The sequence below is a fragment of the Dipodomys merriami genome, unplaced genomic scaffold, assembly GCF_024711535.1.
Source record: "Dipodomys merriami isolate MVZ:Mamm:240054 unplaced genomic scaffold, mDipMer1.0.p SCAF_14, whole genome shotgun sequence".
Lineage (NCBI taxonomy): Eukaryota > Metazoa > Chordata > Mammalia > Rodentia > Heteromyidae > Dipodomys > Dipodomys merriami.
The window spans coordinates 4361570-4431833 of NW_027202715.1; the positions used below are offsets into that span (position 1 = coordinate 4361570).

A 70264-nucleotide genomic window follows, 5' to 3' on the forward strand; every position below is an offset into this window, starting at 1 on the left:
AACTAACTCTGGACTCTTGATCTTAAAAGGAGTTTGATGGACGAAGGTCTATCTTCTGTAACTTCTTCAAGCTGGCTTCAGGGGCATTGATCCTACCTAGCTGGGAACCTATAACCTTAGCCTATTTTACAAAGAGGTTACCAGGGTTAGATGTCATTAAGAACAATATTTTAACTTTTGGCAAATGCACAGACCTTTTCTCTGGCTTCAGCAGTGTAGCTTGTTTAGCACTCTGTTTTGCAAAAGCATCTCTCTGGATGGCTTAGGAATGTGATCTCTAGTGACCCTAACAATGCCTAAGTTCCCAATGCAGGCATTCAGACAGATGTCAATAGAAACACACTCTCAGGTTTGTAAGCCCTTTTTTTGAACAGATTTCATGTAGCTGGTGTCAGCTCAGTTACTGACAGTTAGGGCTTTTGGCACATACAGGGTTGGGATTTAAACTATCCCCCACATTTGATAACTTTAGCTTTTTACTATTATCACAGAGGACTGGCAAGTTCCTATCCCTTACAAGGTAGTCAGTCAGGGACATTAGGCATGCTTACAAACTATCTTCCCATGACCTCCTGACTGACCAGTTTTTGAAGGGCCACGCACAAATGACTCTAGAATCTGACATTATTTCTGCCATCCAAGCAGTGGCTTACTGCCTCTGGATGCTCCACCATTACTTTTGTCCCAGGAGTGTCTTCTCCACACTGGGATAAATGCCTCATTGGCATTTCCCTTAGCTGGTCACTGGACTTGAACTCAGGGCCTTAGTGCTGTCCCTCAGCTCTCCAGTTCAAGGCTAGCACTCTGACACTTTGAGTCCCAAAGCAACTCTAATGATCTAATGAGGTTAGATAGGGTATTGTTATTTAGCCTGAAGTAAGGAGGTCAGGTCTGGCTGGTGCCATATTGACCACATGGTGGATGGTAGGGTCTGGCCTCTTATCTTCATGCTGGAAGAAGGAAAGCACCTTTCCCCCCAATACCTGCCTTCCAGGTAATGGGCATGCCCAGACTCCTGGAGGCAGGGGCAGGCACTTGGCTGATGGGTTACCAAATCTGTCAGTCCAGTGCCTGAGGATCTGCCCCCTGTGCCAACCTATTTAGGCTCCAGCCAGCCTAGCCCTGAGGACACAATGCCACAGTGTGTCTCTGTGATTGTGTCCTGTGTCCTGTCTCATCTCCAGTCATCATGGCGTCCCAATTCAGCTCTCCATTGGAGCTGAATTGGCTTGTTGGTATTGTTTTTGTTATTTCTTTCCTCTTTAGCATGTTTCCTAGCTGTGTTATGTGTATTTGTGTGCTGCAGACCTTTATAACACCTGGCTGCCTGCAGCCTGTTAATTGTAGAATAAAGACTCCAATATTCTATATTTTAAAATGTGGCTTCTAGGATGATTCACCTTACAACAAGCCCAAGTTGGTTTCAAACTTGAGAACCTCCTTGTCTCCTGAGTACCAGAATTATAGCCATGCGCCACAGTGTTCAGCTGCCCTCCTTTCTTAGGTTTCATTCTCCCCCCCCCTTTTTTTTTATATAGTGCTGATGATCAAATGCAGGCCTTCTTGGTGTTTGGTCTGCCTGGGAGAACAGCCCCTTCCCCTAGCCTCTTCACCTGACTGAATCAGGAAAGGACCCCAGACTCTGAAGTCACTTCCTCATCTGCTGAGGTCATTTCCTGGACTGCCCTGGTCATTCCTTTCTCAGACAGTGAGAGGTTCCCTGGCTCAGACCACTTCTGCATTTGCTGTGGTCCTGCCTTCCACCTTTCCCTATATAATCCGGTTCAACATGACTCCCCTTCTCTTTCTTTTTCTCTTCTTCTCCTCTGTCTCCACATACCTCCACCTTGGGCAGACTGGCAGTTTGCTCTCCCCCTCCTCCCCTCCAATAAACTTTTCTGCCTGAAACATGTAGCAGTTTCCTTTCCGGCAATCACTTGGATGTTAGATAAGTACTACTGAGATACACCCCCAGCCAAGAATGGCATCTTGATTCCTTTTCTACAAAAGTAAGTTGCAGGGCTGGGAAGGTAGCCCAGTGGTGGAGTGCCTTGCATGTATGAGGCCCTGGGTTCGATTCCTCAGCATCACATAAGCAGAAAAGGCTGGAAATGGCACTGTGGCTCAAGTGGTAGAGCGCTAGCCTTGAGCTGAAGAGCTTAGGGACAGCGCCCAGACCCAGAGTTCAGGCCCTCGACCAGCAAAAAAAAAAAAAAAAAAGTAAGCTGCATCAGTATTTTTAAAGTGCTAAAATTGACCAGATGTGGGTAGCTCACACTTGTAATTCTAGCTATTCAGGAGGCTGAGATCTGAGGATTTCTTTCCAAAGCCAGCCTAGGCAGGAAAGTCTGTGAGACTTATCTCCAATTAACCACCAAAAGCTGGAAGCAGAGTTGTGGCTAATTGATAGAGCACTATCCTTGAATAGAAGGGCTCAGAGACAGCACTCAGGCCCTAGGTTCAAGCCCTAGGAGCAGCATATGTATACACACACTCACACATACACACAAACATAATAGCATAAATGATGGACTGATGATGACTTTGGAAACAAGAGTTTTAAGCTCCTGGGCCAAACTCCAAGGGTGTGTCAGATTCAGCCACTTTGCCCAATAAAAGAGTAAAGGGCAGGGGCTGGGAAGGTAGCTCAGTGGTAGAGTGCTTGCCTTGCATGCATGAGGCCCTGGGTTCGTTTCCTCAGCGCCACATAAGCACAAAGAAAAAAAACGTCGGAAATGGTGCTGTGGCTCAAGTGGTAAAGCACTAGCCTTGAGCTGAAGAGCTGAGGGACAGTGCCCAGGCCCAGAGTTCAGGCCCCACAACCAGACCCCCCCCCCAAAAAAAGAGTAAAGGGCAGAGAATGGGTATTACTTGTCCAGAACATACCACAGGACGAGGCAAAGCAGGCAGTTTGGCCCATCTTCAGCCATCTTTGAGGTGCCGACATGAGCTTTAGGTTTAAATAGAAAAAGAACTAAGGTGGTGCGACAGTAGAAGAAAGGTATGCATAATTATTGAACAGTTTCAATGGAAGAATGGCTTGTCACCGGATGGAAGCAATTTTGACCAGGATAAACAAGCTATTGTTTCCTGGCAGTGGGGTTCTAAAGAGACTATAGTTTCTTTTCTTGTGGGCAGTTCTATCCTTTCCTCATTATAAAGATGTTATCAGTCCTATTCTTCCTATATCCCAAGGTGACCACAAAGTGAATGGCCTAGATCAGAGATAAATATAAAATGGAATCAGGAATGCCAAGCTTTTCTCCTACTTTTAGAATGTTGGTAGGCTCAAGTAAGGAGCCAGTGCATTCCAGCTAACATAGCTTCTAAATACTTGTTACAACTTCAGTGGTATGCCAACCAACCTTTCTGGAAAACTAAACTCCCAACTGTCATACTTTGTTAAAAACCTAGTAACATTTAATTTTTTCATCTGAATTTTCAATAATTTTAATCTTTGAAATGAAATCACAATATTAACCAAAAACTATCAAACTTATTAGTGGGAAAATCATGAAACACATACACACAAACACACACGAGACTCAAAACCTGGGACTGCCGGGTGCCAATTGCTCACGCCTGTAATCCTAGCTACTCAGGAGGCTGAGATCTGAGGAATGTGGTTCAAAGCCAGCCCAAGCAGGGAAGTCCGTGAGACTCTGATCTTCAATAAACCACTAGAAAACCGGAAGTGGCGCTGTGGCTCAAGCAGTAGAGCTCTTGCCTTGAGCTGGAAAGCACTGGGACAGTGCCCAAGCCCATAGTTCAAATCCCATGACCGACAAAAAAACAAAACAAAACAAAACAAAACACACACAAAAAAAAAAACCTGGGACAAGTCAGGCACAGTGGCTCAATCCTGTATTCCTACTTACTTGGAAGCAGAGATGTAGGGCTGGAGATTTAAAGCCAGCCACATTTATGAGTGATACTTCATCTCTCAACCAGTGTCTGTGTCTGTCATCCCAAGCTATGGAGAAGTTCAGTGACATAAACACAGTGGCATGCACCTACCATTCCAGCAACTGTAGAAGCACACATAGGATCACAGAATAGGCTGGCCCATGTAGGCATAAAAACAGGATTCTATCTTGAAAAATAACCACTATAAAAAAGTGACTCAAAAGCTGGGCGCCAGTGGCTCATGCCTATAATCCTAGCTACTCAGGAGGCTGAGATCTGAGGATCACAGTTCAAAGCCAGTCCCAGCAGGAAAGTCCTTGAAACTCTTATCTCCAATAAACCATCAGAAAACCAGAAGTGGTGCAATAACTTAAGTGATAGAGTGCTTGCCTTGAGCTGAAGAGCTCTGGACAGCACTCAGGCCGAGTTCAAGCCCCATGACCGACAAAAAAAAAAAAAAAAAGTGACTCAAATAATGGAGTGCCTGCTTAGTTGGTATGAGGCCCCAAGTTCAAATTCCAGTTCACACATACACAAACACAAATTAGCTGGACTGGGGCAGAAAGAGATGTTATTACTCTAATTACTTGAGGGGAGCAATCTGGTCTCAATGGAAGGATTACTCCTGTCCTCATTTTGGAGGGTGGTCTGTCCTGCAGTCTTCACTGTTCTTGGAAGTAGTTCAGTCCCTTGTCATAAAGGTGTTAGGCATCATTGTTGCCATTTTTAATATCCAAGGTGACCTTGGGAGAGAGACTCAGAGCAAAAGAGACATTCTCCTATTCTCATCAAGATTTTTTTTTTCCTCTTCCTTCTAGTTCATGGTGTTTACTCTCTTGCTGAAGGAAGTTTAATAAACTAACTTTATTGGACTAAGGTGTGTCTGTAATTTTTGCCTGGTATTTTTTTTTTAGGTAGCTAAAAGTGCTATGGTGAAAAAATAAATACATAAGTAAAGGAGCAGGCAAAAAGAAAGAAAGTGACAGGGTGCATCTGCTATCTGATAGGAGGCTAGGCCTTCTGCACAGGTGACATTTAGTAGATACCTGAAGAGAAGGAGGGGCAGGTAAATACCACAGGAGAAAGATGGCAAGTACACTGGTTTTGAGTAGTTGAAACCAGGTAGGCTTGGACACACCTGGTCATAAATTCCTTAAATAACTGCTTGTTTTTGAGAAGTACTTTCAGAATCTATTCAGGGATGATAGATTTTTTTCAAAAATGAATACCTTTTGACTGGCCTATTCGTGTGTGTGTGTGTGTGTGTGTGTGTGTGTGTGTGTGTGTGTGTGTGTGTGTGTGTGTGTGTGTGTGTGTGTGTGTGTGTGTGTGTGTGTGTGTGTGTGTGTTCAGGGATGATAGATTTTTTTCAAAAATGAATACCTTTTGACTGGCCTATTTGTGTGTGTGTGTGTGTGTGTGTGTGTGTGTGTGTGTGTGTGTGTGTGTGTGTATAGTGTGTGTGTGTCCATGTGTGTACATAAGTTCCTGAGACTTGAACTCAGGGCCTGGGCTCCGTCCCTGAGCCACTTTTGATCGATGTTAGTGCTCTACCACTTGAGCCAAAGCTCTACTTCTGGCTTTTCTGTAGTTTGTTGGAGATAAGGATCTGATGGATTTTGCTTCCTTGACTGCCCTCAAACCATGATCTCAGCCTCTAAGTATTACAGGTGTGAGCCATGGGTCCCCAGCTTCTTTTTGTGTGTATGTGCCAGTATTGTGTCTTTTTTTGGGGGGGGGGTCCGGTCATGGGGCCTGCCTGGACTCTGGGCCTGGGCGCTCGCTGTCCCTCAGCTCTTCAGCTCAAGGCTAGCGCTCTACCACTTGAGTCACAGCACCACTTCCAGCTTTTTTCTTTTTGCTTATGTGGTGCTGAGGAATTGAACCCAGGGCCTCAGGCATGCAAGGCAAGAGCTCTACCACTGAGCCACCTTCCCAGCCCCAGTATTGTGGCTTGAACTCAGCACCTTGCACTCTTACTTGGCTTTTTCACTCAAGGCTTCCACTTCTGGCTTTTGGATGATTAATTGGAGATAAGAGTCTAGTGGACTTTTTGGCTGACTCTGAACCTCGATCCTCAGATCACAGCTTTCTGATTAGTTAGAACTGCAGGCATGAGCCACCACCACCTAACTAGTTGATTATCTTTTGACTTCAGAAGCCAAATCTCCCCCCCGCCCCCCCGCCCATGGTAACTACCCCAGAAAAGAAATGACACAACTGTAAAGAGGCAGGATGGTTATCTACATCTTCACAAAACCCTAAAATTTCCCCTTCTTGCCATTCAATTAAGAAGTATCTTCTCTATTCCTATAAATTCCCTCAATATCAGCTAAAGGGGAGGCAAATTTGAGCTTTTACTCCTGCCATTTGTGCTGGTTGGCCTTGCTACAAAGAAATCTTGCTTTTTTTTTTTTTTTTTATGAAGTCTGGTGTCTTGGTACTGTGTCTTGCATACATTGAACAGCACACCCTTGTGGGCATTGCAGCCTTGTTTGTAGTATAAACAGAATGGGGGAAGGGTGATTGGAAATGACTTAGTGAAGTAACAGGGTTCTTTCTAGTTGTATAGATCTTGAAGATCTTAGTAAACACTAGCCATTGGAGGAATGTGTAGGGCATGACTCATCCTCATCCCAAACCTTTCCATTGCAACTAGAGTGATACTACACTTAAAAAGGGGCAGAGAAAGCTTCCACCTAGCGCCTGTAAGGGGCAACTTGCCTGGCCCTGCAGCTTGTTACCAATGAAAATTTTGTGAAGCCCCTGAGGATCCTTTATTAGGAGCCTAGGAGAACTGAAGGAGACACAAGGAAATAGAAGCTACAGTGGAACTGATGGAAATGCAAGAAGAACTCAGAAATACTAGTAGAAGGAGCCAGCAAGAGGAAGCAGATTTTTTTTGGGGGGGGGGCCTCCAGTCGTGGGGCCTGAACTCGGCCTGGGCGCAGTCCATCAGCTCTTCAGCTCAAGGCTAGCACTCTACCACTTGAGCCACAGCACCACTTCTGGCTTTTTTCTTTTTGCTTATGTGGTGCTGAGGAATTGAACCCAGGGCCTCAGGCATGCAAGGCAAGCGTTCTACCACTGAGCCACCTTCCCAGCCCGAGGAAGCAGATTTTTAATTTCGTTCATTTAAAAAAAAAAATTGCAAAGTGGAGTAATGAAAATCTTGGTTTGGGGTCAAAATTTGGTCTTTGCAGATGACTACCAGCAGAGGGTGCCCTTGTCACTTAGGCACAGAATGATGTATGAAGTTATTTGGAACAATGTAGTGTGCCATTAGAATTATCTAGCCTGTTAAAACACATTGCTAGACTCTTTGTGCTGAGTTTAATACAGTAGGTGGTAAGAATTTTCACTTCTAACAGGTTTCCAGGTGATGCTGAGGTATCCAGTCAGAGTACTTCTCCAGTGGGAAGTCATAGCTACAATCACCTTTCTAACATACCCACATAAGGCATCTCCCTTAGAGCATTTTTGAAAGGCTAGAGTGAGAATGTAGATATTTCCTTCTTTCTCTTAGGCTGTTATAAATGTATTCTAAATTGTAAAGCACTATACAAATGATTACTAGCTTTTATTTTCGTGCAGGGTAGGGAGGTGCTGGGGGGGGGGGTGAGCTGTCTTGAATTTTTCTGTGCAAGGCTTTTAAGTTTCCAGTTGTACAATTTTAGCATAAAGAAAGAAGATAGATTTCTGAGTACTGACATTTTGTTCCATGATACTGCCAAATTTGTGTAATAGTTCTATGAGGTCTTCTGTAAATTCTTTAGACTTCTACCTATCCTAGACAATCACCTCATCTATGGTTCGGTCTTTCTCCCTTTCTATCTTGAACCCTTTTTTTCTCTGATGGCCAAAACTAGGGCTGCTGACCCCATCCTGCTGTGATATTCAAGATGGCACTTTTAAGCCAGCAAAGACCACCAAGAATGCTTACGGGGGAAACATTGGAAATAGTGACGGGTATTGCCCTGAGAGGAAACCATGCCTTGGTGAGATAGTTTGTTCTCATTGTCCAGAGCTAGGTAGTAGAATCCTCATCTTCTCATGATGGAAACTTTAGGCTCTATCTATAAATACAATCTTCTACTGTGGGCCAGGAGCTTCTGAGCAGGTCAGGCATACAACTTGTGGCATCAGAAGGACTCTTGGGCTAAGACTTAAACAGACCAGCGTTTATAGAGGTGGAAGTAGCCCTTCTTCCATATGGCTGGCAGTGGGAATTGGTATTTGTGTTCTCTTGGAGGGCTCCAAAAGGAAAGCATTAGGCTGGGCTTCTAGGGAGCAGGGAAGGGTAAGTTGATCCATTTTTTCTGGGCAGCGTTGGAATGGCATAAATGATGACATCGAAGGAGCAAGGTATGTGCTGCTTCTCTACTCCTTGCTGGTGCCTTCATAGGGGGGTACTGGGAGCATGACCTTCCTTGGCTCCCCCTGTATGGTACTTCTTATTCTAGGACTAGCTTTTGGATGCTTCCATTTTCACAGCTTCATCCTTCCTTCTGCTTATAATTTGAAAATAACTTTTCCTGCCCATGCTGGCTTTGAACTGTGACCCTCAGATTTCAGCCTCCTGAGTAGCTAAGATTACAGTCATGAGCCACCAGCGTCTAGCTGGCCATTGTTTTGTTTTGTTTTGTTTTTGTCAGTCGTGGGGCCTGGGCGCTGCCCCTCAGCTCTTCAGCGCTCTACCATTTGAGCCAAGTGCTACTTCCAGCTTTTTCTGCTTATGTGGTGCTGAGGAATCCAACCCAGGGCCTCATGCATGCAAGGCAAGCACTGTACCACTGAGCCACCTTCCCAGCCCAGCCATTGTATTATTGAGGGAAATGTTAGCATATTTAAAACATTTTAGGTTTTCATTTCCCTAGCTGAGGTGGCATGTTTTGGAATGGCTTTAAAATTTATACTGCTTTTGGGCTTCCTACTTTGGATATAACCCCTGTCCATCCTTACTAACCCTCCTTCCCTCACTTCGCTCTCCCAGTAACCTTTCCTGTGAGGTAAACATTTAAAATGGGAATTCACTGCCACCCTGTAACAAGGATTGACTATTAGGGCAAAGACCTGGCTCCTGTCTTAGTCATAATGTATTAGGTAGATCACCAAATCATCATTTCCTAACTTGCTATCAGGGATGGTAGCATTTGGAAAGCAGCACTGCCTGGTGGTCTAAGGACATGAACTTTGGAACCCAGGTGCCTATATTCAATCCTGTCTTTTCCATGTAGCTGTGTGTCCTGGGGAAATTACTTTTCTGTCCTTCCATTTTGAGGTCATAATAGTACTTATTATGAAAGTTAGTAAGTTAACATATGTTGAGTATCTCTTATTCCAAAATGCTTGTAACCAGAAAGAATGGCTTCAGATTTTCCATAGACTTTACCAGTTGAATAAGCATAGTCTACAAGTCCTAAGTCTCAGTATTACAAAATTTGAGACTCATACTTTAAAACTTTTGAATTTGCAGATTAGGAGTGCTCAACTTGAATGTGCAAAGGATATAAAATAGTACCTGGCACCTCAAACATATTAGATATTGTTTACTATTACATTTTAAGAATCCACTCAATTCATAATATGAAACTGATAGCTGTCTGTCGCTAGTACCCTACTACCAAAGGGACTCACACTGGAGTTAGTTACACTTAGCTAGCTAGCTGAGGGGAGCATTTATTCTTTTGTTGTTGTTTTTTCTTTTGTACCAATTCTAGGGCTTGAACTTAAGGCCTGGTCACTGTCCCTTGGCTATTTGCTCAAAGCAAGCCTGTTACCATTTGAGCCATATTTCCCTTTCTAGCCTTTTTAGTGCTTAATTGGAGATAAGAGTCTCATGGACTTTCCTGACTAGGCTGGCTTCAAACACAGATCTCAGCCTCCTGAGTAGTTAGGATTACAGATGTGAGACACCATCACTTGGCTTTAGGGGAGCTTCTTTGAGCTTCACTTTTTCAAAGCCCTGAGAATGTACCCTTGCCTAGGCAATTGCTTGGCCCCCAAACTAGTCCCCAGTATTTATACAGAGCCAAAGATACTGCTGAATTAAGAACTAAAGACATCACCTTCCCAGAGACTGCTATAGGAACTAATTAGGAGAGCCTCAGTAAAAGTGAGGATAAGACCTGGGAGGCTGAGATGTGAGGATTGTGGTTTGAAGCCAGCCCAGGCAGTTAAATCTGTGAGACTCATTTCCATTTATCTACCAAAAAGCCAGAATTGGAGCTGTGGCTTGAGTCTTGAGTGGGAAAAGATAAGGGATAGTGCCATAAGTTCAAGCCCCAGTACTAGAAAAAAAAAAAAAAAAACCTGGAAGAAGCCTGGTTTTCATGCCAACCTTCTGGGGGCCTAGAGTAATCTGCAAGCCATTGTCTCTAAAGGAACAAAAGTCTTTGTTCTGCTCATTTCATAAGGACTTCAAAAGAGGACAGTGAGTTCATAGATCCCAGATAGGAAAAAGAAAGGTCTTGTGCCAGGTGCCAGTAGTAGTTCACATCTGTAATCCTAGTTACTTAGGAGGCTGAGATCTGGAGGATTGCTGCTCAAGTCCATACTGGGAAGAAAAATCCTCTAGATTCCATCTCTAAAATAATTATCAAAGCCATCGCTGGTGGCTCATACCTGTAATCCTAGCAACTCAGGAGTCTGAGATCTGAAGATTGTGGGTCAAAGCCAACTCTAGGCAGTAAAGTCTGTGAGACTCTTACTTCCAGTTAACCCACAAAAATAGTGGAGCTGTGGCTCAAGTGGTAGAGTGCTAGCCTTGAACAAAAAAACTCAGGAACAGCACTTTGTCCCTGAGTTCAAGCCTCAGGACCAGCAAAAAAAAACCATGTATGTATATGTGTGTATGTGTAATATATATAATTGTATCACTTTTTGTTGTTGTTGTTGGTTGTGGGGCTTGAACTCTGGGCTTGGGAGCTGTCCCTAAGCTCTTCAGGTCTAGGCTAGCGCTCTACCACTTGAGCAACAGCGCCACTGCCACTCCTGGTTTACTGGAGATAGTCTCAAAGACTTTCCCGCTCCACCTGGTTTGAACTGTGGTCCTCAGATCTCAGCCTCCTGAGTAAGCTAGATTACAAGTGTGAGCCACCGGTGCCTGGCAGTATCAACTTTTTCTTTGAGGAAAACCTCAAAGTGAGTTCTACAAAGATTCATGATATATGGGTAAGCAGTATTCCCCCCAGTATTTTTTCCCATGGTTTTATTAGCATCAATTAGTTGTACAAGGGGATTTTATTTGACAGGTCCATATATGCATAAAATGTACCTTGACCTTCATCACTCTACTTGATCCTCTCTTCCTATTATGCTTTTTTTTTTTTTGGTTGGTTGTGGGGCCTGAACTCTGGGCCTGGGTGCTGTCCCTTAGCTCTTCAGCTCAAGGCTAGCACTCTACCTTGAGCCACAACGCCACTTCGGGCTTTTTTTTTTTTTCTGCTTATGTGGTGCTGAGAATCAAACCCAGGGCCTCATGCATGCAAGGCAAGCGCTCTACCACTGAGCCACCTTCCCAGCCCCTGCTTCTTTTTTTTTTTTTTTTTTAACCTCAGTTTCTCTTTATAGTTGCCTTGTCTAGAAGTTTCTCTAGATTGTTTTCCAGATCATATTCAGTGAAAGCTCCAGTTGGGCCTGAAGAAGTTTGACCACACTGCTCTTTAGTTTGTTTGATGACCAGAAGCATGAGAGAGATTGCTTTTCAATCTTCTATATTCAAACTCTTGTTTGAATCAGGTCCTGAGCTCAGAATCTTGCTTGTTTATTTTTTTTCCCTGAGGAAAAATTTATATTTTTTCCCTGCTTATATGGCAGCTAAGGGCTGGAAATGTATTTTAGTGGTAGAACACTTGCCAAGTATGCAGGAGGCCTGGAGTTGATCCCCAGCACCTAAAGTGAGAGAGAATGTTCTCCCTGTGACAAAGAACCTTTCGTTTAGTGGAGATGCTCACTCCTCTATGTGAAGTAGGGAAGAACAATTTTCTATTCTGCTGTATTTCTTTTTTCTGTGTTTTGGATGAGATGCAAGAACTCTCTCCCACCCCACCCCACCCCACCCCACCCCCACCCCCCCGGCCCCAGGGAATTGTTTCACACCCAGCCTAGAGACCAGATGGCCTTGGTGTGTCTCATTCTATCACCCTCACTCCTCCCTGAAGTCCTTTTCACAAGGGTAGCCTTGGCTCTGAGGCTGTTGGATTTTAAATGCAGTTTTACTAGTGACACTGTTTCATTTTCACTTGGCTTTTTTTTTGGACTGTCCTGGGGCTTGAACTCTGGATCTGGGTGCTGTCCCTCAGCTCTTCAGCTCAAGGCTAGCACTCTACCTCCACAGCCACACCACCACTTCCCATTTTCTGGTGGTTTATTGGAGATAAGCGTCTCACAGACTTTCCTGTCCTGGCAGTCTTTTGAACCGAGATCCTCAGATCTCAGCCTCCTGAGTAGCTAGGAGTACAGGTATGAGCTACCAACACCCAGCCAGCTTTAGTTATTTTTCAAATTGAGTTTTAGGAGTTCACAGTTTTGTCCTGACTGGTATGGAATAAGTCCTTTTTATGCCTCCTATATGGATGGGATTACAGGTGCCACTTTGGCCAGTATATTGGGTCACTTTTTTGTTCCAGTTGGTCTCAAACCGAATTGTTTCCAATCTCTGCCTCTGAAGTAGCTAGGATTACAGGCGTGAGGCATGAGCTACCATCCAACCTTATATCCTTTTTTGTTTGTTGTTCTTGTCAGTTCTTTGGATTGAACTCTGGGCCTGGGAGCTAAGCTTGAGGATTTTTGCTCAACGCTAGAGCTCTACCACTTGAACCACAACTCCACTTTTAGCAGTTAATTGGAGATAATAGTCTCATAGACTTTACTGCCCAGGCTAGATTCAAACTGCAGTCCTCATATCTCTGTCTCTTGAGTAGCTAGGATTACAGATATAAGCCATCTACACCCAGCTATGTCATCCTTTTTTTTTGGTTGTGTGTCCTGAACTCTGGGCCTGAGTGCTGTCCCTCAGTTCTTCAGCTCAAGGCTAGTGCTCTACCACTTGAGCCACAGTGCCACTTCTGTTTTTTTTTTTGCTTATGTGGTGCTGAGGAATCCAACCTAGGGCCTCATGCATGTAATGCAAGTGCTCTTGCCACCGAGCTACCTTCCCAGCCATATATTATCCTTTTTTTTTTTTTTTGTCAGTCGTGGAGCTTGAACTCTGGGTCTGGGTGCTGTCCCTCAGCTCTTCAGCTCAAGGCTAGCTTGCTACCTCTTGAGCCACCACGCCACTTCCAGTTTTCTAAGTGGTTTATTGGAGATGAGTTTCACGGACTTTTCTGCTCGGGCTGGCTTTGAACCTTGATCCTTAGATCTCAGCCTCCTGAGTAGCCATGATTACAGGTGTGAGCCACCGGCATCCAGCTTTTATCATCCTTTTTTTTGGGGGGGGGAGGTCCAGTCGTGGGGCCTGAACTCTGGGCCTGGGCGCTGTCCCTCAGCTCAAGGCTCAAGGCTAGCGCTCTACCACTTGAGCCACAGCGCCACTTCCGGCTTTTTTCTTTTTGCTCATGTGGTGCTGAGGAATTGAACCCACGGCCTCATGCATGCAAGGCAAGCGCTCTACCACTGAGCCACCTTCCCAGCCCCCCATCACCCATTTTTAAGAGTCTATTTAACTCTGAAGCTTTTGTGATGCTTCCAGATGAGCTGAGTCCTTTGTAGCCCCGTTATCCTTTTTTCACACAACTATCCTACAGCACTTTGCAATACTTGTTCATGTCTGTGTCAGCTTTTTAGACTTTGAGGTTTTTTTTTTTTTTTTGTCGGTCATGGGGCTTGAACTCTGGGCCTGGGTGCTGTCTCTGCACTCTTCAGCTCAAGGCAAGTGCTCTACCTCTTAAGCCACAGCACCACTTTCTAGTGGTTTATTAGAGATCAGAGTCTCACGGACTTTTCTGCCTGGGCTGGCTTTGAACCACAATCCTCAGATCTCAGCCTCCTGAGTTGCTAGGATTACAGGTGTGAACCACTGGCGCCTGGCATATCATTTATTTAAACAAGGTCTGTTAAACTAAACCCGTGGCATATCATTTATTTAAACAAGGTTTGTTAAACTAAAATATAAACAACAGCAAGCATGTGTAGTAAGCTTAACAAGTCAACCCTTTCCATATCAACAGTTCATGAACTGAATTAGAAAATATTCTTGTCTGTTTATTGAAACAGATGTCCTTTAAGGAGCTATTAGCATTGTTCCACTAGATTCCTGAAGGTAATAAGCACAGTTTATTATTATATTTTGATTCAGTCAAACCAGCTCTTGTCAGCTGGACCTCATTATTCTAAACTTACTATAGGTGAATTTCTTGGCACTCCGGAGAGCAGTGATTCATTCAAGTAGTGTGTCTCTATCATTTCTCTCATAAACTTGCTGCAAACAGAGAAAATTGGCATTGCTTTGAAGGAGAGGTCCCTAGCCCACTTTGGCCTTCACTTTGGCCTTTACCTTGGAACCTCATGAGCTCAGTGGATTTCTTAATGGTATTGCTTCCCAACATCCAAAAACAAACAAATCCAATTCCACAACAAAAGCCCACATTCATCTCTTTATACTACACATAGAACTTTCCTAAAGCACACAGGCTTTTAGTGAAGAAAAATAAATTTGGTCCCATGAGAACAGAAGGGGGCTGCCTAGGGGAGGAGACTTTGCTCTCCAGCCACTACACTTGTCTCCAGAAGAGCAAAGGGGCCATTGGTGCTGCGCTCTGCCTCTACACAGGGCCTTGGGAATTCCTCCCTTCCTCCCTTTGTCCCTTTTCCCCTCTCTCTCTCCTTTTTCCCCTCCCTCTGTCTCTCTTTCCCACCCCTGGGTATGTCTGGGAATTGAACTTAGGGCCTCTGAATTATACCCAGATTTAATTTAATTAAATTAATTAATTAATTTATTTATTGTCAGTTGTGGGGCCTGAACTCTGGGCCTGGGTGCTGTCCCTCAGCTCTTCAGCTCAAGGCTAGCACTTTACCCCTTGAGCTACAGTGCCACTTCCAGCTTTTTTTCTGCTTATGTGGTGCTAAGGAATCGAATCCAGGGCCTCATGCATGCAAGGCAAGCATTCTACCACTGAGCCACCTTCCCAGCCCTTATACCCAGATTTTATTACTGCTTTTTTTTTTTTTTTGTCTGTTGTGGGGTTTGAACTCAGGGCCTAGGTATTGTCCCTGAGCCTCTTTGTGCTCAAGGTTAACACTCTACCACTTGAGACAGAGTGCCATTGCCAGTTTTTGAGTGGTTAGTTGGAGTTAAGAGTCTCATGGGAACTTTTCTGCCCAGACTGGCTTCAAATTGTGATCTTCAGATCTCAGCCTCCTGAGTGGCTAGGATTACAGGCCTGTGCCACCTGTGCCTGGCTTGCTTTTAAAATAATCATAATAATAATAATGCTGATAATGTGGCCTGGAGCATGGATCCAAAGAATAATAAGACTTTGAGAAAATCCTCCCTTCCACCAGAGAACAATATTGGGCTCCTGGTATAGGGTGAAATCCTTCATTGAGCCTCTCTAGAGGATGAGGCACAGTGGGGTAACAGGTAAGAAGCACAGGAATTCCAGTAAGTTTCCCCTACAGGCCTCAAAAGGTTATTTTGGAGTCTATCACTGAAGAGCTGTGGTTTCCCCTCCCAACTTAAACTCCCGGGGAAACCAAGGTGGCCTGATACCCGAAACTACTGAATAAAGATAGAAAGCCCAGGTTCTAGATATCCTAATTGTGTCCCTGTATTGCCACATTTGTGGTTACCAGTCTTTGTAATGTCCTTCCTTTGGTTTCCTGTCATTTTTTTTTTCTAGGTCCACTGAGCTGAGCTTCTGCTGCTAAAATAGTCTTTCTGGGATGTGGATTGACAGGGTTTAAAGAGACTAGGCTCCAAGACAAGGCTGGCTCTATGACAGGTCCTGGATCACAGCTGTGGTCTTCTCAGCCTTGCATTATCTGTCATGTCTGAACTCATGGTTCTTTCATATGTGTATATTTAATATATTCAATATATGTGTTCTATATGTGCATATATCTGTACATATATCTAAATTTCATATTTACATGTTTCTGTTTATTATTTATGTTGCTACTGTGATCAAATGCTTGAAAATTTAAAGGAAGAAAGATCTAGTTGTCCCTGGAAATGACATCATAATTGTACCCAAAGATCTGCTTGCCTGCCTGCCTTCTTTCCTTTCCTTTCCTTTTCTTTCTTTGTGTGGGTGTAGGGCTTGAATTCAATGCCTGGGAGCTAACCCTGAGCTCTTTTGCTTAAGGTTAGTATCTGTCTGTCTTTCTTTTCTTTTTTTTGGTCCAAGACTGGGACACACTCAGTACCTGAGCCCTTTGCTCACTGATTAGTGCTCTACCAATAAGCCATGCCTCCAACCCCCAGAAGTGTGCTTTACTAATCTTCTAGGCTTTTTTTTTTTTTTTTTTTTTTTTTTGCCAGTCCTGGGGCTTAAACTCAGGGCCTGGGCCCTGTCCCTGAGCTGCTTTTGCTCAAGGCTAGCAATCTACCATTTTAGCCACAGTGCCACGTCTGGCTTTTCTGTTTATGTGGTGCTGAGGAATAGAACCCAGGGCCTCATGTATGCAAGGCAAGCACTCTACCACTGAGCTACCTTCCCAGCCCTTTTAGGCATTTTTTTCTTTTTGGTCCGGTTGTGGTGCCTGAACTCTGGGCCTGGGCGCTGTCCCTCAGCTCTTCAGCTCAAGGCTAGCGCTCTACCACTTGAGCCACAGCACCACTTCCAGCTTTTTTCTTTTTGCTTATGTGGTGCTGAGGAATTGAACCCAGGGCCTCATGCATGCAAGGCAAGCGCTCTACCACTGAGCCACCTTCCCAGCCCCTAGGCATTTTTTTTTTTTTATTGTGAAGATACTGTACAGAGGGGTTACAATTACATGGGCAAGATAATGAGTACATTTCTTATCAAGCATTGTAGCCTCCTCCTTTGTTTCCCCTTCCCATCCCTTCCCATCCTCTCCCCGCCCCCCCCCCCTTAGGCATTTTTAATCCTAGCAAGCTGACAATCTAACATCATATATTTGTTCCTCAATATCCATTGGTACATCTCCCCATACCAAAATCTGAGTGCTAAAGTCCCATACATAAATAGTAATAATACTTGATATGCCTATATACCGCCTCTGTTATGCTTTAAATCATCTCTAAATTAGAAAATACCTAATACAGTATAAATGCGAGTAAATAGTTTTCGTATGACATTATTTTAGAAATGACAAAGAAAAATGTCCATGCTCAGTGCAATGTAATTTCCTTTTTAAATCATTTTTTTATAGCCAGGCGCTGGTGGCTCAAGCCTGTAATCCTAGCTTCTCAGTAGGCTGAGACCTAAGGATCATGGTTCAAAGCCAGCTCAGGCAGAAAAGTCCGTGAGACTCTTTTTTTTTTTGTCGGCCGTGGGGCTTGAACTCTGGGCCTGGGCGCTGTCCCTCAGCTCTTCAGCTCAAGGCGAGCGCTCTACCACTTGAGCTACAGCGCCACTTCCGGTTTTCTGGTGGTTTTATTGGAGATAGGAGTCTCACGGTCTCTCCTGCCCGGGCTGGCTTTGAACCGCGATCCTCAGATCTCAGCCTCCTGAGTAGCTAGGATTACAGGCGTGAGCCACCAGCGCCTGGCGCCGTGAGACTCTTATCTCCAATTCACCACCAGAAAACCGGAAGTGGAGCTGTGACTTAGTGGTAGAACGCTAGCCTTGAGCCAAAAGTGCTTAATGATAGCACCCAGACCCTGAGTTTATGCCCCATGACTGACAAAGTTATTTATTTAGTTTTACAAAGGGGTTTCAGTTCCGTGTGTCAACTTAGGAGTACAGTGCATGAGAATCAGTGTCAGTTCTGCTATCATTCAACCCCTGCAATTTTCTTTTAGTTTTATTATTTTTTTGGTCAGTCGTGGGGCATGAATTCTGGGCCTGGGCGCTGTCCCTCAGCTCTTCAGCTCAAGGCTAGCGCTCTACCACTTGAGCCACAGCGCCACTTCTGGCCTTTTCTGCTTATGTGGTGCTGAGGAATCGAACCCAGGTCCTCATGCATGTAAGGCAAGCACTCTTACCACTGAGCCACCTTCCCAGCCCCTAGAATATTTTTGATCTGTTGTTAGCTAAAATTGTGGATGAGGAACTAATGGATATAATGACCAATTGTATTTACATTTCCCTGAATCACTTATTTTCCTGAAAGGAAAGGTACTCGTCCATCTTCTCTGAGATACTCTTGACCTGCTGCAAGTGACTCCCCCACCCCCATGTAAACACAACATAACAGCTATTTGTTTGCCTATTGTGAAAAAGGCCTATATCTCAGGCACTTCAGGTAGTTAAATAAATGAAGATCACTAACCACCCTCAAAAGTTTATAATCTAATAGAAAAAAGTAGAAATAAAACAACACAAATAGTAATAACTGATTGTGAGCCTTCTGCTGTTATCTGCCCTGTGCTTCATGCTTTGATGTTTCTTTCCTTTCATCTCTGTAGGCCTTGAGAGTGGTGTCATCTCTCATACAGCTTAATGTGACTGAGAAATGCCACTTGAAGAAATGGGATAATATTGATTTAATCTCACAGTTCCCCAAGCTGTTTGGTCAGAATTCTTTTTCTTTCTTTCTTTTTTTCTTTCCTTCTTTCTTTCTTCCTTCCCTTCCCCTCCCTCTCTCCCTTCCTTCCTTCCTTCTTCAATTCCTTCCTCCCTCCCTCCCTCCCTTCCTTCCTTTCTCTTTCTTTTTTTTGTTGGTCATGGCTTGAACTCTGAGCCTGGGTGCTGTCCCTGAGCTTTCAGCTCAAGGCTAGCGCTCTACCACTTGAGCCACAGCACCACTTCTGGTTTTCTGATGGTTTATTGGAGATAAGAGTCTCACCGGACTTAACTGCCCTGGCTGGCTTTGAACCTCATTTTTCAGAGCTCAGAATTTTTTTTGGGTGGTGGGTCGGTTGTGGGGCTTGAACTCTGGGTGCCATCCCTCAACTCTTTAACTCAAGGCAAACACTCCACCACTTGAGCCACAGCAGCACTTCCAGTTTTCTGAGTGGTTTATTTGAGATGAGAGGCTCACAGGTTTCCTGTCCAGGCTGGCTTTGAACCTCCTAAATGGTTAGAATTATAGGCGTGAGCCATGGCCACTGGACTTGTTTTTGTTTTGTTTTGTTTTTTGTCAGTCATGGGGCCTGAACTCTAGGCCTGTCCCTTTGCTCTTTAGCTCAAGGCTAGCACTCTACCACTTGAGCCATAGCGCCACTTCCGGCTTTTTCTGTTTATGTGGTGCTGAGGAATCAAACCCAAGGCCTCATGCATGCAAGGCAAGCACTCTATCACTGAGCACCTTCCCAGCTCCTTCAGAATATTTTTGATCTGTTTCTAGCAAGGATTACCAGGTGTGAGCCACCAGCTCAGAATTCTTTCTATATGTGTAAATTCCTTGAATGCCTTGTGTAATTACTGATCAGCAAAACTGGCTTAGAAAGTTAGGTTTAGACCATTTTATGGAGGGTTTTGGCTAGCAGTTAACCTGTTGTATCAACTGCTTCATGGTGTTTCTGAAGCAGGGGGTCATGTTCCTAGAGTTGTGTCTATTTGACAGTGGTGTGTAGTGGGGACTGGAGAAGAGGAAGGCCCTCAAAGTCAGCTCTGAGTGGTTCCTAGTCTCTCATCATATGACATGATTCATTTGAAATCCAGTTGCTTCACATTCAACCAAAACTACAGGAGAACCAAGATTGAGGGGGAGGAATGGTGGGTCATCCAGTATCAAACTGACAAACCTCCCACAGCTAAAAATAATGGGCTATTGTTGCTCTAGCTTTCTCAGCAGCTTCCCTCTGTATGGAGTGTCCAGGCGGCTGGCAGCCAAAATGCCCTTGTGACTTCGTAGGCCTCAGAGCTCTCCCTTTCCCTCCTTCCATTGCCTCCCACAGCCACCCCAGAGACACAGGGCAGTCACATAGTAGATGCAGGCAGGCGTGGGATGTGAGTCACAAGGTACTCTTGGCAGTGAACCACTGATGGATGTGCAGAGAATGCAGCCTCTTCCCTTCCTTATTTACCTTCATTGTGGAGGCTTAAGCTCTCACCACAAGTTTATTGTTAATTTTTATTCAGGCTCTCTTAGGATAGCCCTGTCTAGCTTGGAACTTGTGATCGCTTACCAGCCTCCTGGGTGCTGAGATTATAAGCTTGTGTCATTCGTGGCTCACCATAAACTTCTTTTTTTGTTTGTTTGTTTTTTGGGGTCCGGTTGTGGGGCCTGAACTCTGGGCCTGGGCGCTGTCCCTCAGCTCTTCAGCTCAAGGCTAGCGCTCTACCACTGGAGCCACAACACCACTTCCGGCTTTTTTCTTTTTGCTTATGTGGTGCTGAGGAATCGAACCAAGGGCCTCTGGCATGCAAGGCAAGCACTCTACCACTGAGCCACCTTCCCAGCCCTCACCATAAACTTCTTAGAAGGGAAAAGTTTTAAAGGCAACTGTCAGTGAATGCAAGTCATGACAGTGATGGTTCAAATACTTGACTTCTTGTTCCTTCATTATCATTCATCCTCAGTGGATAGAGTTTTGATGATGGAAGGCAGTGATTGAGAACACATGCCTTGGATTCCAACAAAGCCAGGCTTAAATTCTGTCCCTACTACCTGAAGAACTAATTATTATACCCAAGGCTAGTACTTAACTGTGTTTTTTTTGATGTTGTTGTTTTGGGTCCGGTCGTGGGGCCTGAACTTTAGGCCTGGGCGCTGTCCCTCAGCTCTTCAGCTCAAGGCTAGCACTCTACCACTTGAGCCACAGCGCCACTTTCAGCTTTTTTTTTTTTTTTTTCTGCTTATGTGGTGCTGAGGAATGGAACCCAGGGCCTCAAGCATGCAAGGCAAGCACTCTACCACTGAGCTACCTTCCCAGCCCCCTTAACTGTGTTTTATATCAATAATAACTACCTCAGTAGGTTGATGTAAGAATCAACTAAAGCAGTTGATTGTGCTGGTGTAGCAGTTGATTGTGTCTGGGCCTGGGAGCTATGCTTGAGAATTTTTGCTCAAGGCTAGAGCTCTACCACTTGAACCACAACTCCACTTTTAGCAGTTAATTGGAGATAATAGTCTCAGACTTTACTGCCTAGGCTAGATTCAAACTGCAGTCCTCATATCTCTGTCTCTTGAGTAGCTAGGATTACAGGTATAAGCCATCTACACCCAGCTATGTCATCCTTTTTTTTTTTTTTTGGTTGTGTGTCCTGAACTCTGGGCCTGAGTGCTGTCCCTCAGTTCTTCAGCTCAAGGCTAGTGCTCTATCACTTGAGCCACAGTGCCACTTCTATCTTCTTCTGTTTATGTGGTGCTGAGGAATCAAACCTAGGGCCTCATGCATGCAAGGCAAGCTCTCTTACCACCAAGCTTCCTTCCCAGCCCTGTGTCATCCTTTTTTTTTTTTTTTTGTCAGTCATGGGGCTTGGAGGAATGCTTGGAACAAAAGCAGTGCCTGGCATGTGTTCACTATTATTTTGATTATGTTTATTCATAAAATAGTGTCATTACTAATATTGGGTAGGTGAGTGAGTGGATAGGATAATTAAGAAACAGTTCTTACTATTAAAGAGTTCAATAGGGGGGCTGGGAAGGTGGCTCAGTGGTAGAGCGCTTGCCTTGCATGCCTGAGGCCCTGGGTTCAATTCCTCAGCACCACATAAGCAAAAAAGAAAAAAGCTGGAAGTGAAGTGGTACTGTGGCTCAAGTGGTAGAGTGCTAGCCTTGAGCTGAAGAGCTGAGGGACAGTGCCCAGGCCCAGAGTTCAAGTCCCACTACCGACCAAAAAAAAAAAAAAACAGCAAAAAAGTTGGAAGTGGAGGTATAGAATAAGTGGTTGAGTGCCAGTCTTAAGCTCAGGGACAGTGCCCAGGCCGAGTTAAAATCTGAGTCATGACAAAAATAAATAAATAAAAGAATGGCAGCCCAAGGTTGTATACCGCAAACTCAGGGGCACTAGTTTTCATGTACAACTTAAGTGTTTGTCTTCACATGTTCTGGCTTAACTTTTTAAAAAATTTTAATGGTTATTTTTCCTTTTATTAATTTTATTTATCTATGGCTTATGTGGTACCAAGAAATTGAACCCAGGACCTCGTGCATACTAGGCAAGCACTCTACCAATAATCCACATTCCATGCCCTGGTTTAACTTTTTTATAAATATAAACTTATGTTATTATTAAGGTGTTGTACAGAGGTGTTAGCATTTCATCAGTCAGGTAATGAGTACAGTTCTTTTTGAACAATGGCATCCTTCCTTCATTTTCCCATTTTCTCCTACTGTCCCTGCCCACAAGTTACATAGTTCATTTTCCACATAGTAGTCTACTGAGTACCATGCCTGTATTTGTTCACCCTTTCTCTCTCCATTTCTGTACCCCTTTTACCCTTCTAAAAAGACAAACAAAACAAACACCAAAAGCAAACAAGAACAATACCAACCACCAACAACAAACTTTTGGGCCCAATTACCCTTTACAGCTAGCTGGTCATGAGAAGTAATTCCCTGAAATACAATCTCTCTGCTCCCCCCTGCTTTCATCGCCAAGTTGTCTGCACTCCCTCCTGCCAGGTTTGAACTCCCACTCTATTTTCCCCGCTGTCCCAATCCCACAAGGCCCTCTAGAACCAAGTTCTGTTGAAAACAAATTGCCAAGTCCTCAGCTGCACCACTGAACACTTTCATGGTCTTCCTTTTCCCTGGGATCCCTGGATGCCTAGGAATACTGCTTTTTTTTTTTTTTTTTTAAAGATGCTGTACAGAGGGGTTACAGTTACATGAGTAATGAGTACATTTCTTGTCAACATTGTTTACACCCTCCTTTGTTTTTTCCCTACTATTCCTTCCCTCCCCACCTTTCCCACTCCCCATTCCTCCCTCCCCAGGTTGTAAAGTTCATTTCCAACATAGTGTCTTGTATCATTGTTGCAATGAGTCATCTGTATCCTTGTTTCAGCATTTTGTTTTATTTCCCTTCCCCTCCCCAAATTAGATAAATGTATATCCTTTTTCTCTAGCCTGTCCATCCCTTGGTCTGGGCTTGAAGGTGGAAGGGCTGCCTGCCACTCTGCTTATGCTCCCATCCTCCTACAGGATCACACCCTTGGAGGTTCATACCATCAGCTCTGCTGTCCTCTGCTACCCCCTTCTTTTCTCCCATTCTCCATGGTAGGCATCCAAACCAGGGCCTCACACATTACCACTGAGCTACCCCCAGCCTGTTATCACTTAAGACCAGCTTCCTGGTTATTCATTCATGTTCCTGGAGGAACTTTGGAACTTGACTCAGAGTTGTTCTCTATACCTTCCATCCTAGTAACACCCTGGTGACTTCAGCTGTCAACACCCTGTACCTGTCCCACTGTTGTATGTTAGTATGTGTGGTGTAGACAGTGCCAACATCCTAGTCTCACCACCTCAACCTTCAGAATTCCTTTCACACCGAACTTCTGTGTCTGCTCACCACCCATAATGGCCCACTGCTAAATCTTACATGCTTCTGTATCTCTATCACTGTCTCTTTCTCACCACACACACACACATAGCCAAAAATTATGACATTCCTTTCAAAAGATGGAGCCTAATTTACCTCCCCTTGAGTGTGGTTTGGTCTTGGTCATTCTCCTCCTCTTCCTCTTCTCCTTCTTCTTCTTCTTTTTTTTTTTTTTTTGCCAGTCTTGGGGCTTTGTCCCTGAGCTTCTGTGCCCAAGGCTAGTACTCTACCACTTAAACCACAGCACTACTTCTAGCTTTTTCTGAGTAGTTTCTTGGAAATAAGAGTCTCATGGACTTTCCTTCCTAGACTGCCTTTGAACCATGATCATGAGATCTCAGCTTCCTGAGTAGCTAGAGTGACAGGCACGAGCCACCAGTTCTTGGCTTAGTCACATCTCTTCCAGCAAACCAAAGCAAGCAGAAATGACACTGTCAACCTGTCTATGACTATAGCCTCATGAAAGGCCCTGAGTCAGAGCCAGAGCCAGACAACTAAGCCATTCCCTGATTTTTTCTTTTTTTTTATTTCTAGTACTAAGGCTTGAACTCAAGGCCTTTAGCTCTTGCTTGCTTTTTCAACAAGGCCTGCACTCTACCAGGCTTTTTGCTGGTTAATTGGAGATAAATATCTCATGGACTTTCCTGTCTGAGATGGTTTCATACCATAATAATCAGATCTCAGATTCCTGAGTAGCTAGGATTTCAGGTGAGCCACCAGCAGCCAGCAAAATATATATATATATATATATATATATATATATATATATATATATATATATATATATATATATATATATATATGGACTTTAACTCAGGGTCTCCTGCTATTCCTTAGCTTTTATACTCAAGGCTGATGCTTTACCAGATGCTTTACCACTGGATGCATGCCTCCACTTTCAGCCTTTTGTAGGTTAATTGGAGATAAGAATCTGTCAGAGGGCTGGGAAGGTGGCTCAGTGGTAGAGCGCTTGCCTTGCATGCATGAGGCCCTGGGTTCGATTCCCCAGCACCACATAAGCAAAAAGAAAAAAAGCCGGAAGTGGCGCTGTGGCTCAAGTGGTAGAGCACTAGCCTTGAGCTGAAGAGCTGAGGGACAGAGCCCAGGCCCCACGACCGGACCCAAAAAAAAAAAAAAAAAAAAAAGAATCTGTCAGAGTTCTGTGGGGGCTGGTTTTGAACTTCAGTCCTATCTCAGCCTCCTGAGTAGCTAGGATTATGGGTGTGATCCACTGGCACCTAGTAGTAGTGGAGTTTAAACTCAGGGTCATGTGCTTGCTAGGCAGCTGCTCTACCACTTGAGCCACACCTCTTTTTGTTTATTTTTGAATAGGTTCTTACTTTTGCCCAGTCTTGAACTTTGTAGCTAGAATGACAGGTGCATGATACCATGACCAGCTTTTATGAGATCTTGTGAACTTTTTTCTTTCCTTGAACTATAGTCTTCTTGATCTCAGCCTCCTGAGTAGCTAGGATTACAGGTGTGAGAGCCACTGGGCCTGGTTTTGTTCAGACATTACTTCTGTGCAACTATCTATGCTTACTTGAACCTAAACATATAAACTCGTGTACCCCAGACATCCAGATAACTCAAATACTCTGAGTATCTGGGGTCTCATTAAAACCATGATGAGCCAGGCACTGGTGGTCCAAGCCTGTAATCCTAGCTGCTCAGGAGGATCACAGTTGGAAACCAGCCCAGGAGGGAAAAGTCTATGAGACTCTTATCTCCAATTAACTATCAAAAAGCCAGAAGTAGAGATGTAACTCAAGTAATAGAGCACTAAGCTTGAGCAAAAAAGCTCTGAGACAGCTTCCAAGGACCAAACACAAAAGAATAATAAAACCATGATGAAAAGGTGGGTGCCGGTGGCTCACACTTGTAATACTAGCTACTCAGGGGGCTGCAATCAGGATCTTTGTTCAGTCAGCTTAGGCAGACAAATTCAAGAGACTCTGATCTACAGTTAACCAGAAAAAAGCCAGAAATGGAAATATGGAGTTCCTGCTGTGATGGGGGAAAAAAAGCTGAACAAGAAAAGCTCAATGCCCTGAATCCAATCTAGTACAGCACACATATACAAAGACATCAAGCAAACAACAAAAAAACATTAAAAGCATCATCAAATTAATCTATGTTTCTCTTTTGTTAACTTGTCTTTTGTACAGGGGTGTTGCAGGAAATGGAGGTAATTTAGCTGCGTTTTTTGGTGGGTATGTTGTAGAATAAGTGTGATGAGGATGCCAGTTTCTGCCCAACAGCCTTGCAAATAGCATCAAACATGGAGAAGATTAGCTTCTATTGGAGCCAGAATGATTGAATGAGGGGGAAAATATCAATTCTTCTGGAGTCTCTTACAAGTAAATACTTCCCTTCTATCTTTTTAGAACATTAGTAAACCTAGCTATAACCCAGCAAGACTTCTGGCTGGGCTTGCACACGGGGAAAAGTTACCAAGTTGAAGTTTTGAGTTTTGGATTATGGAAATCTTACCTTGTCAACTAGTTAGAAGAGTAGAACTGTGAAGGCATTTGAGGCTTTCAGAAATAAATTGGTGGTGGTAGGGTTTGAGGACTTGGCACAAGTCTGCAATTGTATGGCTGAATGGCTATTAAAAATAATTTCACTTAACCTTATTATTTTATAAAGAAACTGAGGTGCATGGGCTAAAACGGAGGCAGGAGACTAATTTGAAGCCCTAAATGAGCCATTTCTATTTCATTAGAATGTTCATTTTAAAAACAGTTATTATACAAAAGGGCTTCAATTCAAAGTATGGATCTGCATGTACAACGCATAGATGTCACCCCTTTCAGCAACACTCCCCCCTCCCAACTATCCCAACCCCACATTTCCCCTCAAGACTGCTCTTCTCCCCCAGCCCCTTTCTTCCTTTGGCTTCCTGCACACCCAGATCACTGGGGTGGGTACCGCATTATAATGCCTAACCCGCAGTCCTCCCCGGGGCTCCCTCTGCGTGCTGGTAAAGCAGCCCCATGTCTGGGTGGGGAGGAGGCCACAGAGCGACCCCGAGGGATAGGTGCAGACTGAGAGGTGCTCAGTGAGGGGGAGCCCCGGAGACCCCACTCAGGCTGCAAAGCTCCGCCCCGTGACCCAGACACCGCGACGGACCAAAGCCGGCGCGGCTGGGGTTGCAGGCACCTCCCGTACCGATACTGAGTGAGGGTGTTTCACTAGCGCATTGCACGAGGTCCGCGCAGACCGGGTGACGCCCCGCTAACTTCGGGCCGGAAGCACCCCCCACCCCGGAAGAAGCACGCCGGGCCACGGAACCTGCGCACCAGCGCCGGAGGGCGTTGGAGAGACGTACGTGACCCGCGGGGCGCGCCCGAAGCCCCGCCCCTCCCGTGACGCGCGCCGAGCCTCCGCCCCACCCCCCCGCCCGCGAGGACGCCGTCGCGCTGCTTCCGCCGTTCCCCGCCCCCTGGCCTCTGGGGGCTGCCCGGCTCGCTGCCTGACCCGAGGCCCGACGGCTTCGGTTCCCCCAGCCCCCGTCGACGGACGGAGGCAGCTCGCCCGGGGGGCAGGGGTACCCTCGCTCCACGGGGCTGCTCAGGTGTAGGCTGAAGGGGACGGCGGGTGGCTGTGCGGGGACAGGCGCGGCGGGCAGCCCGAGGGGCAGCGGCGGGGTCCTGGCTGGGGGAGGACAGGGTTGCGGCGGGCGGAACGGTGTCTCCTTCACTTCGCCCTCCAGCCGCGGCAGCTGCAGCCGGACCTTGAGCGAGCCGAGCGGCCTGAGCTGCGAGCCGAGCGGCGGCAGCGGCGCCCTCAGGAGACCACCAGGTACCGCCCTGGTCGCCTCACGCCGACCCCCGGGGGGCCTAGGCCGCGACGGCCGAGCGGGAGGCTCGAGCCGAACTCGGGGTTGGCCCTAGCTCCCTAAGATGGCCGCGCGGCCCCACAGCCCCCTGCCCCTCTCCGTCCGAGACCCTCTTTGGGTCCTTTGACCCCCTCCCCCAGCTGACCGCACTTCTTGTCCCCTTCTCCGGCAGATCACCTCTTCCCGCGGCCTCGCCATGGCGACCTACGTACAGCCCTGCGTGCGGCGTAAGTGGAGCGGGCAGCTCTGCGGGATGGGGCGTCGGGGTTCGGGAGTCAAAACCCGTCGGCTAGAGGACCGCGACTTGCCCACCCCATCCCTTGCCCCTCGGGGGACTGGGACTCTCAGTCCCTGTCGGTGGCCACTCCGGTCCGCCGTCGGACCATCACCTCTGCAGAGGAGGAGCCGGGCTGCGGGATTGGGGGGGCCAGATAGAGGGCCGCGGGGGGCGTTGGTCTGGGGCAGCATTCACCTACAACGTAGGGTTGACCAATTCGGAAGCCCGAAGTTTGAGCAACTGCGAGGCTCTGCCTTTGGGGAAGCGTGGAGGTTACTTTGGGAGAGGAAGTAGTTATCTGCTTAGCGAGAGCGCAAGGTCATTATTTGTGCTCGGTAGGGCGTGGACGTGCCTTTGTAGAATGAATGAGCTAGTGGGAGAGCTCAGATTGCTTGCCCTTAAGCCTTACTGCTTGGGTCCAAGTTGGGAGTGGTATTTATACATTTAAAGTGCCATTTGATATTTAGTTGATGTAGGCACTTGAGTGAAACAGAGACGGCCGCAGTTTTTTCTAGGTCTCAATACTAAGGTACTCAGAGCGTTAGGGTCCCTTCTCACCCCTGAATGTTAGTTTGGATCTCAAGGAGGGTGCTAAAGAGGGAAAAATGCCTCTTTTTTTATTTTTTTTTAATTGTGAAAATACCGTACAGAGGGGTTACAATTACATGAGCAAGGTAATGAGTACATGTCTTATCAAGCATTGTTGCCTCCTCCTTTGTTTCCCCTTCCCATTTCCCCCCCATCAGCCCCCCCCCCAGAAAATGCCTCTTAAGTTTTGCTTTTTGTCTAAGTTGAATCAGCTCATCCTGGTGAACTTGGCAGATGTAGATTTTTTTTTTTTCCCAGTCTGGTTCTTTGCAGTGAAGTTTGTGTAGACACTGTTAAAATTTAGGAGTGGAAAGTTATTATTATTATTGTTATTTGAAAGGTCTTTTCCAAGTTTGTACCCATTTTAGAAGTAAGCCATTGTTAGGCCTGACTCCTTCATGAATCATTGTAGTTTTATTGTAGCTTCTGAGCTTCCAGTGAATTTGGACTAATTTAATTTAAAGGTTAGCATGTCTCATAGCTTATTTCCCTCTGGAGTGAAGGTAAGAGAACTGGAACGTTAACATTGGATTCTTTTTTTTCCCCAGCAATGTGTATCCCTCCATCATATGCTGACCTTGGCAAAGCTGCCAGAGATATTTTCAACAAAGGATTTGGTAAGAACTTAGTGTTTTTCTGTAATTTTACATAAAAAATGAAAATATGTGCTTGGATCTTCATTCTTGACTTCCCCTTCCCTCCTTTGTTAGGTACATTTTTAAATTAAAATTCTATCAAGTAGATATTACAGTCCACTCAAGTTTTTTCAGAATATATAATTTATGCATTTTAACCCTTAAGACAGTTTCTGTGCTCATGTATGTGTCTGAGTGTGTGTGGGTGTGGTGTGTTCCTGTGCGAAAGCATACCAGTCCTGAGGCTTAAAATCATGGCCTGGCCATTGTCCCTGAGCTTTTTCTCTCAAGGTTAGCGTTATACTATACTACTTGATCCACAACTCTGCTTCCATTTTTCATTTTTTGTTCTTTTGTGGTAAATTGGTGATAGGAGTCTCGTTACATTTTCTTGCTTGGACTGGCTTTGAACCATGATCCTCAGATCTTAGATTCCTAAATATATAGGATTACAGGTATGAGCTCCTGGTACCCAGCTTCATTTGCTTTAGTTATAGCTTAAGTTTTGTTGACTAGAGTTATGATCTGTAACTGTTTTACATTTGCTGTAGTTGCTCCTAAATGCCTCTCAAAGATTTGTTCCCCACACCTCTTTTAGATAAATGTCCTAAATATTTAGGATGAACTGTTGGGTATCTGAAGATTTAAGTCAAACAGGTTTTCTTTCTTTTTTTTCCCCCCACATGCATGTATGTGTGTGGAGGGGAGTGGGGGTGCTGAGGCTTGAATTGAACTCAAGGCCTTTTTGTGGACTTTCCTGCCTGAGCTAGCTTTGAACTGCAATAGTCAGATCTCAGCCTCCTGAGTGGCTAGGATTGTAGGTGTGAGCCAGCCACCAATACTGGGCTGTAAAATCTTTAATTAGCTTAACAGTACAGAAGGGGATTTCTTTATTATATTGTCTCACTTGTTTACAATATATTCCAACCAGTCTCACCCACTAGATCACTTTCCCTTTGTGGAATTTAAAAAAATACATAGGAGCCAGGCGCTGGTGGCTCATGCCTGTAATCCTAGGGGGCTGAGATCTGAGGATCACAGTTCAAAGCCAGCTGGACAGGAAAGTCCGTGAGACTCTTATCTCCAATTAAATACTAGAAAACCAAAAGTGGTGCTGTGGCTCAAATGGTAGAGTGCTAGCCTTGAGAAGAAGAGCTCAGGGGTAGCACCCAGGCCTAGAGTTCAAGCCCCATGACTGGACACCCCCCCCAAAAAAAAATACATATATATATGCACACACACACGACATGGCTGGGAATCTGGCCTAGTGGTAGAGTGCTGGCCTAGGATGCATGAATCCCTGGGCTTGATTTCCTCGGTACCACATAAACAGAAAAGGCTGGAAGTGGTGCTGTGGCTCAAGTGGTAGAGCACTAGCCTTGAGCACAGAGAAGCTCAGGGACAGTGCCCAGGCCCTGAGTTCAAGCCCCAGGACTGGGGAAACATTACACACACACACACTCACTCACACACACTTGACTATCTTTTGTACAGATAAAGCATTTTATTATTTTCTGCTCTTTTTTTGAAGGCTTTGGATTGGTGAAACTGGATGTGAAAACAAAGTCATGCAGTGGTGTGGTGAGTGTGCTACCTAAAAAAATCTGATGATCCTTTGCAGTATTTCTAACCGTAAAAGTCACAGCTGAAAGATGTGTAACTATTTTACCTGAAGAGGCAAATAGAAATTTGTTTGAGCAAATAGTAATTTGTTTGAAGTGATTTGCATGTAACCTGGTTTATTTTGGCACTGGATGTTTCTTTAAAAAAAAGTCGGTTCCCTTTTACTGTGTATAATGTACAAAGAACTTGGAAAAGACAGTGGTCATTTGGGACTCTGTGTACTCAGATAACAGGCAGACAGCTTGTTATTCTCTGGGCCTGAGCTCTTCAGCTCAAGGCGAGCGCTCTACCACTTCAGCTACAGCGTCACTTCCGGTTTTCTGGTAGTTTATTGGAGATAGGAGTCTCATGGACTTTCCTGCCCGGGCTGGCTTTGAGCGGTGATGGTCAGATCTCAGCCTCCTGAGTAGCTAGGTACAGGCGTGAGCCACCGCCGCCTGGCTTTCTCTTATTCTCTTTAGAAGCACTTTCTCTGTCTCTCCCTCCCTCCCTCCCTCCCTCCCTCCCTCCCTCCCTCCCTCCCTCCCTCCCTCTCTCCCTTCCTTCCTTCCTTCCTTCCTTCCTTCCTTCCTTCCTTCCTTCTCTCTCTCTCTCTCTTTCTCTCTCTTTCTCTCTCTCTCTTTCTTTCTTCTCTCTTTCTCTTTCTCCTTTCTTTCTTTCTTTCCTTTCTTTCTCCTTCCTTCCTTCCTTCCTTCCTTCCTTCCTTCCTTCCTTCCTTCCTTCCTTCCTTCCTTCCTTCCTTCCTTTCTTTCTTTCTTTCTTTCTTTCTTTCTTTCTTTCTGTTTTTTTGTCAGTGTGGAGCTTGAATTCAGGGCCTGGGTTACTGTCCCTGAACCTCTTTGTGCTCAAGGCCAGTGCTCTATCACTTGAGCTACAGCACCACTTCCAGTTTTTGAGATAAGAGTCTCATGTTAACTTTTCGGTCTGGGCTGGCTTTGAACTGCTATCCTCACTCAGATCTCAGCCTCCTGAGTACCTAGGATTACAGACGTGAGCTACTGGTGCCCAGCTCACTTTCTCTTAATGCCCATCACTTGTGGGCATAAAAATATTCAGTGAATAACTAATAGAGTATAGTAACCATTTATGTAGTGCTATATTCCAGCAGTCCTGCATGAAAATTTCTGCATGGATTTTGAGAGTTTATGCAGTTGGCTGATTTGAGTATCTTTAAACAGTTTAGTATTTGTAGTTTTGTATGTAGATTTCATATTCCTATAAAAGGGTTAAAGTAAAATTTAAGCTTATGTAATTACATTTTCTAAAATTTTTTGAGATTGTTTTATGGGTGGATGTAACATTAATTGAAATATTACTGATAGTTTTGACAAGTTATTGCTGTAGTTTATATAACTGACATATGTTAATCCTGTTGTTGTTTTTTTTTTCCCAGTTCCCAGACTTGTTAAGTTTCTGGGATTTTGTGTTTGTCATTTGATTTCTGTCATTTGATTTCTTTGGCATTTAATTGTGGGTCAGTGGCTTGGTAAAGTTAACAGGTTATGGAGCTGTGAATTAATGCATTTCTTGTTGGGGATTGATTACCACTCATCTACTTTCCAAGCTTGGTTTTTCATGTGTGTTTGTGCGCGCGTGTGTATGTGCGCATGTTCTCACTTAAATTTGTTGAGGCTCCTTATAGACACCTGGCTCTGTGTGGGTATGTATGTATGTATGTATGTATGTATGTATGTATGTAGTGTGTGTGTGTGTGTGTGTGTGTGTGTGTGTGTGTGTGTGTGTGTGTGTGTGTGTGTGTTTCAACATCAAAGGCCTAAAAAAATGGAAAAAGATTTCAATGCTTGTGTTCTTAAAAGCTTTCGAGTCAGAGAGACAAACTTAAAACTGGGAATATATCAAGAATTGAATTGAGTAAAATCAATTACTAGATAGGTAAATCAAGTCATTGAAAAGGAAAGGCTTATTGTAGATAGGGAAAGTAATATGGACATAGGTTTTTACTTTACAGTGTTGGGATATGTGTGTGTCTGTGTAGACTGGTTCTTGATCTGTGGGCTGATGGATGACAGCAGGTCGGGCTGATTAAAAATTACTGCTTGTGGGCTGGAAAAGTGGCTCAGTGGTAGACTGCTTGCCTTGCATGCATGAGGCCCTGGGTTTGATACCTCAGCACCACATAAGCAGAAAAAGCCAGAAGTAACACTGTGGCTCAAGTGGTAGAGTGCTAGCCTTGAGCTGAAGAGCTGAGGGATGGCGCCCAGGCCCAGAGTTCAGGCCCTACAACCCACCAAAAAAAAAAAAAAGTTGTACTTATTTTCCATTTTTTTTTTTTTTTTGTCTAGTCGTGGGGCCTGAACTCTGGGTCTGGGTGCTGTCCCTCAGTTCTTCAGCTCAGGGCTAGCTCTCTACCACTTGAGCCACAGCACTACTTCCGGCTTTTTTCTTTTTGCTTATGTGGTGCTGAGGAATTGAACCCAGGGCCTCAGGCATGCAAGGCAAGCGCTCTACCACTGAGCCACCTTCCCAGCCCCCATATTTTCCATTTTAAAATTCACTGTTTTAATAGTGATTTCCTTTTATGTAAAGTACATGCAAATGAGCACAGGTTTCATAATGTTAGTTCAATTTAACCTTCCACATATAGGAAAAGTTTGTGTTCCTCATTGTTACACATTTAGCAAATGACATCTAAACTGGCTATCAGAACTTGTAACTTTAGATCACAAGTAATTTCCTTGCTTGGTGCTGGTGACCTACACCTGTTACCCTATCTACTCAGTAGGCTGAGATCTGAGGATCACGGTTTGAAGCCAGTCAAAGAAAGGCCACAAGATATTCTAAGCTGTGACTCAAAGTGGTAGAGCACTAGCCTTGAGCACCAAAGCTCAGAGACAAGAACCAGGCCCTTAGTTCAAGCTCCAGGATTGAGGCGCGCCTGCGCATACACACACACATACACAGAGTTATTTCTTAACATAATCTAGTTGAGTGTATTTTATTGTAGGGTTGAATGCCAAGCTTAGATTTTACATTTTTGTTAACAAAAGCATCTAATTTTAGGAGATTCTGACAAATACTCTATTTTCTAAGTGAACAGTAACTCCTGTTTCCCCTCATTCTGCAGGTGTCACAATTTCTGATTGAAGTTTTCTTTGGTTCTGGTAATAGGGTTTGAACTCTGAGCCTTGTGCTTGTACTTGGCTTTTTCACTGAAGACTGGCACTCTACCACTTGAGCTGTGCCTTCAGTTCCTGCTTTTTGCTGGTTAATTGGAGATAAGAGTCTGGGATTTGTCTGTGTGAGCTTGCTTCAACTCAGTCCTCAGATATCAGCCTGTTAGGTAGCTAGGATTACAGGCTTGAACCACCAATACCTGGCTGATTTTTTTTTTTATCCTAGATAATTCTGCCCTAGTAGTTTTAATAAAAGATGTACAGATAGTTGTTTCCTTGAATTAGCTACAGGTTAATTTGTAATTGACTGGTTGGAAATAGCCCTTAAGTAAGGTGGCAGTCAGTTAGATGAAGTCTTTGTCATTCTTGTATGTAGCATAAAGTTATTGATGTTAAACAAGTTAGGTAGTACTTTCTTCCAAGATTATGAGAGGGTTCATTAAATTTATGTATTGCCTTACTAGGAATTCTCAACATCTGGTTCATCTAATACAGACACTGGTAAAGTTACCGGGACTTTGGAGACCAAATATAAATGGTGTGAATATGGTCTGACTTTCACAGAAAAATGGAACACTGATAACACTTTGGGAACAGAAATCGCCATTGAAGACCAGGTATCATTTCAAAAGTGTGCTTTATTAATTTTTACTTTTAGGCTTCATGTAGTGTATAAAGCTGAATATAAACATTTTTTTCCTTCCAAAATAGATTTGTCAAGGTTTGAAACTGACATTTGATACTACCTTCTCACCAAATACTGGGTAAGCATGGATATTTTAACCTGCTTTCATTGACTTGCTTTCAGATATATACCTCTTTTCATTGTGGCATTAATTCGAGTAATTAACTTGTTCTAAGATGCTTCTGTTTCACCAATTGCTACTTCTAGAAGCAGTTCTGTGCTAGTGGCAGTCCAATTACCTCCTTTTAACCATTGGACTGTTTTGTAATGTGTTGCTTTCCAATCACACTAATTTATTTAGATAGTATTATGTATTCTTGTACTGTATATTATATATTGTAAATTATATATTGTAAATCTGTCACTGGTATCACTATTAAGGGAGTTTGTTCTTTCTTCCAGAAAGAAAAGTGGTAAAATCAAGTCTTCTTACAAGAGGGAATGTATAAATCTTGGTTGTGATGTTGACTTTGATTTTGCCGGACCTGCAATCCATGGTTCAGCTGTCTTTGGTTATGAAGGCTGGCTTGCTGGGTACCAGATGACCTTTGACAGCGCCAAATCAAAGCTGACAAGGAATAATTTTGCAGTGGGCTACAGGACTGGGGATTTCCAGCTACACACTAATGTGTAAGTAGTTGTTTTGCTGTAGGGTATTGTGATACAGACCCTTAGAGGATGGCATTTGATTTGTCTCTGGACATCTCTTACTAATCTATAGTTTTAGCCCAAAGGATTTCTCTTTATTTGTTTGTTTGTTTGTTTGTTTGGAAATGCCCTTGGCCATTTCTAGAATGTTCTTCAGAAGTAGGAAGTAAAAGTATTAGTTTGACTTTGGTTGCAGAAAGAATAAATACTCACTGTATTTGAGTTATGATACGCTTTTAGGAGAGGCATTTACACATTGGTAAACTACCAGTATGTTCTTTTGTGTGTGTGTGTGTGCTAAGTCCTAGGGCTTGAACTCTGGGCCTAGGTGCCATCCCCAAGCTTTTTTACTCAAGACTAGCTCTTTACCACTTAAGCCACAGCTCCACTTCCAGGATGTGTGTGTGTGTGTGTGTGTGTGTGTGTGTGTGTGTGTGTGTGTGTGTGTGTGTGTGTGTGTGTGTGTGTGTGTGTGTGTGTGTGTGTGTGTGTGTGTGTGTGTGTGTGTGTGTGTCTGTATGTGTCTGTGTGTGTGTGTGTGTGTGTGTGTGTGTCTGTATGTGTCTGTGTCTGTGTCTGTGTGTCTGTGTGTGTGTGATGGTTAATTGGAGATCTCATGAATTTTCTTGCCCTGGCTGACCTTTGAACCATGATCCTCAGATATTAGCCTCCAGAATAGTTAGGATTACAGTCATGTGCCACCAGTGCCTGGCCAGTATTTGTGTTCAATACGGATTTGGTAGGATTGCCTAAAGTGTATGAAGTTTTTTTTTGAAACGGGTCCAGTTGTGGGGCCTGAACTCTGGGCCTGGGCACTGTCCCTCAGCTCTTCAGCTCAAGGCTAGTGCTCTACCACTTGAGCCATAGCGCCACTTCCGGCTTTTTTCTTTTTGCTTACATGGTGCTGGGGAATCGAACCCAGGGCCTCAGTCATGCAAGGCAAGTACTCTACCACTGAGCCACCTTCCCAGCCCTGTGTATGAAGTTTTTACCTAATGCAAATGAAATAAATATGCAAAGCACTTAACATTTTTTTCCATCATTAAAACCAGTATATTGGTAAATAGCAGAGAAACATTTATTTGTTTGTTTGTTAATTTTGGGTCCGGTCATGGGGCCCGAGCTCTGGGCCTGGGTGTTGTCCCTCAGCTCTTCAGCTCAAGGCTAGCGATCTACTGCTTGAACCACAGCGCCACTTCCGGCTTTTTTCTTTTTGCTTATGTGGTGCTGAGGAATCAAACCCAGGGCCTCATGCATGCAAGGCAAGCGCTCTACCACTGAGCCACCTTCCCAGCCCCCAGAGAAACATTTAGAAAAACCTTTTGCCATAACTTATAGCCAGCATATAAAAATTTTCATTAATAATCTGATGTTTCTTTTGTTTGTATATATTTAATAATAGGGATTAAGCCAGAGCCTAGACAAGCATTCTACCACTGAGCCATTTCCCTAGCTCACCAGAGTGTGAATGCTCAAAAGGTTAGGACTTTCTCTATTGGGTAAATTTTGTTTTTTGTTTTTGTGCCAGAACTGAGGCTTGAACTCAAGTTCTAGGCGCTGTCCCTGAGCTTCTTTTGAAGTTCAAGGCTTGTGCTCTACCACTTCAGCCACAACTCCACTTCCAGCTTTTTGGTAGTTTATTGGAGATAAAGAGTCTCAGGTTTTCTGCCTGGGTTGGCTTCAAACTGTTACTTCTTTTCAATAGCAGTGCCCATCTTGTTTGGAATATTTTGATAATTTGATTAGTAGTAGTAGTCATTTTAGAACATGATTAGTAGAGTGGATAAGTGTACTGTGATTTGTTTTTCTAATCCTTGCATTGGAGATACAGTTAGAAAAAGAAAGACTAAAAATTTTAGTGGGCATTAGAGAGCAACATGAGTAAAGAGTTTTCCCCCTACTGCTTCTGGAGATGAAATCTTATACTAGTGAGCGCTGGCAGTGACTTACATTTAAAAGAAATGCTAGGCCGGGAGCTGGTGGCTCACGCCTGTAATCCTAGCTACTCAGGAGGCTGAGATCTGAGGATCGTGATTCAAAGCCAGCCCTGGCAGGAGAGACCGTGAGACTCCTATCTCCAATAAACCACCAGAAAACCGGAAGTGGCGCTGTAGCTCAAGTGGTAGAGCGCTCACCTTGAGCTGAAGAGCTGAGGGACAGCGCTCAGGCCCAGAGTTCAAGCCCCACGACCGACAAAAAAAAAAAAAAAAAAAAAATGCTACAATGGGGCTGGGAAGGTAGCTCAGTGGTAGAGCACTTGCCTTGCATGCATGAGGCCCTGGGTTTGATTCCTCAGCACCACATACGCAGAAAATAAAAAAGCCGGAAATGGTGCTATGGCTCAAGTGGTAGAGTGCTAACCTTGAGCTGAAGAGCTGAGGGACAGCGCCCAGGCCCAGAGTTCAGGCCCCACTTCTGGACCAAAAACAAACAAACAAACAAAAAAAGAAGTGCTACAATGTTAGCCCACATCTTAGAATTGATAACATTGTCTATTTTGAATTTACCAATTTAAAATACAGCAACGATGGGACAGAATTTGGAGGATCAATTTATCAGAAAGTTTGTGAAGATCTTGATACTTCAGTAAACCTTGCTTGGACATCAGGTACCAACTGCACTCGTTTTGGCATTGCAGCTAAATATCAGTTGGATCCCACTGCTTCCATTTCTGTGAGTACTTCTGTGGGCTTAGAGTGGGGTTTTGGTTTGGGGAGTGAATCTTGGAGTATGTTAAATTGTGTTGAAAATTTGAACTGTGATTCATTCACACACATTGTCCTATTAGCAGATTGACTGGGTTTAGAATTTGGAATGCTGACTTTATTATGGAAACAGTGTTAGAGAGTGGATTTCTTTGTTTAATTTAAAAAACTCTTAAGTTGGTATTACCCATGAGTTCCAAGTCTGGATATAGCCAAATTTTGTGTCTTTGGGGAAATAATAGTGTTAGGGAATAGTAGTACTTTTATGATTAATTTTACTTTGTCTTATTCTGGTTTATGCAGTATCTCCAGATTTGATCTAAGAGTTCATTGGTACAAATGACAGATTAGCAGGCAAAAAGCTGAAGCTTGGCAAAGAAAGGACTTCAGACTAGTGCTGTTGGGTGGGGAAGGGAACAGAGCCAGTGTGAACTCATGTCTTGATTTCAGTCCGTCTGGAGTGCCTGGTATTGTCCTTTAAAGCCCTGTATCTTGAGGACTCCCTCCACTTTCTCAGTGTGGGATGGTCAGCCACTCTGGTCCTATCCTAGGTTCTTCATATTTTAATCTGATCAGTGTGAAACCGTAAAGGAACAATAAATGAATCAACCATGGCAATGGGAAAAGTATTCAGGGTACTTAGTGGGTTGAGTGGGGGAGAGTGCAGTGTGAGGGTGCAGAGGGTCCGGCTTCCATTTCAGCAGCTGTTCCTATGTGTCAGTTGCTTATAGGTCAGGGACTGCCTGGGCTGTATACACTGGCAATGAAAGTTAAGCCACCTATCACAGTTAAATTTCTGTTACATAAAATGCTCTTTATATCTGAGGACAATGCTTTATTATTTTGGAAGTTGTTTTTTAATATGAAGTGAATTATATAAGCTAGTTCCACCATAAATACACAAAATTCCCATCATCCCCAAACAGTGCTTCCTACATTTGCCAAACACATTGGAAGTTTATATTTCACTGTTTCAAATGGGAAGTCAGTGCTCTGCATATGAGTTCTGTAGTCTAGGCAGTTAGTTGTTTTAGCCCTAATTGTACAAGAAGTACCCTGAATACTTTTCCCATTGGCAAGGTTGATTCATTTATTGTTCCTCTTCTGTTTCTCACTGTACTAAATACCTCAGGATTCACACAGCCCACTATTCTCATTGCTGTTCTCATTAAATGTATGTCTGTGGACCACCACAGATTTAATGCCAAGCTTCAGAAGTGCTTTGGTACTCATATGTCATTGAGTGACTGCTGAGAAATTAGTTTGGAATCTCACCTAGGTAGAGCCAGCTATTCATCCATTAGTACCAACAGTCTAGCATCGCCTAATGTTTTTTTTGATGGTTGGTTCCTGCTGTTAAATAATGGGAACTTGTATCCAACTGTTTCTAGCTGTTAATTTGTTGGGCAGAAGATGGTCATTAGTGAAGTTGTTTTTTTGTTTTCTGGTCCTGGGGCTTGGGCTCTGTCCCTGAGCTTCTCTACCACATGGGCCACAGTGCAACTTCTGGCTTTTTTGAGTATTGGAGATGAGAGTCTCATGGCATTTCCTGCCTAGGCTGGCTTCAAGCCTCAATCCTGGGATCTGAGCCCCTGAGTAGCTAGGATTACAAGTGTGAACCACCGGTGCCTGGTTTTTTGTTTTGCTAGTCTTGGGTCTTGAACTCAGGGCCGAGGCACTGTCCCTGAGCTTTTTGCTCAAGGCTAGCACTCTACCACTTGAGCCACAGCACCACTTCTGGCCTTTTCTGTTCATGTGGTACTGAAGAATCAAATCCAGGGTTTGCATGCTAGGTAAGCACTATTGCCACATTCCCAGCCTCCTGGCTTTTTTTTTTTTTAATTTGGATTTTTATCGCTAACTGTAGAATATTTGTTTCCATTAATATAAAATAGAGTGATTTCTTAACTTGTCATTTGCCTTTTATTTTTACTGTCGTTAAGTAGTTGTACAAAGGAATTGTCTTTTAACAAAACTGAAGGTATTCTTGAGACAACTCACATGGTCATGGGTAGCTCATGAAGACTTAGCTATAGTGTTGACTTATAAGTGCTGTGTGATTTTTTTTTTTTTTTTTTTTTTTTTTTTGGCTTGTACAGTTAAGACATTCCTTTTTTTTTTTTTTGCCAGTCCTGGGGCTTGAACTCTGTGCTTCTTTTGCTCAGGGTAGCACTTGAGCCCCAGCGCCACTCTGGCTTTTTCTGTTTATGTGGTACTGAGTAATCAAACCTAGGGCTTCATGCATGCTAGGCAAGCACTCTAACCACTAAGCCCCAAGTACTTTTTTAAAATGTTTTAAATAAAAGAATGATTTTTGGGGCTGGGAAGGTGGCTCAGTGGTAGAGTGCTTGCCTTGCATGCCTGAGGCCCTGGGTTCGATTCCTCAGCACCACATAAGCAAAAAGAAAAAAAAGCCTGAAGTGGTGGTGTGGCTCAAGTGGTAGAGCGCTAGCCTTGAGCTGAAGAGCTGAGGGACAGCGCCCAGGCCCAGAGTTCAGGCCTCAGGACCTGACCAAAAAAAAAAAAAAAAGAATGATTTTTGTGAGAGTGGGTAGGCCTTTTTTGGGGAAGGGGTACTGGAACTGTGGCTTGAACTCAGGGTAGTTTGCTCAGCCTTTTTGATCATGGCCGGAGTGCTACCATTTTAGTCCAGTGTGAATAGGTAGGCTTTTTGTGCTAGGTGGACAAATTGAGGGCCTGTGGACACATACTAACTAATTCTTAGTTGCTGGATAACTTTAAATGGCACTTGATTTTTGTTTGGTTGAGTTCATACTACTGTATCTTAACTATCACATGAATAAGAGAGTTTTACTGTTCAAAGCATGTAGTAGCTGCGTCTGTTTATTTAAAATTTTTTCTTACAGTGTTTTATTTTTTATTTTAGGCAAAGGTAAACAACTCTAGTTTAATTGGAGTGGGCTATACTCAGACTCTGAGGCCTGGTAAGTATTCTTGATAAGTAGATAGTATTTTAAATTTTTTGATTTTTAACTTACTTTGCAAACATTGTAAGCATGTAGAAGAGTTGCTTCTTTTTTTCATTTCTTTTTTTTTTTTTGGAAGTTTCAGTTGCAGCTTATCATGACATTTGTCCCCCAGGTATCTAGTACTAGTTTCTGGAGTTAAGTTTTTAGAGTTAAGTATGGGTTTTAAATCACCTGGGAAGTCTGTTCATGATACAACAGGTGTGTAGAAAGTTTTGTAATTTGAGTAAGCTCCCCAGTTCACAGTTTAAACCATTTGTTGACAAAGTTCTAAAGTGTCAGGCGATGATGGGTATGCTGGTGGCTTATACCTGTAATCCTACTCAGTAGGCTGAAACACCAAGGATCAAGGTTCAATGCTAACCCTGGCTGAAAAATCTTAAGAGTCTTCTATTAATGAATAAAAGTTGGAATTGGTGGTATGGCAAGTGGTATAGAGCACCAGCCTTGAGTGAAAACCAGAGGGCCTTCAAGTCCCAGTACTGGTACAAAAATAAATCTAAAAAACCTGTCAAGAGATTTTTCTCCCTCTCAATAGAATACTCCCTCCCTATTATGACTACTTTGAAACCTACTGAGAGAATAATTAGTTAATAGTCTTTGTCTACATTCACTTTTTCTCTACACATAACTTTTTCACACAAGCTTAGGAAATGTATGTTTCATAGACATGGATACATATTCATAGTACGCATAGCCTAAGAATAAGAAATTACAATAACAATATACTGATATATCTAAGAAAATTAATAGGTAATCTGTGTCAGTTTGTCACATTTCCCCCAAGGGTCTTTCTGGGTTGTCCTTTCTAGGATCCAGTTAAGATTCAGAATCTACAGTATATCTTTTAGTCTGGATAGTATTTTGAACTTGTTATTTGTTGATAACCTTTTTATGCTATGTGACTTTGGTACCTTACCAACAGTTCTTCCTGGTATTTCTACTTCCAAGCGCCATCTGGTGGCTAGCACTAGGATATTTAACTGGCAGGCTGAGGAAGTGATGGAAAGCCACACTCTGTGGCCTCAGCAGAAGATTCACACTGGTAGTGAAGTGTTTCAGCTCATCATGGTGATTTGCTTTGATACAGGTGTGAAGCTTACACTGTCTGCTCTGGTAGATGGGAAGAGCATTAATGCTGGAGGCCATAAACTTGGGCTTGCCCTGGAATTGGAGGCTTAATCCAGCTGAAAGAAACCTCTGGAAATGAATATCAGAAGATTTGGCCTTAAATTTCCATTGTGACCAGCAGGCTTTTTTCTTCCCCCAAGAAGGTGATCAAAACAAAGGATAATCTAAACAAGAGCTGTATTTTAAATATTAGACAGTTACTTGTTAGCTGGTTTCTAGTTCAATTGGTTATCTAGTTACCAATGCTGCAGTCGTGCAGTCATCTATACATTATTTAAATGTATTTAACTGTTAAATGCGCTACCCACCAATAATGAAATAGACCTTTATGAAAACTGTGCAATTGTGTGCATGTTTGTTTTTATGTTCTTTTAACATTGACTATTGCCATTGAATGAAATAGATCAGTGGATGTTTTAAGATGAGGTTAAAGATTTTTTTTTTGTTAAACTCAGCCATCATTAGAATTACTTTTGCTATACAAGAACATTACAAATTATGAATAAAACAAGTATACATAATTAATGGCTCCAAGTACTTGCAGAATTAAAACTTTTCCAGCTAGAGTTAAATCTCTCTGGTATGTAGTTCATACTTTATTTTGCTGGTGAGCATTTTTGCTCTTTATGTAAATCTGTGCCACAAGGTTCCCTGTGCCCTTCGAGTAATTGAGTTTTTTTTTTTTTTTTGGGTCCGGTCGTGGGGCCTGAACTCTGGGCCTGGGCGCTGTCCCTCAGCTCTTCAGCTCAAGGCTAGCACTCTACCACTTGAGCCACAGCGCCACTTACGGCTTTTTTCTTTTTGCTTATGTGGTGCTGGGAATCGAACCCAGGGCCTCAGGCATGCAAGACAAGCGCTCTACCACTGAGCCACCTTCCCAGCCGAGTAATTGAGTTTTTTAAGACACATGCTTTCACAGTCTTACAGTTTCTAAGCTTGTACACATATTAAATTATTGATGACCCCAGAGATGGGAAGTACTAAGTGATGAAGGAAAAAATGTAGTATGGTGCAGTAGATCCTTAGTATCTGTGGGTATGTTATTGCAGGGAGATTGCCATTGAGGAAAACCTAAATGTTAAGGACAGAACTCAGTGCTCTAAAATTGCTACAAATTTTTATAGAAATTTACCTATATCAGGGGTTGGGAAGGTGGCTCAGTGGTAGAGCGCTTGCCTTGCATACATGAGACCCTGAGTTAGATTCCTCAGCACCACATAAGCAGAAAAAGCTGGAAGTGGCGCTGTGGCTCAAGTGGTAGTGTGCTAGCCTTGAGCTGAAGAGCTGAGGGACAATGCCTAGTTCCAGAGTTCAGGCCCCACAACTGACCAAAAAAAAAAAAAAAATTGGGCTGGGAAGGTGGCTCAGTGGTAGGTAGAGCACTTGCCTTGCATTCATGAGGCCCTGGGTTCAATTCCTCAGCACCACATAAGCAAAAAGCCAGAAGTGGCACTGTAGTACAAGTGGTAGAGCGCTAGCCTTGAGCTGAAGAGCTGAGGGACAGCGCCCAGGCCCCCCAAAAAAATTACTGATGCCATTCATATACTGGGTCTGAACATCCATAACTTGAAACCACATGGAGTAGGCTTCATTACTTTCACAAAATAACTCTTGTACCCATTAATAGTACTCACCAAAAACTTGGATCTCAGTGCTCTATCTTTAATACAACTTTTACTTATTTTTCCTATAAAACTGCCCAGCTTTCATTAAAAATGCTCTGCCTTTCAGCAAGTGTAATATTTTCACTTTATCATTTAAATTAAGGCCATGACTTGGCATTACCTTTTGTGACCATATTTGGTTAAAATTGTGTAACCCACAGATAAAGCGGGCTTACAGTGTTGTATACCAGTTAGCTTTTGCAGAAAATGAGCTGGGTAGGCCCCAGGTAGATTGGGGAATGGGAAATGGATGGAGTAAAGTGTTGGCTGTGTCATTAGCTAGAAGGGCTGGGAGGGGCATGAGAAGACAGCACTCATCTCCTTCCAGAGACATAACTAATTGAAAGCTGGACTAAGGTCATACCAGGAGCAAACCCCATAGCCTTTGCCTGGATTTCATCTAGGTATATCAGTGATTGAAGTATAACTTCGCTTGGAAAGGTAGGAAAACAAGTTTTCAGGTGGGAAGAGGTAGTTTGAAGGATAAAATGAAATTTTAGAGAAAGGAGATTTTTTTTATTGAGCACATCTGGAATATGAGAACTGAAGTTCCATTTGAAAGTTAGAGAACAGGTAAGAAACTGGGAATATGTGGGGCTGGGAAGGTGGCTCCATGGTAGAGTGCTTACCTTGCATGCCTAAGGACCTGGGTTCCATTCTTCAGCACCACATAAGCAGAAAAAGCCGGAAGTGGTGGTGTTATAGCTCAAGTGGTAGAATTGCTAGCATTGAGCTGAAGAGCTGAGGGACAGAGTTCAGGCCCTACGACTAACAAAAAAAAGAAAGAAAAAAATGGGGAGTACTTTGGGACTTGCCCCTTATAAAGATATATGCTAAACACTCTCTGTGCAGAGACTGAAAGGGATTGGCTGTGTTGGCTACATAAATCTGAAGATTCTCAGATGTCTCAGATGCATGCCTCGATGGCAGCAGGTAGGATTTGGTTAGGACCTCCAGTATAGAGATACAAAAGCATCTTGTTAGCTAGATAGGATATAAGAGCACCTCATGCTGGCAGAGCAGCCTAGACCTGTGGATAAGTGTAAGTTATCTACCACTACTGGTGGTGCCTAGCAGGCTGGAAGTCTATAGCCCTGCTGGCCTGCTGCTCCTAGTAAACAAGTGTACAAGGGAAGTACACAAGTGGGTCATTTTGTCAAGGATTTTTTTTTTTTTTTTTTTTGCCAGTCCTGGGGCTTGAACTCAGCCTGGGCACTGTCCCTGAGCTGCTCATGCTTAGGGTTAGCACTCTACCACTTGAACCACAGTGCCATTTCTGGTGTGTTCTGTTTATGTGGTACTGAGGAATTGAACCCAGGGGGTTATGCATGGTAGGCAAGCACTCTACCACTAAGCCACATTCCACACCCCAAGGATCTTTTTATTATTAAGGTGGATCTTTTTATTAAGTCAGACTCCAGTAAGCTTTTAGGAGTTAAGAAAGGGCAGAGTATGGGCCTTGAGGATTGTGAAGAATGCAAGGTAAGTGGGGTGTGAAAATCTCTGCTGTGGATTCATGTAGCTTCTGTGGCTGGGCTTCCATCACTTACCACCAGGTGGTGGCAAGTCTTGTGTTGTAGGGATGGATGTTTGTGTGTGTGAATGTATGTGCTCTCTGATGCCAGGGCTTGAACTGGGAGGCTCACACTGTCTTGCTTTGCTTTCTGGCACTTTCTGGCATTGCTCCACTCCACCAATTTGGCAGGGGTACCACTTCTGCCTGTGGTTTTGATTGAGGCAGTTTTAGTGGAGAGAACCTGTCCTTTGTCGGGGAGATAAAATCTGGGATTGGAGAATTTTGAATAACAGTACCCGGCTTACAGTCCACTCCAAAAGGGTGGGGGCAAAGCCTAGTAGCTTCAGGGAAAGGTGTCAATATATAGTGAAGGTTTCACCCCTAGGACCGCAGTCACTTTGTTTCCCTTCAGGGGAACTGCAGATCTCTATGCAAGCAGAGCTTGAGCCCTCAGGTGTAGGATAGAGGCACTCCCAGTGATAGTCACTGACCAGCACTTGGAGAAGCCCAAGCTGTACTGAGCTAAGACCTGTGCCCGACCCCATGAGATTTAGGAGGGAAACGAAGAGGGCTGTGCTTGGCGGCCTGGTCAGGGGCTAGTCCTCAGCCCTGCCAGCGGAGACCAGCCTGCCGAACTGTGGCCTCTGGCTCACTTCAGTGGCTAGGTCCATTAAACCAGTATCCTGTCTACCGATACCTCAGGGTGGCAGCCCTGACGTCCACTAGAAATGCTGTCCTGGGTCTCCCCATTCCCACTCACCGCCAGGGAGGGAGGCTCACAGACTCACGCGTCCCCACTCTGCTTTTATTGTCACACTTGAAGGGACAACGCCTGGGGGTTCCCAGGCCCTCGAGCCCCAGCCAGCCCTAGATCTTGAAGGCCAAGGTGAGGCCGTCGCCCAGGGGCAGGAGATTAATGTAGACCCGGGCGTCCCTCCGGATGCGCTCGTTCAGGTTTCTCACGCATTCTGCCTCGGCATCCCCTGGCCGCGGCCGCAGGACTTCACCGCGCCACAGCACCTGCGGAGGGGCGGGGCGTCGCGGGGGCGGGGCAAGGTGGAGAGGGGCGGGGCAAGCACTGGAGACCCGGGGCTGAAGCCGAGGCAGCAGCTTACGCGTACGTGCGGGAGGGCGTCACAGGTACGCAGGGCCCAGCCCCCGGCTACGGGTGCCCTCTGGGTCCCGCCCTTACTCTGAGCACGGCGAGCACGCCTCCGGGGCGCAGCAGCTGCAGACACCTCTCGTAGTAGGCGACGCAGTTCTCTTTGTCGGCGTCCACTACCGCCACGTCGAAGGAGCCGGCCTCGCCCGCCGCCAGGAGCTCGTCTAGCCGGGGACACGGGGACAGACGCGGCTGAGGCTGCGGTCCCAGGCCGGGAGCCCCTGACCTGGCCGGCCCCGGCGCGCGCGGCCGCCTACCATGAGGCCGGGCGGTTGGGGGCGCCGTCAGTGTCCCCGGGCAGACCTGGCCGCGGGCTCCGGCCAGTGACCCCGCTTGGGAATGGAGCGAGGCCCTTCCCGTGCCGGTGCTCACCCAGGGTCTCCAGGGCCGGCCGCAGCCGCAGGTCGATCTGGCGCTCCACCTCGGCCTGGGGAAGGAGCCAGGTGAGGGCCGGCACACGCCCCCTCCGCGCGTGCCCGCGTGGCCCCGCTGTGCGGGCCACTCACCTGCCTCCACAGCGGCCGGCCCAGCTCCGGGGGCCCGGGGTCCACCTCGCAGGTCACCACGCGCCCGGCCGGGGGCAGCGCCAGGGCCAGCGCCACGGCAGAGTAGCCCGTGAAGGTGCCTAGGACGGGGACACGGGCAGGTTCAGCCAGGGTGGGGGGGCGCCCCAGTGACCCGGGCCCCCAGTGCTCTGGGCTGCGCGCCCCTACCCAGATCCAGGACCTTCTTGGCCTTGATGAGCCGCGCCAGGTTAGCCAGAAGCTGGGCCTGCTCACAGGTCATCATGGACTCCCCCTGCGGCTGCTCCAGGGTCAGCTGTGTGTGGGGAGAGGGTGACCCCAGCCCTGCCAGCCCCCATCCTCGCCACCAGGTTCCGAGCCCCCCCCCCCCCCAGGCACGGCCGTGGGCGTGGCCGGCAGGGGCCAGGCCCCCAAGGAAGGTCCACAGCAAGGAGCTGGGAAAACCCGGAAGCCCAGAGAGGGCCACTGCCCAGCCCAAGGTCACACAGCCACGTGGGACCCACGGAGCCCGAGGTGGTGCCCTTTCCTGTTCCCAGCCCTACTGACCAGCCTCAGGCTCCTCAGCGCTGGGTGCTCGCGCATGGAGCGGCTCAGCAGATACTGCCACAGAGGGTGGTCCTCCGCGGGCAGCAGACGCTGCGGTCGCTGGAATCGTCTCCCTGCAGAGATCGGGCTCGCAGGGTCAGGGCCTGGGGCTCCGCAGCCACAGCGGCCCGCCCAGCCGCCCGCTCGCGGGGACCGCGCGCCCGGACCTGCTCTGCTCACCCAGGAAGAGCCCTGTGGCGAAGGCGGCGCCCAGCGCGGCCGAGCCCAGGGCCAGCGCGGCAGGAACCGAGAGCCGGGGCACCAGCTGGTTCATGGTGCGGATGGCAAATGACGGCGGGTCACGAGCACCGGAGCCGCGGGGACTCGACTCCGACCCGCGGGCGGGTCGGGCTCCACCTTGTTCTGGCTCTGCAGGCAGAGTCCTGGCCTAGGACACCATCTGGTGACCACATCGCCACACTGCACGCTCCGCCCGAGCGCCGCGCGCCATCTGGTGGCACGACGTGGAACTGCGCGGGGCCGGGGCCGGGGCCCTGCAGCCGGGTCTGGATTATTTTGCTCTGTGTCCACTGTCTAGATAGACATCTGTGGCTGCGAGCTCACAGATCCAGTGCCCCTCCGGGATAGGCTTCTTTTTTTTCAATACAATTTCCGATGAGCACCTAGGCTGTTTGTGTGTGTGTGTGTGTGTGTGTGTGTGTGTGTGTGTGTGTGTGTGTGTGTGTGTGTGTGTGTGTGTGTGTGTGTGTGTGTGTGTGTGTGTTGTCCATTTAACGAGCATGGAACCAGTACTCTCCCCCAGAGAATCCAGAGTGCCTCTAAGGAAGGAGTCCAAGGTTGGAGTGAAGAATTGGTTAGGAACTAGAGGTAGGATTCAGGAGCTTTGTATGGGACCTAGCTCTTAGGGTGCTGACAGATCTACTATCTCTAGCGGCTGGGATTCTGTTTTAGGGTGTCAGGCATGGCTGAGTGATCTTGGGCCTATCAAATCTCTCTGAGCCTCAGTTTCCTTTCTGTAAAGTGGCGCTCCCAATCTTACTGAATAAGGTGCCAGATTCTACAACTTGGCACATAGTAGGTGATCAGTAATGGCAGCTACTATTACGTTGGAGGGAAGACATCTTGGGGCATTAATGACAGGACAGCAGGAGAGGATCCATTGCTGTTCTGCCAGAACACTATCTGATAACCACTGAACACCTATTGTGTGCTGAATTCTGGCAGAGGTGAAACATGCAGTACTGATTTGTGGTTTCAAGGCAACAAGACAGGTAGAACTGGTAGGCAAACCCAAGCCTTGCTATTCCCACTTCTGTACAATGAGCAGTCCCCACCGCCTACAGCAGGGCCTCTGTGGGAAAATCCAAGTGCAGGATGATGGAGTCGAAATCCTAAGGCCTTCCCTGTAGAGGTATCCAGGAGCAGTGACTGTTTAGTAACTACACTGGTGAGGCCTTGAATTCCACCAGCCTCCATTCCTGGGGGAGGCAGAGGTGTTTAGCGACAGAGTGACTTGACTAAGGATTAAAACCCTGAAACTTGCACCTCAGAAGCAAATGTGCAACTGGAGTCAAGACTCGGGGCAGGACTCCCGGAGCTGAGGCTCTCTTCTCCAATCAGAAACAGGATGGAATTACTCTCCCCGCCTCCCCTCAGCCAATCAATGATTGCCCTCAGGGACCAAGACAGGGTGGGGGCAGGAGCAGGCTTAGAGGTTTATTCTGAACCCCATCTCCTGCTTTGCTTCTTTCTTCCCTTCTGGGCTAAGCACACAGCAGGTGCTAAATAAATACTCTCCGAATAGCTTCCAGGTGGTGCCTTACGCTCCTTGCCGGAGCTGCCAGCAGTGAGAAAGAACAGTAGTGGAGCAGGAGCACTTCACTGAGCACCTTACTGGGTACCAAATGCTGGCATCCCATTTTCCAGGAAGCAAATGAAAGGTCAGAGATGTGCCAGGCACCTGGCCAAGCTCGCTCCCCAGATGGTGTCTGGCTTTCCCAAACCCTTGGGCCTCCTGCACCTTTTGCATCCGGCTCAGCCCAAATAGGCTTTCCTGGCACCTCTGGGTGCCTCCGGCAGAAAGGCTGGCAGGGGGCCTGGGGCTCGGCCGGGCCCACTCTCCCCTGTCCTGGAGTCCTGGTTGCCCCTAAGCCCTGCTCTCGCACCAGAGCATGCCTCCCCCAGCCTCGCTGCAGGCTGGCTTCCACAGAAGTGGAGGGAACAGGCCGGGAGGGGAGGCATGTCACCATATATCCCCGTCAGATTAAAAAACTAATTTGAAAAGATTAATGTATTCCATTCTTGTTACGCTGGCTCTGATACCTCTGGGCCTGCGGCCGCTCTGCCTCCTGATTATTGAATTTTTATGGCCTGGTAATTAATTGCAGATTCCCTGTTTTGTTCTATTTCTTTTTCTCTGACATTTTAATTTCAACAAAAAGCAGTGGTCTCCATGCAGGTTCTCTCTGGAGATCCTAATGGTCTATAAAACAGAATGACTTATGGATGTGGCACCCACTTCAGTTGGCGAGCGATTGTTTGAAACCTTGCTGATCACGCAAAATTTAATTTTTCCACCTCCCCCTGCCTTGTGCTGCTCTTTTCTCGTCTCTTCTCTCGCAGCAAAATGTCGCCAATGTATTAGAGTTTTTCCTTGAAGGCTGAGGGCTAAAGACAAAATGTGGGTAGGGAGTGTGTGGCCCTGAGCAGCGGCTCCAGGGCATGGCAGGATCATTGTTATGTGGTCAGTTGCTTTTTTTTTTTTTTTTTTTTGTCAGTTGTGGGGCTGGAACTCAGGGCCTGGGTGCTGCCCTTGAGCTCTTTTGCTCAAGGCTAGCGTTCCACCACTTTGAGCCACAGCTCCACTAGTATTTGTTGAGTGGTTAATTGGAGATAAGAGTCTCAAGGGGACTTTTCTGCCTAGACTGGCTTCTAACTGTGATCCTCAGATCTCAGCCTCCTAGTAGCTAGAATTATAGGCGTGAGCCATCAGTGCCCAGCTGCCTGCTTGCTTTCTTCCTCTTTCTTTCTTTCTTTCTTTCTTTCTTTCTTTCTTTCTTTCTTTCTTTCTTTCCTCCTTCCTTCCTTCCTCTCTCTCTCTCTCTCTTTCTTTCTTTCTTTTCCTTTTCTTCCCATAAATGGCACTCTTCTGAGTCTCACGGGGACTTTTCTGCCTAGACTGGCTTCTAACTGTGATCCTCAGATCTCAGCCTCCTAGTAGCTAGGATTATAGGCATAAGCCATCAATGCTCAGCTGCTTGCTTGCTTGCTTCTCCTTCCTTCCTTCCTTCCTTCCTTCCTTCCTTCCTTCCTTCCTTCCTTCCTTCCTTCCTTCCCCTCCCTCCCTCCCTCTCTCCCTCTCTCTCTCTCTCTCTCTCTCTCTCTCTCTCTCTCTCTCTCTCTCTCTCTCTCTCTCTCTCTCTTTCTTTCTTTCTTTGCTTTTCTTCCCATAAATGGCACTCTTCTGTTATGTGAGAAAGCCGCAGACCCGAAGCCTGGCCTGGTAGCTCTCACCTGTCATCCTAGCTACTCAGAAGGCTGAGATATGAAGATCGAATTTTGAAGCCAGGAAAATTCAGGAAACTCTTATCTCCAATTAACCACCAAAAAGCCAGAGTGTAACTGTGGCTCAAGTGTTTGAGCACTAGTCTTGAGCACAAAAGCTTAGGGATAACCCTGAGTTCAAGCTCCAGTACAGGCACAGAAAGAAAGTACAGGCAAAGAAAAAAAGAAAGAGAGAGAAAGAGAGCAAGAGAGAGGGGAGGGGGAAGGAAGGAAGGAAAGGAAAGGAAAAGAAAAGAACGGGGAAAGCAGCAAGTTCACTAAGGCCAAGAAAATGGCTGTTACAGATTAAGGGTAGAACTCAAGTGGTAGAGGCCTGCCTAGCAAGTCCCAAGCCCTGTCCAAATTTCAGTATTGAAAATAAGTAAGTGGGCAGAACAGGAAGGCCACAGGATCAGGGTGGGCCTAAGGAACAGGAAGTGGAACCTCTGCAGGCAGGGAAGGGAAGTGAGCGGAGGGCCCCAGCAGGTGGTGGTGACTGTAGCACTAGATCTTGTGCCCTCCAGAGGATGTTGCCGCCACTTATTTCTTGCTGTGTGGGGAAGATGGGCCCAGTGTGGCCATCTCCTGAAACATCTTCTGGCTCAAGCAAAGTTGGAATTCCGGCTTTTGGTAGGATTCCTTATAGTAACTTATAAACATTTGAAGTCGTTTGTTTTCTTTGCTTGCTTGCTTTTTATTGTTATTGTAAAGGTGATAGTCAGGGCTGGGAAGGTGGCTCAGTGGTAGAACGCTTGCCTTGCATGCCTGAGGCCCTGGGTTCGATTCCTCAGCACCACATAAGCAAAAAGAAAAGAGCCGGAAGTGGCGCTGTGGCTCAAGTGGTAGAGCGCTAGCCTTGAGCTGAAGAGCTGAGGGACAGCGCCCAGGCCCAGAGTTCAGGCCCCACGACCGGACCCAAAAAAAAAAAAAAAAAAAAAAAAAAAGGTGATAGTCAGAGGAATTATAGTTACATGAGTCAGGTAATGGGTACATTTCTTTTTGGACAATGTCACCCTTTCTCTTGCTCTTTTCCAGTTTTTCCCTCCCATCCCCATCCACAAGTTGTATAGTTCATTTTCAACATAGTGACTCGTGAGTATGTGGTTGTTGTGGTTTTTTTTTTTTAAGATAGCAGGCTTGAATGGTATGCAGGCTTGAATTTTCGGACTCATTGTTAAGCCATGAACAGGAGCCTCAGGGGTTCCAGAAGGGCTTTATTGCCCAGCTGATCCCACTATGCCCTGATTTGGAGCCCTTTACTCCTTCACACCTTCCTTCTGCTTTTCCTCACCAGCCATAGGCTCCCAGGGTGTGCCTCTGGCACTCTTTGGGGATGGCCTGGTGTAGGCCTCTTCATAATGAACAGTCCTGGGGCTTGAACTTAAGGCCTGGGCGCTGCCCCTCAGCTCTTCAGCTCAAGACGAGCACTCTACCACTTGAGTCACAGCGCCACTTCTGGATTTTTCTGCTTATGTGGTGCTGAGAAATCGAACCCAGGGCCTCATGCATGCAAGGTAAGCGCTCTATCTCTAAGCCACCTTCCCAGCCCTGGCTTTTTTTTTTTAATTGAACAGTCACCCTAGTTTTATTGAAACTTCTGACTTTTTCTGTTTATGTAGTACCAGGGAATCGAACCCAGGGCCCCATGCATGCTAGGCAAGTACTCTACCACTGAGCCACATTCCCAGCCCTAGTGGGGGTCCACATTAGGGACCTTTTCATCTAAGATCAGGGCTCCAGGGACCAATTCAAGTCAGTAAGCTGAAGAGAAAGACCAAGATTCAGGGGCTTCTGGGCTCCTGGGGCTCTGGCAAGGCTGAGGGCAAGCCTGGTCCCACTGCCATTCCTCTAGTGCCTCAGTTTCCTCAGTGGAGGGCTGAATGGGGAAAGTGACAATATGAGCTCTGCAAGCAAGTGGACAGATTCCATGGTGGTTTGTTCTAGATGAGTACACAGTTTCTCAAGTCAATAAAGTGAGGACTGTTTTGGTTTGGATCTTAAACATTCCACAAAGGCCCATAAGCAAAAGGCTTGATTGCCAGCCTATGACAATCAATGTTGGAGTGTGGTAGAACCTTTAAAGGGTGGGGCCTTTAAGAGGCAGGAGGAAATGAAGGGGAGTTGATACCTGCCCCTTCCTTTCAATCCTTCCTTCAGGCTTCCACGGTTGTGGGTTGTGAGGCACTAAGTTGCTCCAGGCCCAAAGCCAGTACACCGCAGACCTAAATCTCTAAAACCATAAGCCCAAAGAACCTTTTCTCTTTTTGTGTCTATCTGAGAAAGTCTGCTATGCAGCTCAAACTGGTGGCAAACTTGGGACCCTCCTGCCTCTGTCTCCCGAGTGCTGGCATTACTGCTGCTCGGCTTCTCCTTTTTAAATTTTTTCCTCGGGTATTTGGTCAGTGATGGAAATGCACCTCCCACAGATACATCTCTTGGTTTTCTCTTGCCCGCATATCCTAGCTCAAAACAGTACCCAGATATCGTATAGTGTGCAGGTCAAAACGGAGAAAAGCTGGGTTCTCTGACAGGCTCCCTGGGCTCAAGTCAGGGGCTACAGCTCAGTGTATGTGTCTTCCAGACTTACTGGTGGTTGGTACAAGTTGGTTCTTTCTCATGGCAGTCTCCAGCAAGGCCAACAAAGGCACCTAGAATCTTTTGGCTGTTTCAAATGGCTCCATACTCTTTTCTTGCCTTTAATGGCTCATGAAATCACCCTGGGCCCACCTGGGTAAGCCAGGATAATCTCCCTAATTGTAGGGAAGCTGGTTAGTAACCTCAGGTACATCTGTGAAGTCCTCTTTGCTGTCTAAGCTAACAGCCAGTCGATGGAGATCAATTCCACCTGCCACAGCCTTTGCCCTCTCAGAACTCCTGTAATGATTACCCAGCCCCTGCCTAGACCCCGCCCTCATTCTTGAGCACAGTGTAATTAATTAACTTGTGCCAGCACTGGGACTTGAACTCAAGGCCTTGTGCTCTTAGCTTATTCACTCAAGGCTGTCATTCTACCACTAGAGCCACAGCTCTACTTCCAGCGTCTTTGGTGTATAATTGGAGCGAAGAGCCTCTCTTATTTGTCTGCTCAGGCTGACAGCAAACCCAGATCCTCAGATCTCAGCTTCCTGAGTAACTAGGATTACAGGCATGAGCCACCAGCACCCATCTGTGTTGGATATTTAAATACTCAATTCCCAGTCACTGGGTGGAAAGGTGTCTCACACCTTCTGAAAGAGCTAGTATGTATGTCTCTATGATCTAGATGTGCAAGCTGAGGTTCCAGATGTCAGGAAACAACTGGCAGAGACAACATATGAACCTTCTCTGTCTCAGCCTCACATCGAGGCTTGTCATTTCACCACTGGGCTCAAATCCAGAGCTTCAGCATCCTTTACAAGTTCCTTTTGCTCTTCAGGCAGGATCCACTATGAACAAGTCTTTTACACAAGATATGATTTCACCGCATGAATTCAGGTCCCAGCAGTTGAGACACGGGTTTTATGGTATTTCCTGTGCCCTCCTCCCTGACTGATGACCACCAAGGCTGTCATAACAAGCTTTTCTTGGACTCTTTGGCTGATGCTCAGGAGGCTTCAAGGTGGTGATGACTTTGGTTTATTTGTTTCGTTTTGAGAACTGCCAAAGAAAGTCTCTTCATAGTTTGTCTAGTCTCCTCTTTCCCTAAAGAAGACAAACTCTTGTCCCAGACTCCTTTGCAGGTCCAGGGGTTGGCTTCTGCCAACCACAATGTGACCGGCAGCCCATGGAGGAGAATGGTGATTTGGTAAGCAAGTGTGGTTGTGGTGGTAGCTCCACCAAGCAGTGGGCTGTAGTGGTCATTGCATTTTATTAGCAGTCCTATGGAGAGACAAGACTCCATGCTGAGTTGTTTGCTATTCCTCAGCATCTCAGGCTGATTCTGTCGTCTTTGTTTTTGCCAGAGTAGAAAAGTACTTGGCAGCAAAGTGAGTTCAGTTGTTTCCGATCAAGTGGAACCTGCTGTTTGCCACCAGGTGGCTTCTGTGGTTTAACAGCCCTGCCTGGCCCACAGTCCTCGGTGTGGCATCTGATTCCTGGTCCTCTAGCCAACGCTGTTACTGCCCACCTCAGGGCAAGCCACCCTCCTGCATTCTCAGCATGAGTCTGATGTTACTCATGCAGCAAGTGTGCCCAGCTCTGGGGGATGAACTGTGATCCACCTTATTGTCATAATCATTCCTGTTCTTTTCCCAACATATCTGCTGTCTTACTCAACTGGGTCATGAAAGGAGACCATGTGGCTCATTTCTGGTCATGGATAATGGGGTATTTCTCAGCATGTTTTCTGATAAGCTCCCATTTCCTGTTTAGCCCCTCTTACCTTGGATGAGGTGGTTTTTTTTTTTTTTTATTGTAAAGATACTATACAGAGGGTTACAGTTACATGAGTGAGGTAATGAGTACACTTCCTATTGAACATTGTTACCCCCTCCATTGTTTTCCCCCTACCATTGGATGAGGTTTTATGAAAATGAAATATTTGGAACCATAGCAGTCATCTTTTGGCCATGAGGGAACTAGACTGGGTATAAAACAAAACAGAAAAAATAATAAACAACCAACAGTTGTCAGTGCTGGTGGCTTACCCCTGGTGTAAACCTAGCTACTCAGGAGGCTGAGGTCTAAGGATCATGGTTCAAAGCCAGACTGAGAAGGAAAGTCCATGAGACTTCTGTAGTTGGTGATGGTGGTCATGGGGCTTGAACTCAGGGCCTAAGCACTGACCCTGAACTTTTTCACTCAAGTGCTCTACTACTTTGAGCCACAGCACCACTTCTGCTTTTCTGGTGATTAATTGGAGATGAGTCTCATGGACTTTCCTGCCCAGGCTGGCTTTGAACTGTGTTCCTTAGATCTTAGCCTCCTGAGAAGCTAGGATTACAGGCCTGAGCCACCAGAGCCCCGCCCCATGAGACCCTTATCTTGAATTCACCACCAAAAAGCTGGAAGCAGAGTTGTGGTTAAAATAATAGAGTGCTAGCCTGGAACAGAAAAGCTCAGGTTCAAAGCCCAGACCCTAAGATCAAGCCCCAGAACCAGCATCAAAAAACCAAAACCAAAACCCTAACAACAGTGAGAATGGTGAGAGGAAAGGTGAGGCGCTGAACCTTGAAGACATTGCCAAGCCACCGACCACACCAGCCACCCCAGGCCCTTTGTGTTGCAGCAGGGATTAGCTGTCTTGTCTTTTCTTCTTTCTTTCTTTCTTTCTTTCTTTCTTTCTTTCTTTCTTTCTTTCTTTCTTTCTTTCTTTCTTTCTTTCTTTCTTTCTTTCTTTCTTTCTTTCCTTCTTCCTTCCTTCCTTCCTTCCTTCCTTTTTTTTGGTCGAATCTCAAAGCAGCCCACACTGAAACAGACACTCAAGCAATGTGGGCCCACCTGTGGGGGGGGATGGAATTTGCCTGATAACCCTGGTTGGCTTTTCTTCAAGCTGGAATGACAGGATCCAGATCTGCTGGTTTCAGGGCTTCTGGTTTCTTAATGACACGCAGTGCGGGAGGAAGTGCCCTCCTCCTCATGTGCTTTCCCCTGAGCAACGTGGCTGCGTGAGAGCCGATCACTCCATCCTTACTCCAGTTTTCAGGAAAAAGGACAGAACCAGACAGGATGTACTCTTTTCAGCCTTCTGGAAACTGGAAAACTTTCCTGAGAGCATACACACTTTTCTTGCATTCCTTTGACCCAAACTTAGTTACTAGCTTACACATGAGTTATTTGTGTGTGTGTGTGGTGTGTGCACACACACCAGTATACTAGGGCTTGAACTCAGGGCATAGGTACTGTCCTTACGCTTTCTTGCTCAAGGCTGGAGTTCTTACCACTTGAGCCATTGCTCCACTCCTGGCTTTTTTTTTTTCGGCTGGTTATTTGGAGATAGGAATCTCATGGATTTTCCTGCCCAGGCTAACTTCAAACTCTGATCTTCAGAGCTCAACCTCCTGAGTAGCTAGGATGACAGGTGCCGCAAATGGGGTTTTAATTCTAGTGATGATGTGCTCAAAAGGAACGTCAGTCCTGTCATTAAAGTTAAAGGAAGAATGCCTATGGGGCGCATAAGACCAAGGCCCAGAGAGGGCTACCACTTGCTCAAGGCCACACAACACGGATGGGTAGATCCAGTGGAGCGGATATCCTAGAGGATGGGGGCGGGGTCTGCTTCTGTATCTAGCCCCGGCCCAGGACTAGGGATACCGGGCACCACTGGCCAGACCCCCTCGGGCCTTCTGCCTGGCAGGCTGCTGAGCCCCGATCTGTCAGCCTGGCACCAGCTATGCCCTGGGCCTGACTCCATCCATCCCACTAACGCGGCCTCGGCGAGGCCCGGGCGCTCCGGAGCGGCCTCGCAGCGCTGAATAATTCAGGCCTCCGTAATGGGATAATGAATTTACTGACAACGCGGCGTGGCCGCGGTACTTACATTGGAAGAAATACGGACTCCCGGGGCGCGCCGGGCGGCCGGCGAGGGCGCATGCGCGGCCAGGGCTGCTCCCGCCCAGGGCTCCGGCTCCTCCCTCTCGGCGGGGGGGAGGGGGCTGGGGGAGCTGTCCCTCCCCACGGCACGCGGGGCCGCCGCCCGGGGACCGGCCTGGGTCCCCGGGCCACGGCCCCGCGCAGGGAATGCGGCGGGATGCGGGAGGAGCCCGGGAGCCCGGGAGCGAGAGGCGGAGCGTGGCCCGCGGCCGGTGCCAGGCTTCCAGCCGAGACCGCGGCCGGCCCGGCCCTGTTCTGCTACCCCTGCCTCCCGGCCTCCCGGCCTCCCTGCCTCCCTCCCTGCCTGCCTCCCTCCCTGCCTGCCTCCCTCCCTACCTCCCTCCCTCCCTGCCTCCCTCCCTCCCTCCCTCCCTCCCTGCCTCCCTCCCGGCCTCCCGGCCTCCCTCCCGGCCTCCCTGCCTCCCGGCCTCCCTGCCTCCCTCCCTGCCTCCCTCCCTCCCGGCCTCCCTCCCTCCCGGCCTCCCTCCCTGCCTCCCTCCCGGCCTCCCTGCCTCCCTGCCTCCCTCCCTGCCTCCCTGCCTCCCTGCCTCCCGGCCTCCCTGCCTCCCTCCCTCCCGGCCTCCCTGCCTCTCGGCCTCCCTCCCTCCCGGCCTCCCTGCCTCCCTGCCTCCCGGCCTCCCTGCCTCCCGGCCTCCCACCCTCCCTGCCTCCTGTCCTCCCTGCCTCCCTGCCTGCCTCCCTCCCGGCCTCCTTCCCTCCCGGCCTCCCTGCCTCCCGGCCTCCCAGCCTCCCTCCCTCCCTGCTTCCTTCCCTCCCTGCCTCCTGTCCTCCCTGCCTCCCTGCCTGCCTCCCTCCCTGTCTCCCTGCCTCCCTGCCTCCCTCCCTCCCTGCCTCCCTTCCTCCTGTCCTCCCTGCCTCCCTTCTCTTCCCCTTCACATTTTTACCTGCTCCTTTTCTTCCCCTCCTCTCTCCTTCCCCCCCTCTTCCTCCCTCTCCCCCTGGACAGGCAGACCTCCCTCTCCCCCTGGACAGGCAGTCTGCCTCTGGGGACCCAGCGAAGACACCTGAGAGTCTGGGTCTGAGCGCCTCTGTGGAGAGCTCTGTAGACTACTAATCCTTGGCCTGCCTCTGCGAAGGAGTGTAATGCAATCACTGCACCCTGGGCCTCAGTTTCTCCACCTGTGTTGGAAGCTCCCTGACCCCCCCTCAACCCCTGTGCACACGGAATCAGCCCACGGGCAGAGCCGAACATTGGGCGCTGCAGGTCTCTGCCTTTCCTCCTAATCCACAGAGAGGGTGAAATGTAGCAAGAAGATTTAAGGAGACCCTTCTGAAGTCAGAGAAGTCGAGGCTGGGTGTGGTGGTTCATGCCTCTAATTTCAGCTACCAGGGAGATCAGGATCAAGATGGCAGAGTCTGGGTCATCTATCACTTGGCCTGGCACAAGCCAGTGTCTCGGACAGCATTTCTGAGCTGTGGCTCCATTAGGCCTGGAAGCTGGTGGGGGAAGGACAGAAGGAGGCCATTTTTCCAGCATTAGTCAGGAGGCTCAGGGCTGTGTCCCCTGGAGCTCACCCACCTACCCGGCCAGCTCCCCACACCGCATGACGGGGGAGGGCTGTCCCTGGTGTCTTCCCAGTCCCACAGGCAGGTTACTCAGCCCCGGATGATCATGGTGGTTTTGAAACTTGTGCAGAGGCTGGGTGCCAGAGGCTGAAATCCTAGTACTCAGGAGGCTGAGGTTTGAGACTTCCAGTTTGAAGTCAGCCTGGGAAAGAAAGTCCATGAAAGTCTTATCCTCAGTTACACAGGAGAGAGCTGAAAGTGGAGCTGTGGCTCAAGTGGTAGAGCATCAGCCTTGAGAAAAACAAAAACTCAGAAACAGTGCCCGGGCCTTGAGATCCAGCCTCAGGACTGGCACCAAAAACAGAAACAACAAAAGTGCCAGGATCTACTGGGCGCCAATAGCTCAAGCTTGTAATCCTAGCTACTCAGGAGGCTGAGATCTGAGGATCCAGTTCAAAGCCAGCCCCGGCAGGAAAGTCCACAAGACTCTTATCTCCAGTAGACCACTAAGAAAACCAGAAGTGGCTCTGTGGCTTAAATGGTAGAGTGCAAGCCTTGAGCTGAAGAGGCCCAGAGTTAAAGCCCCCCCCCGCCCCCCCCCCCCCGCCCCCAACAAAAACTGCAAAGATCTATGTTTTCTGCCTTGAACCTGGGTGAGCCTCTGGGATGACTTTCTGAACACAATATGTATGGTGGGAGGATGCAGGTGACATGGAGGTTGGTTTAAAGCAGGCCATGTAGATTTTCCCTCTTACAAGATTACCCAGCATGTTGGATTAGGGCACCCTATTCCCCTCCTCATCTTAAAGTGATTATATCTACAGTAACTCTGTTTCTACTCAAGGCCGTGTTCTGAAGTACTGGGTGTTTAGGATTCCAATATAACTTTGGTACCAACAGGTGAAGTTAACCTGATTGTTACAGCACATATACATGTGAATTACTATGATGAAATTCCCCTGTACAATGAACATACACTAAAAATGAAAAAGACTGTCAGGAAAATAAAACAGGCCATGTTGAAAGGCAGGTACCAGCAGGAGGGCCAATGGAGAAGGTGAATGAAGGAGAATATGGTCCAAGTACTTTATTTTTGCCTGTATGAAAATGGATCAATGAAACCTGCTGAAGTTCTGTCAAGAGCAGGGAGGCGTATGGGAAAGAGAGGTGGCAGGGGTGAATTTGATTGAGTACATTGCTATGCATGTATAGGAATGTCACAATAAACCCTCTCCCTTGGACAACTAATATATGCTAATAACACATCTCAAAGGTATGTCTTTGGGAGAGACTGAGTGCAACTCAGCAGCTAGCTATCATTTGGAGAGTGTTGTCTATGGGTACCTGGGACACTAGAACTCAGGGAAATCTGGGTCTGTAGCTAAAGCACCAGTGAAAATCATCGTGAGATGAACACCATTTACTAGGAAATCCTTCCATGGGGCTACTCCATGTTGGGCAGATTATTGATTACAGAGCTTGGGCTGGGAACTACATCTTCCCAACACCCAGCTCCCTTTTGAAGTGGGAAAAGAGCTTGGATTTTGCTTGGTGGGATGTCCCTTCCCCTTGAAGAAATGTTGGCTGTATATTTGAAGAGCATCAGTTTGAATTTGAGGGTGTTGCTGGATTCCATGGCGCTCCACATGCCTTGTTGCTCCCTCAGAAAATCACCGTGAGGCGTCGTTGCCAGGCTGTGTCTGGCTTTCCTGGAGACCATGAGTAGCCCCAAGAGCAGGGGCAGGCTCATTCTTGCTTTCCCCTGGATCCTCTGCCAAACGCTGTAGGCATTATTTGCTGAATAATAGTTACTTGCTCAAAGGATGGACACTTGAACAAAGATAAAAAAAGGATTTTAACTATGTATTTGATGACTAGACATTTACAAACCTGTCCAGTAGAAACCATGTGACACTACTAGAAAAAAAAATTTTTTTGAAATCTCCTGTAGATCAACAGAGGCCAGGAACAAGGTAAAAACATCTCCTTGTGCCAGGCACCAGTGGCTCACATCTATAATCCTAGGTACTCAGAAGGCTGAGATCTGAGGATAGCAGTTCAAAGCCTGCCCCAGGGAGGAAAGCTGTGACACTCTTATCTCCACTAAACCACAAAAAAAAAAAAAAAAAAGAAGAAGAAGAAGAAGTGAGAAGTGGAGCAATGGTTCTGGTTGAACGCTAGTTAGCTTTGAGCAAAAGAAGCTCTGGGACAGTGCCCAGACCTTGAGTTCAAGCCCAGGATTGGTACAACAAAACAAAACAAAAACATTGCCCCAGGGAAATAAGGGATTGCTGAAACCTTATATCTTTTTTTTTTTTTTTTGGTCAGTTGTGGGGCCTGAACGCTGGGCCTGGGCACTGTCCCTCAGCTCTTCAGCTCAAGGCTAGCACTATACAACATGAGACACAGTGCCACTTTCGGTTTTCTGAGTGGCTTATTGGAGGTAAGAGTCTCATGGACTTTCTTGCCAGGGCTGACTTTGAACCCGGATCCTCAGATCTCAGCCTCCTGAGTAGCTAGGATTACAGGTGTGAGCTATAGGTGCCCAGCACTACCTTATATCTTGAGGATTTCAAACCAGCCCCAGAGTCTTCTCTGTGCATAAGAAGCAAGAGATGATAATTACCAGGAACATTTGATAAAGATTCAAACAGAACTTCTAGAAATTTAACTATATTACACATGAAAAAAACTCAATGAAACAGTTATTTTTTATTTATTTTTTTATTGTGAAAGTACTGTACAGAGGGGTTACAATTACATGGGCAAGATAATGAGTACATTTCTTATCAAGCATTGTAGCCTCCTCCTTTGTTTCCCCTTCCCATCCCTTCCCATCCTCCCCCTGGCCCCCCACCTAATCCCCCCCCATGCTGCCCCCCCCCAAAGTTGTAAAGTTCCTTTTCGACATAACGACTTGTGCATCTCATTGTTGCAATGGGTCCACCTGTATCCCATTTAAACGATTTGTTTTTCCTCTTCCCCTCCACAAATTATACTGACATCAAATACAGTGAAAGCCGGGGTTATACTGTGGGAGAGGGACATACAAAGCAACAAAGAAATAATCTTATAAATGCGTTAGAAACAATCTCATGAAAGAAAAAAACATTTGAATACATATCTTAGGGTTCATTTCCCTAACATCACCTTATCTGACCTTTTCTGCTTGTCTCAGACATATACTAGATATTGCAAATAAGGGAAACCATAGGACCTATGTTTCTTTGGGCCTGGCTTACTTCACTTAATATAATTTTTTCAATGAAACAGTTTAATAGAATAAACACAGCTGGAGGTATATATAATGGGATAATTACACATAAAATGGGAAATATGAAAGGCACAGCACTAGGGCTTGAGCTCAGGACCTTGACCTTGCAAGGGAAGCACTTTGACCACTGAACTATTCCTCTTGCCCTTTTGTCTGTTGATGATGATGATGATGATGATGATGATGATGGTTACTATTGACAGTTTTGGGGCTTGAACTCAGGGCCTGGGCATTGTCCCTGAGCTTCTTTTGCTTAAGACTAGCACTCTGCCACTTGAGCCACAGTCCACTTCTGGCTTTTTCTGTTTATATGGTACTGAAGAATCGATCTCAGGGCTTCATGCATGCTAGGCCCCATTTCCAGCCCTCTGCTGGTTATCTTTGAGACAAGGTCTTCCTTTCCTGTCCAGGTGTGCAGCTAGGCTGCAGTCCACCTATGTTAAGCTCTCTGTTGTGGCTGGAATAGCAGGCATATGCCACAGTGCAGCTCTCTATTGAGAAGGGTCTCTTGAACTTTTCTCCTTGGCTGGCTTCAAACTGCACTTCTCCCAGTCAACCTCTTGAGCAGCTACACAGCTGTTAGCTACTATTACCTGACTATAATTGATTTTTTTTTTTTTTTTGTCGGTCATGGGGCTTGAACTCTGGGCCTGGGCGCTGTCCCTCAGCTCTTCAGCTCAAGGGGAGCGCTCTACCACTTGAGCTACAGCGCCACTTCCGGTTTTCTGGTGGTTTATTGGAGATTAGAGTTTCATGGACTTTCCTGCCCGGGCTGGCTTTGAACCGTGATCCTCAGATCTCAGCCTCCTGAGTAGCTAGGATTACAGGTGTGAGCCACCAGCACCCTGCTATAATTGATTTTTTTAAGCAATTATAAGAATGATGAAAAGGAGGCAAAAATTCAGAGTAATAGTAGTGGAAGATTTTCCATGATTTTTTTTGGGGGGGTCTGGTCATGGGGCCTGAACTCTGGGCCTGGACGCTGTCCCTCAGCTCTTCAGCTCAAGGCTAGCACTCCGCCACTTGAGCCACAGTTCCACTTCTGGCTTTTTTTTTTTTTTTTTTTTTTTATTCTGCTTATGTGGTGCTGAGGAATCAAACCCAGGGCCTCATGCATGCAAGGCAAGCGCTCTACCACTTAGCCATCTTCCCAGCCCTTTTCCATGATTATTAAAAAGCATAAACTGGGTGCCTGTGGCTCACACCTATAAAACTAGTTGCTCAAGAGGCTGAGATTTGAGGATTGTGGTCTGAAGTAGCCCAGGCAGGAAAGTCTGTGAGACTCTTATCTTCAATTCACCACCAAAACAAAAGCCAGAAATGGAGTTGGGGTTCAAGTGGCAGTGGACTGGCCTTAAGCAAAAAAACCTCAAGGTCCTGAGTTCAAGCCCCAGAACTGGCACAATCCCTGCAAAAACAAACTCCCATACTAATCATCTTTAATCCTCAAATTAAAGAGTTCTGGTAATCTCAAATGTAGTCCATACACAGATATATGATAGTCAAACTGAAGAATACCAGATATTAGGAGATTTTTTTAAAGAACTGGAAAAAAATTTGTTGTTTACCACTTCTATGTTTAGAACAGATTAGAGTGATTGTAGCAAATTATATCAGTTGCAACAGTAAAAATGTTAACTTTGATGTATGCTTTTAAAAAGTCAAGCTAATTCAACAGCTAACAACAAAATTGTCTGACTTAAAAATGGGCAAATGAGCTGGTGCTGGTGACTCACGCCTGTAATCCCAGCTACTCAGAAGGCTGAGATCTGAGGATTGCAATTCAAAGCAGCCTGGGTGGGAAAGTCCGTGAGACTCTCTTTTTTTTGTTTTTTTTGGGTCCGGTTATGGTGCCTGAACTCTGGGCCTGGGCACTGTCCCTCAGCTCTTCAGCTCAAGGCTAGCGCTCTACCACTTGAGCCACAGCGCTACTTCCGGCTTTTATTCTTTTTGCTAATGTGGTGCTGAGGAATTGAACCCAGGGCCTCATGCATGCAAGGCAAGTGCTCTACCACTGAGCCACCTTCCCAGCCCCAGTCTGTGAGACTCTTATCTCCAATAAACCACCAGAAAACCAGAAGGGGCGCTGTGGCTCAAGTGGTAGAGTGCTTGCCTTGAGCTGAAGAATTGAGGAACAATGCCTAGGCCCAGAGTTCAAGCCCCATGACTGACCCAAAAAAAAAGTGTGTGTGTGTGTGTGGGGGAAACGATAAAAACAAAACCCAGACCAACCAACAATCCAGTTAGCTTAGCTCATGTAGGACAGCTATGATTTAAAAAAAAAAAAAAAAGACAAATGCTGCCAAGGCTAAGAAAGGGGAACTCTATTTAGAATGTAAACCAAAACCATTATTTAAAAGAACAAACAGAACACAGCTGGTAGTGCGTGTCTGTAATCCCAGCATTTGGGAGGCTGAGATAGAAGGACTGGGAGTTGGGGAGTTTGAAGCCAGCCTAGGCGGTATAGTGAGATCATGTCTCAAAAAATAAAAAGGGACTGAGAATGTGGCCTAGTGATAGAGTGCTTGCCTAGCGTGCATGAAGCCCTGGGTTCCATTCCTCAGTACCACATAAACAGAAAAAGCCAGAAGTGGTGCTTTGGCTCAAGCGGTAGAGTGCTAGCCTTGAGCAAAAGAAGCTCAGTTCAAGCCCCTGGACGGGCAAAAAAAATAAATAAATAAAAAGGCACCATGGCTCATGCCTATAATCTCAGCTACTCTATTTCCTACAGGATAGAAGAAAATATTTGTAAACCATATCTGATACGATGGCTAATTGTGTTTGTCGACTTGATTGGACTGAGAAGCACCTAAGAGAGTTAGCGAAGTATCTCTGGGTGCAATTGTGAGGATGATCCCAGGGACGATTAACTGTCCTGCACATGGGCAGCTCTATCCCACAGGATGGGGCCTAGGAAAATAACAGGAGAGAACTAGTAAGATTAATTTCCTTGTCTGTCTGTCTGTCTGTCTGTCTGTCTTCATTTTTATTTTTATTTTTAAAAATTTTTTTGTTGGTCGTGGGGCCTGAACTCTGGGCCTGGGCGCTGTCCCTGAGCTCTTCAGCTTAAGGCTAGCACTCTACCACTTGAGCCACAGCGCCACTTCCAGCTTTTTCTGCTTATGTGGTGCTGAGGAATTGAACTCAGGGCCTCATACATGCGAGGCAAGCACTCTACCACTGAGCCACCTTCCCAGCCCCCTTTATTTTTATTTTTTGAAATAGAGTCTCATAAGCTGGGAAGGTGGCTCAGTGGTAGAGCGCTTGCCTTGCATGCCTGAGGCTCTGGGTTCGATTCCTCAGCACCACATAAGCAAAAAGAAAAAAGCCGGGAGTGGCGCTGTAGCTCAAGTGGTAGAGTGCTAGCCTTGAGCTGAAGAGCTGAGGGACAGCGCCCAGGCCCAGAGTTCAGGTCCCATGACCGGATCCAAAAAAAAAAAAGAAAGAAATACAGTCTCACTATATAGCTCAAGTTAGCCTAGAATTGAAATCCTCCTACCTTAATCTCCCCACAGTGCTAGGATTATAGGCATGGGCTACCATGCAAAGCCTATTTTTTCTAAGACTTTGATAGTTTTGGCTCTTCCATGTAGGTCTTTGATTCACTTTGGGTTAACTCTTGCCACCCATTGCACTCTGTCTCTTTTGTGCAAGCACTGCAGTCTCTCAATTACTGCTACTTTGTAGCCAGTCTTTTCCAAGACTGTATTGGCTGTGTGGGTCCTTGCAGGTATCTATGGATTTTGGAATCAGCTTGTCAGATTTCTGGATTCCAATATGGCTGTACTGGAGTCTGTGTTCCAGCTCCTCCAATGGGCTGGCCTGCCAGAGTAGAACAAAGGCCATGGTGGACCCAGGTGCATCAGTGATCCCAGAAGCCTGTGTGTCTTTGGGACTGAGTGTGTGGTGGTGGGAATCTGAATGGTTGCAAGAACAGCACATGGTTTTCAGTTCTGCTGAGGTTCCCACCAGGACTGTGGGAACCGGACATTTTAGACTGGGTCCCCCAAGAAGCTGTCCCTGAGGCGAGGATTTGAATGGAAGCAGTTGTGTGTTGTGTAACACTGGCTGAGCAGTGGGGGTGTGAGTGGGTGAGTGTGCGGAAATGAGCAGGGATTGCAGGGGGTATCTGGGGTGCAAGCCCCCCTGGGGGCCTCCAGGAGGGGCTCTGGATGGGGCTTTTCATCCGCAGCACCTGCTGACTGATACATCTGGTTGGGGATCAGGAGAAGCTGTCCTGTGCATTGCAGGATGATGAGTGGAATCATGCCCTCTACCCAAACGCCAGTAGCAACCATCTGACCACAGGATTTCCACATGTGGCCAAATGTCGCTTTGGAGAAGAAGCATGCCTGGTTGACACATGTCAGAACTGTGCATTCAAGAGGTTAGTGAGTGCCAGGCGCTGGTGGCTCACACCTGTATTCCTAACTACTTAGGAGGCTGAGATCTGAGGACTGCAGTTTGAAGCCAGCCCAGGTAGGAAAGTCTCCAACACTCTGATCTCTAACCAGAGATCAGAAGTGGAGCTGTGGAAGTGGAGCTGTGGCTCAAAGTAGTAGAGTGCTTGCCTTGAGCAACAATAGATGAGGGACAGTGCTCAGGGACAGCACGTAGGCCCTGAGTTCAAGCCCTACGACCAGGGGGAATAAAAAAGGATGAAGGTGAGGGTGCTGGCTATTTGCACATCAGCTCCCACTTATCCTCTTAGGTAGACCTGCATTTTTGACCTTCTGGTTCACTAAACATGACCTGAGAAAGCTCTTGGATTTTATCGAAACTGTCTGTAATCAGAAGCCAGCTGTGGGGTAATAAAAAGAACCAAGGGATTGTGGGCACCCACAATGCAACTGTGTGGATTCTTTCCTGGGCAGCTCTTAACACCCCAATCCCTCCTCTATCAGCAGCTACTGTTCCTTTACAAATGAAGCAGCAGCGGCACCAGTGACTCAGTGCTGCCCCCTGGGGGCAAAGCTCTGCACCCTCAGCCCCGCTGTTGTGTCACAAGCCTGGTTTACTTTATTTTTATTTATTTATTATTTTATATTATTAAAACATGAATTTATTTTTTAAATAAGTTATTTATTGTGAAAATACTGTACAGAGGGGTTTATTTTTATTTTTATTGTGAAAATACTGTACAGAGGAGTTACAATTACATGGGCAAGATAATGAGTACATTTCCTATCAAGCATTGTAGCCTCCTCCTTTGTTTCCCCTTCCCATCCTTTCCCGTCACCCTCCCCCTCCCCACCCCCAACCTGGTTTACTTTTGATGGACCGGAAAAAATGGCCACATGGAATTGGAGACTGAAAATCCTGAAATAATCTTTTTTTTTTGTTTCCAATAGAAAAATTTGGGGGAAGGATATGCTCCAGAAAATCAGCTCAGAATGAACTTACCTACAACCTCCTTAGGATGGTCATCATTTCTTATATGCTGTGTGATATTTTGTTTTATTTATTTATTTATTTATTTTGTTGGTCGTGGGGCTCGAACTCTGGGCCTGGGCGCTGTCCCTCAGCTCTTCAGCTCAAGGCAAGTGCTCTACCACTTGAGCTACAGCGCCACTTCCGGTTTTCTGGTGGTTTATTGGAGATAGGAGTCTTACGGTCTTTCCTGCCCGGGCTGGCTTTGAACCGCGATCCTCAGATCTCAGCCTCCTGAGTAGCTAGGATTACAGGCGTGAGCCACCAGCACCCGGCTATTTTGTTTTATTTTTGTACCAATACTAGAGCTTGAATTCAGACCCTTGTGTTCTAAATTTGCTTGTTTACTTGAGCCACAGCTACTTCTAGCTTTTTAGTGGTTAATTGGGGATAAAGAGTCTTACAGACTTTCCTGCCTGGGCTGACTTCAACTCTCAATCCTCAGATCTCAACCACCCCAGTAGCCAGGATGACAGGCGTGAGCCACCAGCTTGGGTGACTTTAGAAAAAGCACACCTTCTCTTAAGTTTGCAATGTTCCTTCTCTAAAATGGGGCGGGGGTGGGTGGAACAGTTGAACTTGAAATGTCCTTGCAGCTCTAGTGGCTGCCGAGAGCCCTGGGAGGCAGTGGGGAGCCTCCAGGCAGTCAGAGCCTGGGGGCCAGCCAGGAAATGCGGCTCAGTGACAGCCCGGCCCCCAGTGGCGCTGCTGGCCTCTGATCTCTGAGCATTTGTGCAGTGTGCTGACACTGGGCCTGGTCGTAGCCCAGCACGGCCCCTCACTCACTCCTGAACATCTGCTACAGCATTTACCACGTTAATAGATTAGCTCGGAGAATCGGGCAGGTGTTTTCCAACCCAAGCCAGAAAACATCAAAATCACATTGCTTTCCAGGCCTTTCTGTATGCAATCGAGTTAGAATGACTCATACGGCCTAGCAGAGAATAAAACACGCATAACATTTGCTTTAGGGTACAGGTGGGGGTATTTTGTCCCATGCATAGAAGAAACAAAAACTCACTCTATTTGGGAATAGGGTAATTGAATACAGATGGGAGGAGGTAAATGAAAGAATTTAGTAAATATCTCAGTGGAATAGCTAATGGGAATGAGACAGAATAGGAAATTAAAAATTATTCGAAGCAGATGGACCATTCTTTGAGTTTTTAAAAATTTATTAGGGCCGCGAAAAAAAAATGTGTCTGTTTATTTTCTACGGCCATGAAATTAATGACTTGGTGAGTTTTGCTTGTGCAATTTTATGACTGCCATGTCATCTGTCATAATTTGGGGACTGTTTGATATGAATTTATGGGTGTCTCTACCCCTCTCCCTCTCCCTGATTTATGGGTGTGGGTCTCATATGAGCTGGTCTGTCCCTTTGTGTGTGTGTATGAGAGAGAGAGAGAGAGAGAGAGAGAGAGAGAGAGAGAGAGAGAGAGAGAGAGAGAGAGAGAGAGAGAGAGAGAGAGAGAGAGAGAGAATATTTACTAGGGCTTGAACTCAGGGCCTGGGCACTGTCCCTGAGCTTCTTTTGCTCAAGGGTAGCACTCTACCACTTGAGCCACAGCGCCACTTCCAGCTTTTTCTGTTTATGTGGTACTGAGGAATCGAACCCAGGGCTTCATGCATGTTAGGCAAACATTCTACCACTAAGCCAGATTCCCAGCCCCTCACTTCCGGATTTTTAGTGGTTAAGGGACTTTGTTGCCCAGCTTGACTCTGAGCCTCAGTTTTCAGATCTCAGCCTCCTGAGTTGCTAGGATTACAGATGTGAGCCGGTGGCACCTGGCTGGACTGTTTTGTTTGAGGGTGTGGTAGTAATGCCAGTCTATCCTGGCAGTCCCTAGTTGAGGGCTTCCCAGGATCTCTGGCTCGAGGGTGAGTGGGAAGTGTTGGTGAGCCAACTCAAAGCTGCAGGAAGGGGCCAGCCTGCCCCTGCTGGACTTCTGGAAGGATGACCCCAGCCTGCCCCTGCTGGGGAGGAGGTGTTGAGCCAGGGAAGCCAGCCCAGGCCCCCTGTGCTTGGCTGGACCACCTGCCCCATGCCCCTCCATCTCCCATAGCTATCTTCACATGCACTAAAGATCTGAGCTCAGGGAAGATTTCCAGATTCAGGGGACCTGTGTGGGCCTGGTCGGGGACTGATATCTCCAGATGATGGTGAACATGGGCTTCATAACTGACAAGTTTGATCTTACCTGTCTGTGTGACTTCAGGTTGGTCATTGCCCTCTCTGAACCTTGGTTTCTTCTGTTGTAAAGTCAGAGCAGAACTTCCTAATGTTACAAAGGTTTGGGGATGGAATGAGACCATGCTACTCCACCTCCCTTCACACATTGCCAGTAGATGGGAACTGTTACTGCTCTTAGCAATCTCCTGTCCTCAGCTAAGGGCGATGGTCCTACTCCCCCCCCCGTCCCCCTTCCCCCCCCCCCCACACACAGGGAGATTGAGGCTCAGAGGAGTTAACTGATTTCCTTTGAGGGCACACAGGGTAGGGAGCTGGGCTTTTGTTCCCCACAATTTGAAGTCAAGTCCTTTTCTGCCTTGAGCAGTGGCAGGCGCCTGGTATCAAGTTCATAGCTTTTTGCTCATAAGTCTGTCCTACAGTTCCTCTGGCTGGGGGCTGGGGTCTGGCCCACTCCCTCCCTGGCCTCCAGGCCTTACCACTATGCCATCCTGCGTCCAACCCCACTGCTGCTTGGACTCCTTCTGGGGACCGACAGCCTCTTGTCAACCCTTGCTGGGGGCAATGAGGCACTGCCTCATTGCGCGCGCGCGCGTGTGTGTGCGTGTGCGTGTGCATGTGTGTGTGTGTGTGTGTGTGCTGTCTAGACTTAA

The 70264-nt window shown here is 46.4% G+C and overlaps 2 protein-coding genes across 2 annotated transcripts; one reads left to right on the forward strand and one right to left on the reverse strand.

Moving 5' to 3' along the window:
• Positions 1-27137: 27137 nt before the first annotated feature.
• Vdac2 (voltage dependent anion channel 2) lies at positions 27138-42067 on the forward strand. Its single transcript, XM_070020656.1, has 10 exons — positions 27138-27274; positions 27484-27538; positions 28725-28793; positions 30343-30392; positions 34033-34185; positions 34280-34332; positions 34656-34883; positions 37424-37574; positions 40494-40551; positions 41684-42067. The coding sequence occupies exons 2-10, from the start codon at positions 27508-27510 to the stop codon at positions 41773-41775; spliced, it is 885 nt and encodes a 294-aa protein (XP_069876757.1). The 5' UTR covers positions 27138-27274; positions 27484-27507; the 3' UTR covers positions 41776-42067.
• A 3621-nt stretch (positions 42068-45688) lies between these two features.
• On the reverse strand, positions 45689-47569 carry Comtd1 (catechol-O-methyltransferase domain containing 1). Its single transcript, XM_070020369.1, has 7 exons — positions 47356-47569; positions 47137-47249; positions 46780-46885; positions 46573-46691; positions 46439-46493; positions 46097-46230; positions 45689-45924 (listed from the first exon to the last, which is right to left on the reverse strand). Exons 1-7 carry the CDS (start codon positions 47447-47449, stop codon positions 45772-45774), a joined length of 774 nt encoding a protein of 257 aa, XP_069876470.1. The 5' UTR covers positions 47450-47569; the 3' UTR covers positions 45689-45771.
• Between the last annotated feature and the right edge of the window lie 22695 nt (positions 47570-70264).

Excerpts from the sequence above, each read along its gene's own strand:
- Vdac2 (XM_070020656.1), top strand. The coding sequence starts at position 27,508 with ATGGCGACCTACGTACAGCCCTGCGTGCGGC. Across the intron at positions 30,393-34,032 it reads CAAAGTCATGCAGTGGTGTG|GAATTCTCAACATCTGGTTC; the intron begins GTGAGTGTGCTA and ends TTGCCTTACTAG. Across the intron at positions 37,575-40,493 it reads ATCCCACTGCTTCCATTTCT|GCAAAGGTAAACAACTCTAG; the intron begins GTGAGTACTTCT and ends TTTTTATTTTAG.
- Comtd1 (XM_070020369.1), bottom strand. The coding sequence starts at position 47,449 with ATGAACCAGCTGGTGCCCCGGCTCTCGGTTCCTGCCGCGCTGGCCCTG. Across the intron at positions 46,494-46,572 it reads GCCGGCCGCTGTGGAGGCAG|GCCGAGGTGGAGCGCCAGAT; the intron begins GTGAGTGGCCCG and ends CTCCTTCCCCAG. Across the intron at positions 45,925-46,096 it reads GCGTGCTCGCCGTGCTCAGA|GTGCTGTGGCGCGGTGAAGT; the intron begins GTAAGGGCGGGA and ends GCCCCTCCGCAG.